Genomic DNA, 72,089 nt, shown 5'->3' with positions numbered 1-72,089 from the left:
AGCACAATGTTTAATGTCTAAATCAAGTTGTCTCATTATAGCGTGGCTTGTCCAAATCCCACAGCACTAATGAATGTAGCTCACTTAAATTGTGCTACTTTTAAAAATGCCTCCAGGATAAGGTGGCATACAACTTAAAGGAATAGTTCACCCAAATATGAACATTTATAATTTACTCGCCATCATTCCATCTCAGATGTGCAATATTTGGCTTCTATTCAGTCAAATACATTTTTATAATTTTATATTAAAATGCTGTTATGTTATCATCTTATATGGGGTCAACATGGCAAAGCTCCATTAAACACCTACATAAATATGGTGACACGTCGAAAACATTGAATATCTTTGGTTCTATCATACCTTGTGATATTTTATAAAATTAACTGAAACAGATAAAGTTTTGATGTGTTTTGGCTGTTCGTTTACACAACAACTGCATTTTTGGGTCCTATAAATGCGTTGTTGTCTCTGTGTATACTACGAAAACACGAATCTGTGATAACAGTGACGTCATGCACATGTGTTAATTCAGTCAATTGTATGTGCTATTGTAACCAAAACAACAATGGTGGCCTACATGAGTCTTTGTGCTGCTCAAGATACAGAGTTTATTAACACTTAAAAATTGACGCTTTATAGACCCCTTCACAGTTCACGTCACAGGCAGTTTCCACTGCGCATGTCGGGGTCAGAAAAGTCATTACAGCAGATTGAGTTGGGTATTATTCGGTATCGTCAAAAATGCCTACTTACGTTGTGGGCTGTGAAAATCGCACCAGGTCTTCCATTAAGTTTTCGCGATTCATGCACAATCTCAAAAACAAAAAAATACAACATCTGCGTCTGCAAGCAATTAATGTGCAGACTGGGACAATGCAAATATCAAAGAGGCTTGTGTTTGTAGTGCTCACTTCATTTGAGGTAAGTCATCATTTTTCAGCCGTGTTAGATTAAATTATAAAGCCTAAATGGTATGAACAGTTTGACCCCATGCTGCGCGCGCACCCGATCATCATTCAATGTTTACAAACCTTGAAGGGGTCTATAGTCCAGGATCACTTATAAGAAAATACCTCATCATCCGTCTAAAGCAGGGATAGGCAACACTGGTCCTGGATTCTTGCTGTCTTTGATTCTGGGAGCCTGAGACTGCAGTTTACACTTTGTGTTTTTCCTAATTTTTCACTTAAATGTGCGATATGTATAATAATCGGCTGTTTAAATAATATTGAAATGAGTTTAGGTTCGGACCTGGAAACAGTATTCCTTACGTCATCACGTAACAACCGAATATGATTTTTTTTAAAGACAAAACCTTTTCCATTTTTTACTACATAGCTGTTGTATAAACATAGCCTCACTTAGACATTTTAGTTGCAGTTTAGGCAACTCACATCTCAGCAGCAAATCAAAATCTCTTAAGCACTCCATCGGCACCCTGCCTACCCACACACAGGGCTCTTCTCTTACCACCTACTGTTTGTTTTCTAGTAAAGCAGTGTGGGTGGGTGATCTCTCACTCTTCTGTGCTGCCTCTGGCAGTACACATGCTGATGTTGACGCCTTTGTTGAAGAGCAGGACACCCCATGTGCTCAAGCGTTCCATCCTGTAACCCTTTTAAAGATCGGCCTGGCCTTGCAGGCGTACAGTACAAGCTGCTGGCTTCACCGCCGTTGCTCAACCAGCCATAGAGAACAGTGAGTGGGGTCATAATGTGTGAGAAACACGTGTGAAGTGGATCCCACGTGAGTGGGGGAGTGCATGTGGTGAGCTGACTTTGTTGGTAACAAAAGAAGTCGTTTTTACTAGTACAGTACACTTTCATTTATCTTTTATTATTTTTGACTGTCATCTTCGTGTTAAAGGAGACATATCATGGCAATCAGACTTTTTTCATGTTTAAATGTTATAGTTGGGTCCCCAGTGCTTCTATCAACCTAGAAAATGTGAAAAAGAACAATCTAGTAACTTCGTTTTGGTAAACCATTCTCTGCAAGCATGTGAAAAAATAGGTCATTGAAATTTACCTCCCCTTGTGATGTCAAAAGGGGATCTTATTATAACAATACCGCCCCTTAATCTGCAACTATCCAACCACGGGACTGCCATTTATGGCGCTTTTTCATTGCATAGTACCCCATGGTGTGGTTTGGGTCAGGTCGTGTCAGCTCACTTCACTTTGGCTTGGTTAGCTTTTCCATCACGCTTAGTAACACTTAGCAGTGGGAGGGATTATAGGCGTGTCGTTATATTTGCGCTGCCTGCTGCTGTATCATACAAGTGACAGCGTTGTTGGAATGCTAAACATCGCCATACAGTCATTTATTTGCTCACACCTACAAAGTGACAATTTTGATATGCTATGATAAATTAGCTATATAGTATTTTGAGCTAAAACCTCACATATATCCTCTGGGGACACCAAAGATTTATATTACATCTTAAGAAGGTGAAATGTCCGCTTTGAGCACATTGACATTAGCTTTGGGTTAGCAATGTGTTCAATCCCAAGAATCACACATACTAATAAAATGTATAGCTTGAAAGCACTGTAAGTCGATCTGAATACAAGTGTCTGCCAAATGTATAACTGTAAGTAAATGTATCTTGTTGACTTTTCATGGTACTCACACCCTTTACTATGGCAAACAATTGGCCTTTTTAAGAAAGCAAGAAAGCATGCCTGACAGGGATAATACTTCTCATGCTGACAGCTGGCAGGCTTTGCCGGTTCAGGTAGCTCTTAAATCACACACTGTGTGTTGGTCAGCTTTGAGCCCAGGGCTTAAAGCCAAGCAGGGTTCCTCACATGATTGTTGAGAGGAACCCATGCAAAGCACATCGGGTATTCACTTCACGGCCCTTAAATGGACATCTCAATAAGGACGCTTTTGTTAATGTCTCTCGCAACCTAGCTTTCGAGACAATTATTCTCTGGATTCAAAGCAGCCATTAGATGGAGTTCAGAAAGGTGAATGGGCATCATTATATTCCATTATGGTTTTCAAAAATGCATGCATTCGCCAAGATTCTTGCCCAAGTGAATATGCTCAGATCACATATGATCTATCATTCAAACATTTATTTTAAACAAATTACAGGGGATGTACAAAGAGCAGACTGCCAGATAATGGAAAAACCTGTCGATTCAGTTTCCATTGCCTCATGCTTTACTGTTGAAAAAGAGCAGCAGACTCTGCGTTAATCCTGCTTGCTACCATGTTTGGGGACAAATGCACATCATCTTCTTGGAATCAGAGCTTAACACAATATTTGGGCAACAACTAATCGTGGCGTCTGCCTAAACATCACTGACGTTTGTTTTGAGATCAGATTCAGCTAAAGCCAGTGAAGATGGAGACTTTAAAGTGCTTGACACATAATGAGTGACGGAAGCACTGCTTTTTTGACAGTAATATACAAAGCAACAAGACTATAAAAAGATTGCTCCTTTACTTCATTTTAGCATCACTGTTATCTTCCAGTACACATACTGTAGAAAAAAGGAATGCTGGTATTTGACTATCCTGGTTCTTGATAAGAGAGGGAGGTTTTTGAGCTATTCCAGACAATCTTACTGTAAATCATGTGAAAGGAGATGCCTGTATTGATCCATAGCACTGATAAAACACATAGGAGAACAGGGGACACAGCAAGTAAATGACATGAAACCTGCCCCAGCAGAATTCCATGGAAAAATCTGGAGATTTCCACTGAATTGGAACGCCACAAACCTCTACATATCCCTACACATGGCCAGTCCCTACATGCAAGTTCTAAAACAGTATCCAAAATTATATCTTATAGAATTTTGAAAGTTGCCATGAAACGGAAGTAGCAATTGCCTTATTTACCCCCCGTGGTGACCATAGACTGTAAAAAAGATGGATGATGCCCGTTCGCTCTCTTCCATTGGTAAAAAGCCGTCAGTGTCCCGATACGGCGCTGACGTCTTGGGTCTTGAGTATGCGCAGTATTGAGCAGGAAGTAAAGCCACAAAATCAAGGCCCCGCCCATGCTCTCGCAGGATGCGCATATCACTGCTGTCAATCATGACGCCACACCACCGTTTTTATAGCATTAAATAACTAAAACAAACTTATTTTAAAAACAAACACTTGAATTTACATCAGTGTGATAAAAACTACAGTAAATAACAGAAACCAGCTTCGGAAAAAAAGATTATTGAAGTGTAATTACATTCTTTAGTTGGTCTCAAGTCCCATTGAATAACATGGGGGAGGCGGGGTTTATGACCTATACTAGGACCAGTCACTGGGGGGCGATCGAGATGTTTTGGCTTCACTTTTCAAGGCTTGTGCGGCACGCTTGGTGGTGACATATTTCAAAGTTAAACGGCTTCTAAAAAATGGTAGGGCTGGACTTGAATTCATCCATCGAGAATTGATTGAAGTTTGAAGTTGGGTCATGTTGCTATTTGCTAAACACAGCGATTTCTTTTCCCGGATTCTGCCCACCTGCCATACCATATGACCGGAAGTAAAAAGAGAATAGGTGTGTTAGAGATCATGTGGCACTGTGCAGACCAATCGGCGAGGTTTTCCGCTTGCAGTCAAGGGAGGAGTTGAAGACGAAGTCATAAAGTCGTACACCTGCTTCTTGCCATAATGACGTGTGCGCCGTGTTCTTTTTTTATCATGAATAAAGTAAATTAGATGGTGCATTTGTTTAAAACAAACCTTTTAATATAAAGTTACAACCAGAAACACTTTATATCGAATATTTTAATTGCTGCTTATACTGTATTCCCCAAAATAACGGGTTTGGTCTTTTGTGTCTTTTCATTTTTAATTATTTTATAAAGCACAAGATATATTTAGGTATTATATTCAGAGTTTTACCTGTTATAAAATTAGAATTTATAATGTTTATTAGTGTAACTGAAGGTCGGAGTAAACATGAAATGCACGTGATCGTTGTCATCCAGACTGATCTTAAGGAGAGTCATGTTATAGTCGCAAAAAAATGTATTCATTTATTCATGTCCATGGCACGAAATTCAGCTTTTTTGTGCCTTGAGCACAAATGTCTTTTTCATGTCACTCGCATGAATTTCTATAAATTGTTTCGTGTCCGTGGCACAACTTTCGTTTTCGTGTCATTTTATGTATTGTTTTTTCATATTTTCTTACCATTGTCCATTGTTACATTTTCAGACATCCTAATCCCAACTCCAACCCCAACTTTAACCCCAACTCCAGGCGAGAAAAGTTTCAAAAGCGGAAGAAAAACATCTAGAAACCAATACATAAAAGTACATCCTAATTCAAACCCCAAATCTAACCCCAACGCCAAGCGACAATGATTTAAAAATAGGGGAAATAATTAGAAAACAATACATAAAATGACACGAAAAAGAAAGTTGTGCCATGGACACGAATAAATAAATAAAAATTTTAATGACTACAACACGACTTTCAGTGAGATCATGTTGCAGTCATCAGTAAGGCAACCAATCACAAAAAGCTGTGTCGTTACTATTGTTTCGAGAAGCGAAGAGATTTGCATATTTGATAAATTTTTTTGAAGGCACATCATTTATTTTTTAAATATTGAAGCTCACAGACAAGTAATTTGTAAAACAATACCACAATTTTCTAAAACAAATGAGACACGTCTAAAGGGTTTATGATAAAAGAGACGATCACGTTTGCGAGTTTACTGTGAAGGGAGTGTCTTGTCTCTTTTATCATATACGGTTTTGAAGCGTGTGCAGCAGGCACTTATTTTGACAAAACATGTGATGCACATGGTTCACAAAACGCAACAAACACATATTTTGAAAGAACAACGTTAGATGGGTTTATGTGACAGACAAAAATTAAGCAGAAGTATTTGATGTTGTCTTGCACTGAGATGCTCAGATTTGAGCACAATCTTCAAGACTTCACTCTCACGTCCTGCTCATAATACAACACTGCAATATGTGGGTCAGAATTAATGTATGCAGCACCTAAGCTGGTTGGTGCAGCCCAGGATTCAGAGAGAAACAACATCTGACTATCAAAGCACGATCAAGACTTCAAAACAGCACATCTGTTTGAGATGGTCCACACAGACGGACGGTCAAACACAAAGTCCCAGTGATGCTGACTGAGTGAGTTGCGACCAGCGGCTTGGAATTCAGTGGCAGCGGTAAAGGAAAATGAAGCTGTCAGCGAGGTGACTATAAAGGACAATAGGGACTTTAAGAGTTATAGATGTAAATAGCACAGATGTACAGAGAGGAGGAGAACTGTGAGCAATGTACAAAGCGGCAGCAAGCTTGCAGATCTGAACCCCAGGCAGGTTCACGCACTTTACTGCATTGCAGAGGAGAAACGGGTGGGGGGGTGTTGAACACACATACAAACACACACACACACAAGTACATACGCAAAAGTGTTTAAAACTCTCAAAAGGCACTTTGGCTCAGAATAAGCACTCTTGTTTCTTTTCAGAGTTTCTGAAATCTTAAATAACTTATGATTTCATAAGTTTAGAGCTCATCCATACATTGACATGCTCTCATTTACATGCAAATGAATGCATTTAAACCCATCCACATGCTCTCTTCTACACGCACACGCATAAATGCATATGCTCAGGTAACATAATGACATTGCTTTAAATGGCTAACCTCTACAGCCCACCTGTCTCTATAGCTAAAACCTGACCCTGATTTGTCCTCTGGAGTGAAGTGGGGGGCTTATCACTATTAAACCTTGCCAGGACATATTTTGGCACCAAAAGTTTAAATGTTCTCACTTGATCCTCCAGTGCAAGGTTAAACGATTACATGCCGGTGGGAGGAGATACGCCCTAAATAGATAATGCTAATCTCCCAAAAGATATTACCCCCTTATTCCCCCCGAGATTCAAGGAGACATGCTGCATTGGATATGCAATGGGAACACTGCACATGTTTAATGTTGTTCTTCCATCGGCTGCTGGGTTGTATCCAAGTGTAATGTGAGGGCGGCCTGCCATTAGAGAAGGAGGTGTTGTACAGTGTGAGGGAAATATTCATTAACATAAATGCCAATTATGTATATAATATTTTAAACACATTTAATAGTGTCATATTATATAATACGAAATTTCAAAACTAGAGTATAAGCTGAAGTATAAGCTCTCTCTCTCTCACACACATGCACACAAACACTTTACACTATCTAATGATCTAATTTTCTACCAAAATATAACTTTTAATGAACCCTTCAGGCAATTTTCCTTATGAGAACCGCATCCTTGTTGACTGCCCCCATAACCACATACATTTTCACACCTGTCCAACACATAAATACACGGCACACATAAGTATCTAAGAGCTTGTGTAACCCTATAAGCATGCATGTGCGCGAAAAGAGGTTTCGGAGAAGTGACTGTGCTGACACAGCCTCCAGCTGACAGCTCACTTCTACCCGGGATCGAGTGCAGCCGAGTGCACAGTCATTCACGTACAAAAATGTGGCATGTGCTTCTCATAAGTAGGTCTCAACTAATCTGCCCAGTAACAGTTGCACTATGAGGTAGATTCAGAGAGAAGAAGCGATAGTTGAAGAGGAGGATCAGGAGGCCTTCAGGAAAACAATCCAGCGATAGCTAAATATAGATCTGAGCTTTTAGGCACACTATGGCCTGCACACACTGGGCCATGCAGACACACATCTGCACATGTGGAGATGAGAGGCCTTTTGAGTAGACTGAGGTCTGCTAGAATAAGCATTGCTCACTTAATATGGAAAAGCATGTGGTCTTCATCATTTCGAGTAATGCATAATGCATGCTGATCTTTTTACTGTGGCTAATGTAAAATACTTATGTGACCTAGTCTGTGAAAACCTGGCTAAAGTCATGTACTGTTTTTTACATAAAGTTATACGTAACATTTTTGTGAAAAATAACCTTGATATCTTTTCTGACTTGAGAAATTGATTGGAAATTAAAGATTGAAATTAAAGTGAAACTTTCTCGTAATTAGATGAGATTTTAGCCTGGATTTCACAGAGTCATGTGTTGTTGTAAGTGCACTTTATATACAGTATGTTTCATCCTTTGATTAGTGACACAATATTAAGTATGTACTTTACATGTAAAAACGTACAGATGGTCATGTGACATACTCAAGGCCTTTGTGGGATGATCAGAGTACGATCATGTAGAATTATTTTGAACTATGGTTTATTTGCCATGTTACTAATGAAATAAATTCTTTGTGTGCATGACTGTGCGTTCACACCAGACGCTTTTTTTACATGTTAAGTCAATGCAAAAATACGAATAGGCATCCTGCAGCACGGTAAGCCTATTCCGCACGAATTGAGTGTTGAGTTGAAAAATCTGAACTTTGGCGGATTTTTGCACCGCGTTAACCAATCCGGAGCTTGCTCTAGCAGTGACGTGATTACAGGAAGTGAGCGGAGGCAGAAAAACAAAATAACAATGGAGGACAATCATCATCGCTATACCAGACATCTTTGTACTTTTATAGGAATTAAAAGGATCTTGTTTGGAAGAAAGTGAGTGAGCAGGTCGAACAACCTGGTAAGTTTACTCAATTTGAGCTATATAAGCCCCTCCCATGATGTTAATTTACACGTGAATGTCTCAAATGACTAGAATTTCGCGCATGAAGTGAGCAAACTCAAAATGTTTAACTACGCGCGAATAGCGCATTTTGCCGCCTTTTCCGTGTCTAGTGTGAATGCAGTCAGGAACCTCATACAAACTCATTAAAGGGCTCGTTATAGTTGTGCGTAGGTCCTACAGCATAGCCGCGACGGCGTAGGTTCCGCGTTGGTTTTCATTTATACTTTTGTCTCGACGTGCAAACAGGTGCAGACTGCTCGTGGGCAGTATCCACGCGTGTAACCACAGTAGCAGCCCGACCGTCGAAGAAGGGAGGATTCTAGTGGACCAATCACATCCCTTGCGGTCTGTGTATAACTGACGGACTGTTAAAAAATTTGCAAGGTGCACGTCAGGCTATGTAGAGCTATGCACAGGCTACCGATTACCTACAGCATAGCTACGACATATAGCTTACGCACGACTATATATCGGGCTTAACACAGCAGAAAATGGTTCCGGAAAATTTCCGTAAAATTGGCAGAGAGGCTTCTGTGTGAACGCAAAAGTGTCCTGTAAATGTTCTGGGATCGCTTAAAGAGGACCTAGTAATATTGTCGTAACGTACACGGAAAGCATTTTGTGTGAACAGGATGCAGAAACAATGCCATACGGGGCGTGCCGTAATAAGAATGCGCAACCAGAAGTTATGGTTAAGCTCTTTTACAAAGGGAAAGGAATTTAAATACAGATTAACATTCATGACGAGAAATGTCGGCAAACCGGACTGAAGCAGAGATCAAGGAGCTTGTCACTATCTGCAATAAAGCTTTTTCAACACCATGACAGAACAGCGCATCACGCTCCTTATGATCTTGTCATAAACTAAAACCTATTATTAGCAAACTTCAGATGCTATGAAAAAACACGTCACGTGTCTTTACAGGATCTTTACGGTATGTGAGTAAATGCACGCACAGATTCCAGAAAATCATTGGCTGTGTGAATTAACTAAAAATCAAACAATCCCAGACAAATTTTCTCTATATTTTCTGTAATCTTTGTGTAAGGCTAGCCTACGTGTCATGTTCTGCTCAGATGGACTTTACGTGTACAGTATGCCAAGTTTTGGTTTTGGACAGGCTCAACACACTGACCGCTGTTTCATGAAGGATGAAATTATAAGAAACACCACCTTACTCTAGATCCATTTTGGGTAACATTTTCACAAGGCTTGGTTTTTTCAAAATAACACACTGCATTTGCCATGGCTATAGATAGAAGTGAACTTGTGCTGAACTCCTGTGAATGAAAGCAAATAAATCAAGAGTAATAAGTTTATGGGACATGGATTAGGTTGCTTTTTTGTTGTAACCACCCGGTAATCTTTCCATTCAGACAGACTAAGCCATTCTGAGACGTTTGGATAAGGTAATATGGTTTGGGCCCTTTGGCTAACCTAATAAAGTCTATAACCTCTTTCTGAAGGCCCTTTATCACAACAACCTTAGGTGTGACATCCTGTGTTCTTTTGAAAGGGTGTTGCAGTCTGACTAAGGCTCTTTTGTACCTTTAATTGGAAGAAACTGAATTTAGGTTCAGATCTTGTCTCTGAAACTAGTGAGTCGTGTTATCCTGAATGTCAGACAATGTATAATTACTGTGCACAAGTATGTCGATAATAGTAGCCTTATTTAAACTACTATGGTTACAAAGATTTATGTTTATGACAAAACAGTCATCAGTCTTCAATTGCTCAAAAATGTCCATTGAGATAAAAAACAAGCTTAGCCTTTACATAACAGAGCTGTGAAAAAGAGGCATCAAGGCCTGTGTTCAGGGACGGTTACATACTGAACTCATGATTGGTAAACAGTAGTCGACTGAGCACAGATAAGGACCATTCCATGGCACGGTGGGATTACAGGAAGAGCGCAGTCATAACATCTACAGAATGTTTCTTTGTAGTTTGCTAAAGAAAAACAAAGCTATTCATGGTCAACAGGCAGTCCATTGTATTCATTCTAATTTGGTCAGGCATGTTTGTTAGTCTTAATTACTAAGGCACACAACAAAAGACCATTTTGTGGATTTTTCAACCTTATTCAATAGGATAACTTTTTCAAGACATTTAGGTAAACAATTTGTTTCTCGATGCTGCTGCTTCTATTAATTACAATGAAACAGGCTACCCGATAAAAGAACGCTATAAAGAAGCTACTTAAAAATACATTGTAATAGTGGTTTTGTTGTAAACTAGAGTTGATTTCTGACTCAAATAAACATGCAAAAACTGCATTACACATGCCCACCAAGAGTACTGAATAATATAGCAATATTTGCCGGCGCTATAGTAGTGCTATAGGAAAGAATAATTGATGACGGGCCGTTGAATTAATGTGGCACGTCGTGAAGCAGAATAATTCAAAGGACCAGAGTCAATTATTCCTCTTATACCACTGTTTCCACAAACATTACTCTGGTGTCTATTTTTAAAAGTCACATTTTTCATGATCCCATTTTTCAAACTTTAGTTGGTTTGGTAGGTTGCTGTTCGTGCATAAGTTATACCTGCAAAAGTTTAAAGCTCAAAGTTAAATGCCAAGCAATATATTTTCTTTAATAGAATTCGCTTTTCAAAGCCTACAGCGAACGTCCGGTTTGGACTACAGCCCTCTACTTCCCGGATGAATGACGTCGATATTAGAGTTTTGAAGCTCCGCCCACAGGAATACGTCAGTCGCCAGCTAAGCTCAAACGTCTCTGCTAAGCTAAGCTGCTGTCGAATCACAACACACTAAACAAACTACACAATCAGAACTCTTTATGTATTTCTGAAGGAGGAACAAGGAAGACATCAGCCCGTTTTTAGGACAACATGATCTCACAAATATCCGTGGTATGGTCACGGAATATTTTGCTCATTTATCCGTGTCATTGTCACGGATCTCCGCATTTTTCCGTGTCCACTGACTTTCTTTTCTGTGCCAGTTCCACGTATTGGTTACTCAATTGTTTTTCCTTTTTTTAAACTATTGTCGCTTGGGTTTGGGGTTAGATTTGGGGTTTGGGTTAGGATGTCACTTTAACTATTGGTTTATACTTTTTATGATTTTTAAACAATTGTCGCCTGGCGTTAGGGTTAGAGTTGGGTTTGGGTTAGGAATAGGATTTCATTTTATGTAACAGAAAGTCGTTCTTACCCCAAACCCAAGCGACCATGGTATAAGAAAAATGGAGAAGCGATTGAGAAAAGAAACGGACACGGAAAAATGTAGAGATCCCTGACAATGACACGGATAAATGAGCAAAATATTCCGTGACTATAACATGGAAATTTGTGAGATAAGGTTAGCGCTATAGAGATAAGTACATTTTGTGAAAATACTGTGGGTTTTTTACACACAAAACATAAACACATTGTATTGGGCACCGCAAACACAATCAAGGCTTCGAAAACACATGAAAAACGGGACCTTTAAGACATTTAAAAGGTTAGGTGTGCGGTACAGAAAAAGAATCAACACCTATGGAACATCTATCAGCCAATCAGAATAAAGCATTCAACGGCCCTGTGGTATAATCCGGGGCATCAGACTGGGGGTAAAACCAGTACTGATTACTAGGGCCCCAAAGGAAGAGAGGGCCCTTGAAAAGTCCGGAATATATTATGGGGGTGGGGCATGGGGGCCCATCAGGACTGCCTCTGCATAGGGCCCGAGATCTTCTGCAACGCCCCTGGCCGTATAATAATGCTAATAATGTATTGTCTGCTGTGCAAAAACTACAAAACCATACAAAACATCTTGTTTAACATTTACTTTAATGAATCTGATTTCAAACAACCACATACATCCTATATTAAACATCTATAAACTAATATTTACAAAGTCCCACTTGTAAAGGATGAATGTGATACAGTGAGGGAAGTGTTTAAAGTTCCTGTGTCTCCAATGTCCTTTAATTTTAAATTTGAATACTTCCCGCTGCTTAGTTATGCATCAGTGGAGAAGAAGAGGGTACACAAGATCAAAGTGGTTCACAGGCAGTTCACATTAGCACACATTAATTTTACAAGGACTACATCATATAAGCATCGTATAAGTATTGGCATGAACACATTTTAATGATGCAATTTTTAATTTTAAAAACGGTTATATTTATACAGTAGGCTATTATGTATTTAGTTGATAATGTGTGATAAAAGCAACTATGATAGAAATAAAATTTTAAAAAGTCATTTTAAGAAATGAATTACTGTATAATTCAGCCTCACTCAAGAGCTTTTTCTATATACACCACTGTCTCAAAACAAACATTATGATCCTCTGTCTGATGCAGAGGATTAAACAGAAAGGCTCAATAGAGAAGTTGCGGAGCGGATGACCTCATCTCAATGACAAACATGGCGTGTCACGACCTCATTTCTCAAATGTAACAGTAGATTCATACAGCTACTGTACAGCCACTCACAATAAAAAGGTGCCCATGTCTCTGAAACTCTTTTGGTCCCTTTGAAAACTTCTGCAAAGTTAAGCTTTTTTGATGCTGTCAGCATCAGGTTGACTTCAGGTGCTTGGGCAAACATATGGTTTATGCATGAGTTTAGTTGTGTTTTAGGATGTTATACAGTTTTGAAGGTCATTACACAAATAATTGTATACTTGCATACACTCTCAGAAATAAAGGTACAAAAGTTGTCACTGGGACAGTACCCTTTCAAAAAGGTACACCTTTATACCCAAAGAGTGCATATTAGTACCTCAAAGGTACATATTGGCAGTTCAAAGATACATGTTTGTACCTAAATGATACATAACTGCCCCAGTGACACCTTTGTACCTCTATTTATGACAGTGTATGAGGATGTCACAGTGGTATAAACACAAATTAAATGTTAGTACTTGTGCAGGTATTTAGCAAATCATTATTTGCTATGAAAACAACACACTAGTCATTGCTGTGGTGACATCAACTGTGGGTAAGTGCTCTTATTAAAAAATAAGTGAATTAAAAGTTCAGAGATGAGTGCCACCTGCTGGTTGAGAAATGATTGATCACTGCAGTAAGATTTTCTGCATTATTCATGTGTTTAGGTCTAAAACCAGCTGGGAAAAATCTATTTTTGTGGATGATGTTTAACTTTCTTAGTCATGGATATAGAGCACATTTTTACGTGTGCGCATGCTGTATAACTCCATTGATTCAACTAATAAGAATGCAAATTGTATAGGCAAATCACCTATTGATCTCCAGAGGAGTCTGTTCAGGAAAACTAAATATGCTGATTTGGTATTTGGGCATGTTGCTCCCTTGGGTAACATGCATTATGTCTCTCTGACAAACATGTAGGTCTACAACATAACCAAACCAAAACCAAAGCAAACTTAAATATAGTCTACTGTATTTTACTAACTGTTGAAACAAAATAAAAATGTTCCTTAGAAATTTGCAATTTTATTTAATTGTCTCCTTATTTTAATAAAGACGTGATATCACATTAGTCTATCACTCTCTACCTCTGTCCTTAATTTCATAAATATTAAAGTAACCATTAAACTTATATTATATAATATTACCTAAAAACTAAAATAGACATAACTCTATTAGATCTAGGATTTTTAGATACTAATTTTTTAAGCAGCCACTTGATTCTCCAGTTCAGTAACACGACTCGAGAATCATTACGGCGACAGTTCAGTCGATTACTGTAGACAACACAAAATATGTACACAATTTTCATAATTGGCACAATATTTGACAGGCAAGCATGAAAAACTTTACACTGAAATATACATAAAGATAAATTCATCTGAACAAGTTACACAGATTCATCCAAAACAATTGTTAAATAAAAAATGTATGCAATTTAGTTATTTAGCAGTTTTGCCAGTGCTTAATAATAATGTGAAAAAAAAGATACTATGGTATTGTGACATCAGGGTCTCAGGTGTTTTTCATGTGACTGGATTAACTGAATGGAGCTACAGAACCCCAGGTTGTCAATAAAAAGACAATTGAACTGATGCAGCCCATCCTCCTGGCCCATCTAATACCATATGGCATCTCAAATGTGTTCATTAAGAAAACAGCATTATCTTGCCATTATGTGATTTTAAACACAATTCCACACAAATGCACTTACTGTACTTGAAGATGCAAACATAAACATAACAAATTGTAACGGGTATCTTTATAAAAGGCCTGTATTGCTATGGCAACAGACGATGGTTGTGTCTGGTTTTTCTGCGTTAAACATTGTCATAATATCATTTACAAAGGCAAATGCGCGATCAGTAGACCAGATATTTAGATATCATAAGGGTGTGCTCACAGTAACCTTGATGCAACTTTAAAAAAGTCTAAGATTTAAAAATGATCACAGATTGATTATATAACTGTAGAGCAGAGGTTGACACACCAGAGGTCAGCTGTTTTTGGACATAAGGCCAGCTCTAATCGCTCTCCTTTCATTGATCAACACATCAATTAGACTTTGGGACATCCTGAGTCCTTTACTTAAGCAGCTTGAGCATTCTACTGTACATTATTTAATTAAATCTTTCAGTTGCAAGTTATTATTTCATGACAAAGCACCTTTTAGATTTTTTAAAACCAAATTTGATTACAGTTTTTAAAAACTACGTTGCTGAGAAAGGTTCATCTACCACATCATAAAAATACTATTACACTCTTAAAATAAAGGTTCTTCACAGCAATGTCAAGGTTCTTCAGGAACAATTTGTCTTATTTTTTAATAATATGAAGAACTATTTACCACCACAAAGAACCTTTAAAGAAACTCTTCAGATTCAGATAAAAATGTTCTTAACCAAAAATGGTTCTTCTATGGCAGTGGTTCTCAAACTTTTTGCCATGTAGGGTACATCCCAAAGAAAATGCATGACACAAAACAATCTCAAACTTAGAATTTGAATTAAACAAAACTTATTAAATTATACAATATTGGTTGGTAGCTATTTTTCTCTTAGGTCCATATTTTTTTATTACACAGCATGTATGACAAATTAATATATTTTACAATATAACATAAAACTGGGGCCCCCTGGCGTCCAGTTTGGGAACCACTGTTCTTATTGCATCGTGAAGCACCTTTATTTTTAAGAGTGTATGTCTCCCTCTTGTGGGAAAACAGGTAATAAAAAAATTGGGTTAAATGATATTCTGCATGTGTCAGTGCTCTCACCTTTATTACACTCTAAAAATATGCTGGGTTATTTTTTTAACCCAGCGTTTGGTTGTAATTTAACATATGCTTGGTTGTTTTAACCCATTGTTGGGTCAAATTAAACATTTTCTAGGTTAATTTACCCCAATGGCTGGGCTCTGCCCTTTTGACCCAACACTGGGTTGAGAATAACACATGAGTGTAGTTATTTTAATTCTGATGATAATACAGGAAATTGACTGTTTTTAGTCACAGGATGACTGTCACGGTTGTGGTGGGGTAAAAGAACAGAGAGCATTAGTACCTACATTTGCATCAAATTAAAGGGACATTATCTGCAGTGAGGGAATAAGCCAAAGCCGAAACCAAATGGAGTAAGCAAAAAAATATGATTTTAAATTATAAATTTGACAAGACATTAATTTATCTCAATCACACTGAAACAGAGAGTTAAAGAACCATCAACCATCAATGTCACCAAAAATAATGATATTTATATATTAGAGAAGGAACTAAATGATACAGTAGGGTAAAGTACTGGCCATACTGGTTGTATTATTTTTAATATATTTTAAGCTGTTTTTATTAAAATTACATTTATTTTATTTTAATTGTTTTTTATTGTGATTTTAAATGTTTCCTATTTTTCTTGTTTTCTCATTCTATGTAAAGCACTTTGAATTACCCCTGTCTATGAAATGTGCTCTACAAATAAACTTGCCCTAAGAGTTCATATTAGTCAAATGTATATTTAGGTACCAAATGTATGCAGCTGTACCTAAATGACACATAGGAACTTTTTATACTGCACCAATGTAGAACCATGATTTAATGTTCTAATGTAGACATGCATGTTTTGCCAACATATTGGACAATCAGCACTTATTAACATGCCATGCAAATTAGAGGTGTTGTATTACTCTTACGTTCTTACAAAATTAAAGGTGCTAAAAGGGGTTCTGGCATCGGTAAACCATTTTGGTTCCACAAAGAACGTTCAGTCTGGTTTACTTATTTCCATTTCATTACTGAATAAATAAAATTCAGCAGTTTCAATACAAAAATATGATTTACACCTGCTAAACAAAACTAAAAAGGATTACAAAACGTATTAGGTACAACTTCTTCTTTAAACAAACCACAAACCGAACATGAAACAAAGCAAAACATGAACTGTAAGGAACTGATGCTAAATCATGCTTTTGAAAAGGGAGAAATGAGATTTAGTGTGGTATATAAAACAGAAAAACTGTGATACCTCATTGTACATTTCCCTTAACTGCATGAAGAGGGATCAAATGCACGTATTACTGGGAAAAGACCGTCACGCATCTGTTAACTTACAGCCAGATTTACTATATGCTGCATGCATGCTTAAAAACACAGCACTGATCTCCATTATAACCAGTTAATTCACAGTCTACAGAAAAGGGTATTATTACGAATATCTTTTATTTTGTTGAAAGTAGCTTAAAGCACATTCATATTTTATCATTATAATAATCATCACACATTTCCACATTTATTACACATGTGCTTGTATATGAATGGATGTTTTGCCAATATTGTTTGGAAAACAGTACAGTCAATAAACTAGCCTACTTGGAAAGTGTTATGTGTTACTGTTTTTAAAAGCCACTTGTTGTGCTTGAAAGGAGAAAGAGTTTAGTTGAATGGCTTCCAGTAAGCCTGCCTGTCACAACATCAATTAACACACATATCTACCCATACAGTGAGGGAGGGGTTGATGCATAGAGTAAACTATATAGCCTGACAAGAAGTCACATGATCAATGGGCGTCATAAATCGGGTCACTTTTATAAATAAGCGTTGTGCGCGCACGTCAAGACACAAGAGCAGGTGCACGCGTCATAAATGAGAAAGGATTCAACGAGCGTGTGTCGTCTCCTTTAACGCGCTCTCGTTCACTAGTGTATCAATCTGTGCGCTGTTGCCAACTCGGGCGCTTCGTGTCGCCATCCTCCGCCAGTTCCGTTACGAGCTTATCATCACCAGAGCATCGCATCAGACCAGACTGCCGTCGGGCGACTCCGGGCGTGTCCGTCTGCCGTGAGCGAACAAGCGAGCGCGTGCGTGTCAAGAAAGCGCGCGTATAAAACCGTTAGGGAATGTAAATAAAATGTTTGGAAATCGAAAAGCGTTGCATTTTCATCCCTAGATAGTTGTTTATCGGACAAAAGCATGAAGAAGCATCACAGCCCCGCAAAGGGACCGCCGGAAGTCGCCGTACCAGACACTGAGGCGACCATACAACAACTCAACAAGCTGTTGTCCAACGGTAGCGGTTTCTACAGCCTGCCATCGCATCACTTCAACGAGGTGTTTCCCAGGATTTACATCGGCAATGCGTGAGTGAAATCAGTTGCGAGGCACTGACAGGTTTCAGCAACACAGATGCGTTGATTCGGGATGTGGCACGTGCCGTTTATTTATTCTGGAAACCCGCACCGTCTCCATCTGTAAATAAAACCGCTCTGTCTCTGTGGTAGCTACAACAGAAACGTTTGAATGGAGACCGTGTCACGATTTACAATCACCAATCCACAGAAATTATACAGATATAAGTGTAATGTTGGGTATTCGTATTAAATCGTAAGACGGTTTGCTTATGTTTTTCTGGACGACTGTCCTCTATCGGTACCATCTCGCTATCTCTGAGATCACTGGTTACAAAATCACCAGCTCGACCCACATCTCGTATGCCTTTCTGTTACAATTACAGTTATAGGGACAGCTTTCCTTTAAATAACGTCGTTAACTGCACTTTAAAGACATCGAAGTAAATTTTCTTGAGTCGGAATACTTCTAAAATATTTGCTTCTGTTGGATGGCATTGTATTTCAATGTAAAGCTCAGTTGGTGAATTCATGCATTAACAGCACAAAGGTTGTGGGTTCAAAACCCAGGGAACATAGTGCATACTGATAATTTTATGTATGTATAAAAATTGCATGTAACACTTTGCTTTGCATAAAAACATGTAAACACAAGCACATATGTAAATTAAATTTCTATAACATTTTAAAGGCATTTAGTGATAGAACAAAATATTTGCCAAGCTTATAAATGATAACCAAAAGTTTGACCATTTTGAGTTTATATTGATCAATTTTGTTCCCACTTAGGCGATTAACACAAGTGCTGTCTCTCCCTTGCAGAACTTAAAAAATTTGCCAACAGCTTATTTAGTGAATAATGCACATTATATATGTATTTTATAATAATAAGTAAATTCAAATAAGTGTTTACGCAAATAATAATTAGTCTCATGTAGACTGACCTTCAGATTGATGGCAGAAGGTCTGGTCTCAACAGAAGCTTGCACTGGCCAAGAACCACCTAATAGGCTGACTGACTGACATGTAAAGCAACCAATCACAGTTTTGCTTTGTTTCCAGGCTGGCCGTTAAAAGAACATCAAATCCCAACTATTCAGATGACTTCGAAACTAGTATTTCCAGTTTTGTGTGCCCTATTATGCATTAGACGTTCAGCTTGACGTCTGAGGCTGAGATGATCTGTCACCTGCGCTTTAAGCTGGGGCAAAATAAAAGACATAAAATCTTATCAGATGTTCAAAATCTGAGAGACCACAAACATGGTAACAAAAAATCTATTATTTAAAAGTTTTGCTCCCATAGACGGTTTTAGCAGCAAAAACATAAACAAACAGCTTTTTGGACTAAACGCAACTTCCGATAGCAAGGATAGCAAAAAACCCTGAACACCTTCATTAGTTGATCAGCTGTGTTTAATTGGGTTTGGAGATAAAATATGCAGGATGGTAGCTCACCAGGAGCAGGGTTGGAGACTGTGTGGAGTGCTGCTGTCTTGTGACATCTCTCACGGTCAAACATGACATCTCGGTAAACAAACATGGAGGATGACAGGCATGAAGAATGGCATTAATATGGTGTACTGCTTTTTACATCTCTGATGTCCATCTCACTTTGGACTGTGCCATGACTGTGATTGTTATGGTTTCCTCTTTCATCAGCTCGCTTTCTGATTGGGTATAATTTCATTTCACATGACAATCTACAGCATCGGTACATGTTTCCCCACACAACAATATTTCTAATCGTAGATATTTAACTAGTTGATTTGTGATGGGAGCACTACGGATAAAGTAATTGGTACAACCACAAAAACAGTCAGGACTTTACCCATGTTGTAAGGGGGGAATTTAAAGGGGTTATCTTTTAGTTTGTGCCAACCTTTTATTGACAGGCTATATACAGATTCTGTGTACCTTATGTGCATTTTGTTTTGTGTTGATTTGTGTGGAAAACCTGCATAAATGTGCTGAATGGATTTAAATAAGCTGATAGTACCACAGTACATTGAAATGTAGATCCAAAAAACAGACAAATGGGGCTTTCTACGAAGTTCTGTCCATGCAGATTCCATGTGGCCCAGATTATTGCTATCAGTTACTAAAATATTTATGCTGATTTTCACTGACATTAACACAGCTTTTGTTTGGACATAAACTTTTCTATTTATGAGGGACTGGTCCTAGTTGTTTTTAAAGGGGGGGGGTTCAATGGTATTTCAAGCATTCTGACTTATTAACACAGTTATAGAGTTGTTTCCTCATGCTAAACGTAGGCAAAGTGTCAAAAAAGCAGTTGGACATGTTACAGAGTATTTCTGTGCTGAATGCACTTCGCCAGGGTTCGTACAAGTTTCGGAAAGTTTTTTTTGATTACAGGTCCAACTGATGTTTCAGGGGTTTTCTATACGTATCACTTCTTTATATGGGCACTTCCCCCGGAAAACCCCGCCCACCCGTCAATCAGCGGGAGACGCTAGAGCTTGCAAACATCTTATTACGCCACTCAGCTTTGTTTAATTTCAAAAGTCAACAATGGCACGAAAGATGAAGTGTGGTTTTGGATGTAAGGAGAAGAAATCCAGCCTTATGAAAACAATGGATATAGTTTATTATTCGGGGTAGCAGCGGAGTTTTGCGTGTGTGTTTGATGCGCTGGATTTTCCCAACCGGGTCATGACGAGTTGCACGCGGTAAGGGGCCAGTCACACCAATAGCGTTTATGGCAGTTGCAGGCGCCTTTTTTGAATGATATTCTATGGGCAGGGCGCGTTTGCGCGCTGTTTATGCGCGCCGAGCGCCTTGCGGTTTTTTGCCGCCTGCCGCGCACGCGTTTTTGAAGGAGCGCTGAGAGCGGAGAAGCGCCCGACGTCATTCGTGTCTTTCCATTGTCCAATCGAATGAGGGGAGAGGCGGGCCTTACGTTGTGGGGAGGGAAGTTTACAGTTGCTTTGAAGAACCGGACTCCACTCGCTCACTCTCTCCTGCGTGTTTGTGCACCTCTCATCCTCAAACAAGGTCAGAGCAAGCGTCCTCTTTTTAAAGTTTCTGCTGATATGACAGTTAACAGCAAAAGAGCGCTCACGCTTCAATATTTGATTGACAAGACAGCTGACTCGGTGGTTGCTTAGCAATATGAAAAGCCGCGTCGCACTGCTCTTTTTTTAAAAAAGGCAGTGCGTCGCGCCTTGCGTTTGCAAACGTTTAAAGCGCTTTTGGTGTGACTGAAGCCTAAGTAAGACTTCTGTCTTATGTTGGAAATAGTCGCGTGCATATTATATAAATGACAGGAATATGTAGTGAATCATAAGTTAAAACCGTGTATAGTGTTGCATGACTCGTACTCGCTCCTCCCACGGTATAACTCCTCCTCCTTCATTTTTTCGTCCGTTATCGGAAAGATTCTGTAAAGCTAATCTTTCTTTTATAAATCTGATTAAACTAAAGACTCTTTGGAGACATAAAGGATGTCGTACTACTTTATAGGTTCTCCAGATTAACATCAGAAATGCAGAAACAGCGTGTGTTAGGTGAGCTTTAATAAATCATCTCATATAAGCAATATGTTGGATACCTTTAGAACAAGCTCATTATCTCTTTCTTACAGCAAATCAATTTGAGCATAAACCACAGTCTAATGTGTCCGGTTTAGTCTGTGATACTGCAAGCAGGATGCATTTAAATATGGTCATTTGGAGATATTGACAAAACATTTCGACTGGACTGTTAATTTAGAGACCGTTTACGCCCTGTCTTAAGTTTCCAGGTTGTTGTTCAGTGTTTCCCACAGGATTTTGAGAGACTGTGGTGGTGATGACGTCACCCGCTAATTAGCATATATGTGACGTCATCATGTCGTGTTTGATCTAGTGTTGGCACCTGAAATATGTTTCACTTCTACTCTTTGATCTGTATCTGTATTTGATCTGTATTATATATCAAATTATATTTTAAGCCGAATTAAGCTGTTTTAAATAGTGAAATAAAAATGTAAATGGGAATCGTGAAAATTCTATTTGTGGGGGCCAGTGTTGATTCTGTGGTGGGCCACCACAAATAAATAAATGTATGGGAAACACTGTTGTTTATCTTATAAAAGTATTAGTATTATTAAAAGCTAATGTTTGGGAAAGATTGTATTGCTAGCATTGCAATGTTATTTTATGTTTAAAGGCATATTCTTGTCAGTACTGCTGAGCAAGTTATTATAAATGCATAATACTATTTAATGTAGATGTAAATGGTTTCACTTGGTAAAGCGTTGCAGTAGTAGCATAAAGGTTGTGAGTTTGATTCCCAACGATCACATTTAGGGAAAAATGTACACTGTCAGTTAAACACAGTAAGTCGCTATGGATTAATGTGTCTGCCAAATACAATATATTTGAGTGTATTCCAAGCCTTCAGGATTTTTTGTTTTATAATTGATATCAATAAAAGTGATGATAATAATAAATAGTATATTTTAATTAAAATGTAATTGTTAGTTAATCATAAAGCATGTAGATTGTGCTAAAAACTCCAGTGTACAATGACAGCATCCTTACGGTACAAGAAAGCATCAGAGCTGTTTGGACCATTTAATGAACACTAAGATGCAGTATGGGGTAATGGACCACTCTCTTTATAGCACACCCCTCTTTGTAAGACTTACATTAATAATGCATGTGAAGGGACTGCAGAGAAGAAAGTGCAGGACAGGTGAACAAGATGCAAAGTAAACACTTTTCTTTCTCTCTCTCTCTCTTCCTCTGTATCACATTCGCCCTATTTTATACGCACATGCCATGCACACCCATACACAAACAGAGGGAGAAATATGACCACAATCTGCAATAGCTCCATATAGACAGAATCTCGCTGGTGGGGATGAATTATGAGTCTTGGGTGGCGCATCAAAGTCCATCACTTTATCACCAATGAAGAGCCTACACTGCTGGCTGAAACAGAGACTAATGAGCCACCACATCCTCCAGTTATACACCAAGGGTTGCAAACATGATCTTTATTTGGCTTGAATTGAGTCTTCTGATGTTGGAAAGAGTTCACTTATGTTGTTTTAGATAGGTATAGTCAATGTATTAGATGTATGAAATATTTGAAATGTGTTAGGTCTTTAACTTTATTACACACACATTTGATACAGTAAATTATACACCCATGGGCCCTTTCTGCAGTGTACTGTATAGTTGCATGTATAGAGAGTGGATAAGAGAGATGTATAGTAATAAAGCTGGATTTTTAGCAAATGAAAGAGTTCCAGGTGTTCAAGCAAAACAGAGACAGTGAAATATGACAGAGCACTGTGCTCATCTGCCTCTCTGTGGACTTAAAAAAACTATTTTGGGCACTATGCTGGATGGTTAAGGCTCTCTGTATGCCTCTGGGTTGCAGTCAGGATCTCCTTGGTGTGTTTATTCTGGTTTAGAACGTCATTCCCAGGGGCCCTCTAACATAGGCCGACATTTCTGCCAGCTAAAACCGGCTTCGCAATTTACTCCAATCAATCAAAAACTAGACACAGCAGATGGAATCAATAGTTGAGGGTTTGGGTGGGGTTTGGCAGGGTCTTGGGTTTGTTGAAACTTGGGCTGCAAGATACAAGGATGTTATCGAATTATCTCAAATGTGCATATATCAATGTTTGACAGTAACTGAATGATTTTAGTACTTCAAAAACTAGAAAAGTCAAAGTTTTAGTTTGGTGCAGATGCCAGAGAGACTGGTGTGACAGAGAAAGCGATGCTTCTTTTCCCATGAAGAATGTGAAACATGTACAGTACAGTACTGTGCAAAAGTCTTAGGTCACCATGCTACCATTAGATTTGTTGTTTTTGTAATTGTATAGTGATCATATATAATTATTTCTCAGTCTCTTTATACAACCAGAAAATACAGGAAATGTGTATGTAGTATTAACAGTATAAAAGTATAAGCTGAAGTGTTTATGTATTTAGGGTAAACTCCCCTTCCACTTGAACAATAGCAGGCAGCTGCAGGAAATCTTAAACCTAAATGTAATAAAATCCTAATTTCTAATTATATTCTAATCGAATGACTTCAGGACATCAGCCTCCTCAAAAAAGCTCAAGATGTGTTTCGTGGACATTTAAACTTCGCTAAAACATCATGGTGGCCTTTTACTTGTACTGTATATTGGTTAATTTAAATGTATTTTAAATTATTGCATCACATATCGTATCGCATTATTCAGCAAGTTCTTGCAAATTACATTTTCTTTAAAGGTGGGGTGCACGATCTCTAAAAAGCCAATATTGACATTTGAAATCACATTAAAAAAGCGGCAACCCCAATAGAATCTGGACCTTCTTTTGATAAATCAGCCCCACACATACGCAACCCAGGCAACAGTTGTAAATAAGTGAAAGCAATGTGAAATACTATGGTGATCCAGGTCAAATGTGTTTTGATAGTACTGCGTGTTTTAGGGATGCACCGAATATTCGGCCACCAAAATTTTTTGTCCGAAAGACTTTTATCACCAAAACAATACGGTCGAAATGTTGTGTGACGCAAACAGAAACCGCGACCTGCACGTGCTTGTTTGAAGCAACATGTCTGTGGTGTGGACGTATTTCAGTATCCCTGTGTCTCAGTTCGTTCCCTAGCTCCTGAGGTCATGTATCATTATATCCTTTTTATGTGGAGCGACTGTTCATGCTGTGCCGTTTGGAATTCGCCCTCCGTTTGTGCGCAGACGCGTGTTTAAGTGCACTCATAAGTGCATTCACGGAGAGACGCATTTCCAAAAGAAGCAAAAATAAAATCTTTCTATTCTTCACAGGGCACATACAAACAAAATGATCTCTCCAAAGTATTCTTTTTAAAATAAAAACATTTGTTTATGTCTAAAGTGTGTGTACAGATTACAGTCAGAAACCAGTCTGTTCTTATTTGGTCTTAAAAAGACAGTAACCTCAATTAACCTACCTAAGTTTGTGTCATTAAAGTTAAAGGGATAGTTCACCCAAAAATGAAAATTCTGTTGTCATTTACTCACTTTCATGTTGTTACAAACCCGCATAAATTTCTTTGTTCTGGTGAACACAAAGGAAGATATTTTGAGAAATGTTTGTAACTGAACCATTCGTGGACCCCATTCACTTCCATAGTAGGAAAAAATAATACTATGGAAGTAAATGGGGTCCACAAACGGTTTGGTTACAAACATTTCTCAAAATATCTTCCTTTGTGTTCACCAGAACAAAGAAATTTATGCGGGATTGTAACAACATTAGTTTGAGTAAATGATGACAGAATTTTCATTTTTGGGTGAACTATCACTTTAATCAAAGAGAAAATCACTTCTGTAGCTCTAAAAAATTATAATTAAATTTAATAAATACAATAAATACATTGCTATTAGTCATTTCATTCGATTTCTGTACCTAATGATAATTTAAGACCTTACTTAATGTGCAACTTTGTTCTTTTTTATAAATGTTTGTAATTTCTTTATTTTTCCCACCCCCTTTTTGCTGTAAAAAATAATTTGATCCGTGCCTCAAAAGCTGTAAGGTAATCCGAACCGTGAGTTTTGTGATCCATCACACCCCTAGTAAAGTTAGTACACAGTCATAGCCATAAATGCAATAGTACTAATAATTGGCATAATTTCTTTGGGTGTTTCAGTTTTTGGGCCTTGGTTTCCTCTTTTTCGGTTTCGGCATGTGAATGGTTTTGCTCCGTTTCACACGGAAGGCGATGTTAAACGTAAAAGACGGAGGTCGGAATTTTGCCATGGACAATCGGCTTCAAGAGATATAGATCGCTTACACATGCTGCAGGCTCAAAAACATACATATTTCCTAGCTTGACTCAATTTTTTCACCAGTATTTGCTTAAACCCCTTAGATGTTTGGTAGAACTGAACGCTCTATCCTCCGTGTCATTAGTAGACATGCCCCTTACTGCTGATTGGCTACAAGTGTGTTTTGGTATCCAGCCTGATTCCCTTCTCCAAAGCGTTTTTCAAAAATAGCTTTGGTAATAAGTAGAAATGCACGTTCTTCGATGTATCAGCCAATAATCGGTATCAGGTGCAGATTATATCCTGACAATCAAAAGGGGCAGAAGACCGCATCATACTGTGTGGTTATTCTGAATTGGGTGACAATTACTACACAATTATTGCACCTCAATAATTTATTCATAATATAAATTTATTCAATCAAAGACATTTTGTTTCAGTGCATCCCTAGTTATAACACATCGAAAATTCGGTTAGTCTGGTCCAGGTGAGTCTCACATCTACATTGTGTGTCTTTCCAGGTTTGTGGCCCAGAATGTGATGCGCCTGCAGCGGTTGGGTGTGACACACATACTAAACGTCGCAGAGGGAAACTCTTTTATGCACGTCAACACCAACGCAGAGTTCTATGCAGGAACTGGAATCGCATACCATGGCATACAGGCCAATGACACGGAGCAGTTCAACATCAGCGCGTTCTTCGAGGAAGCAGCAGACTTCATTGATAAGGCTCTGGCACATGGAAAAGGTCCGATATTCTTCCTCATTTTATTTGCATAAATGGTTTAGGCTATGTCTGAATTCAGTTGAGCTTAAAAGTTAATATTTAAAGTCTGTGTAAAGTCATTTAGAGAATTGTTTCTAAACACATTATAAATGTTAGAAATGTGTTGCGGAAACACGTTACACAGACTGTAAACTTATCGCTAGATGCTAAAAGTCCCACAATGCACCTATATTCAGCAAAAGTTTATTATAAAGTAAAGTTCCATTTTACTATATTAAACCGGAAACACTTTTTCTCCCAAGCTATCCAAAAAGCTTGTTCATTCCATTTAAAACAACACAGGTCCTTGATAATTCATGTATTCAAGAATTAGACCAGCTCAGTGACTCCATGCAGAGAATAAAAACTATGCCAGTGCATTGTAATCTACATGTTTATAACTTGACCTTTCTCTAACAAGCAAAGCTACTTAGTGCAGAAAACCATTTCTCTTATGCCAACATTTTTGCATTTATCACAGCGTTGTTAATGCTGAGATGGCATAAAAAGTCAGTGCTTAAAAAATGAAAGATTTATTGCAGTTTTTGCAGATCAACCCTTGCACTATATACCACAGCCAGTTATTTGTATCCAGGGATGTTTATTTTTCTTAAAGTGGAGCCTCACATATTTATACCTAGACATCTCACACCAGTCCTGCTTTTAATTGGTACATTTAAAGCCATCTTTTATAGCATGGATTTTATGCCATCTCTTAACACACAGGAGCAATTATAAAACATCTTAATTGCAAGTCATCTTGGCAGCAGGAGCCCAGTAAGCAGTAAATCAGGGTCGACGGAGGACACTAATCTTTTCACTGAGAGCTTTAACTGAAACAAAACCTCTAGAATATATGCTGCCACTTTGCATCCCACCAGAGCTCAGCTGTGACATTTGCGACAGCCGCGTTTGCTTGATGTCATCCGGCGAACTTGCGGGCAGAATCGCAATGAGCGGTGAGAGAGCTAAAGGTCTAAGCCTCCTGCTGCTTATGAGTCACACTGAATCTGTTTTAAAGATAGACTCACAGAAGAATTTTGGAAATCATTGACACATAAACAGAACACAGAGCCAAGAGAGGGTTTAGAGGGTGCGGTAATGCAGAAATAGTTTTTTGGGGTGCACCGATATATTGGCCGATGGTGTTTGCTATGCTTCTCAGTGAAATGCCGCTACATCCAAAAGCCAGAGGGCGCTCTCGTGCAGAAACTCAATCTGCGCTGCAGACGAAGAACCATACACACGCAGCTCCAGGAAATGGCTTAAGGAAATATTTATATTGCTGTTATTCAAACCTTTTCAGGTATTTTCATGATAATAAAGAATATGTATAATGATTATGTTTTACGAGTGTCGCTTTTTATAAACTACTCAAACTAACAGTGATTTCAGATCGATAAGGACTTACTGATCAAAAGCCGTAGTACATGAAATAGCTTTAAATAATATCGGCAGTGAGATTCAGTATAGTTCAGTATCGGTCATGTCTTATTAGTGTATATCGGCATTTATCGGTGCACCCCTAATTGTCATCATTATTGAAGAATAAAATTTAAAAAAGTAAAATTAGCAAATTGAAGCTGATCTTAGATAATTTTTTGTGGTGTATGTGAACTACTGCATCAGTGGTGGCCAATGACTTATTTTTTCGAGGGCGCTCGATGCGAAGTTCGTCACAACATGTATGCAGCCCATCATGTGTGTGGTTCCTATGTCATGTGTCATTTAAGCCCGTCATGTGAGTGATCCTATGTGCATCACGCGTCTTTTCAAAATAAGTGCCTGCTGCAGATGCGTCTAAAGGGTTTATGATAAAAGAGACGTTCGCATTTGCCAGATACTCACATAATCTCATGCATAACCAGAGTTTACTGTTAAGGGAGCATCTCTTTTATCATAAACAGTTTTGACGCGTTTGCAGCAGGCACTTATTTTGACAAAACACATGACGCAACAAACACATATGTTGAAAACGCAAAAAAACGCATTTGTATTGCATTAAGCCACCAAAACAAGTGCATAAATGTGTTTATACACAGAGATTGGTTAATACAAGATGCGGTGAGTGTAATTCAATAATCTAAAAATTTCATGCATTCTCAATTCACCTGGTATGGACAATTTTTTTAAGGGGGCACAGTGTGCACAGTTCACAGAAATTTGTGCATACACAGACATCAAACGAAATATTATAGAGCTTTCAGTCTTTTCCATGCCACTATTTTGAGCGCCCCTGCCCTCTTGCAAAAACCTCCAAATAAAAGTGTTGACATTCATGTCAAAAACTATTCAATCGGAATAATTACATATTGGCATCATATTTACATCTGAAACGACATCTTTTGTTTATTTACGTTTTGTTTAATGACTTGTTTAATTGTGTCATTAATGCATTTGCACAACAACTGCATTATCCAATAAAATTAATGTAATTTTAAATTCATAAACTATACAAACAACGAAAATTACATAAGCTATAGCCACGTGATTGAGTTTAATGTTTAATAATGATTAAAAAAAAATGTTTAGAAAAAATTATTAGAGGAACGGATTTTTGATAGATTTGATATTTGTGTGATTCCGCGCCCCCGTGAACTCTGGCGAACTTTGGCGTTGTACCAAGATGAATCTAGAAATCACTACTAATATAATGTCGAGACTGTCACATTTTAAACCATACATTTTCTACACAGAGGAGGTTAACTGCACATTACCGTACTGGCGTTTGGTAGTGATGGCGAAGTGAAGCTTTCTTGAAGCAGTGAAGCTTTCAACCCAATTGTATCGGAAAAAGGTTCATTACTCGAAGCTTTTCAAATCAGAGCTCAATGAGGACCTCTGCTGGTGAAAGTGCTGTTTCACAACATGTTCCACAACCAAACAACGTATTAATTATAAATGCAAAAGTTAATGGATTGACAAATTAGGGATAGATTCATAAATAAATGTAACAATATATTAAATACATGACCAAAGCATGTTCCATTTCATGCAAATGGTACTCCAAACAAAAAACAAATTAAGGATAGACCTTGACTCAAAAGTATAAAGTGTGAACCAATAAAAAATATATCATGATATTAAGTAAAGCAGAAAAGGCTTTTTACTACTAATATATATATATATATATATATATATATATATATCTCATAAACTCACTATACAGTAATCGATTCCGTGTAATGCAATACTCCAATACAACCCATGAGGGCGCGCCGCGCATCGCACAATTCTAAACCTTTGAATCAGATAACGAAGCAGTCACGTGGGTGTGTGTGAAACGAAGCTTCGGACGTCATTGGTCACGTGATTTTGCCAGAACGAATCAAGCTTCGATACAAAGCTTCAATGAAAATCGGTTCGTTTTTTTGACACACGCTTCGGAGCTTCAGTGTCACTGGTAACATCACTAGCGTTTGGAAATGTTGTAAGTGTTTCTTACACGCTTTAATTCCTCAGATAGCAAAATGCAGCAGCAACAGCCAAGAGCTTGTGAGCGCGCACAGACGCTGATGATGTCTGTGACTGCACTGACTGCAGCGCCTGCCGCCAGAATAAAGTAATGTAGACCAAAACACTATCAAAACGGCGAAAATCTCCGAAAAGTGACAAGGATGCTGCACAGAATTAATAATATTTTGCATATTAAACCGATTAAAAGACAAGTAACAGATTAATGTAACAGATAAATGGATTCTTACGAACTTTACTTCCGGTTTCTGTTCGTTTAATGTTCTGACTAGTTGCTGAACTGAACTCTTTAACAAATACTTCGTCGAACATAACAAATGTTTTGGTTTCCTAAGTAATCTACGTGTTGTTTATTTAGCTTGTTATATGAATAAACTACTTTAAACGGAATTTATTGTTATTTATTCTTAGCGGAGTTTACCGTGTTTTCCACGAAAGCCGCTTGTTTATGTTGTTAATGCTGAAACTATAAAACGATAATTTTTTGTCACAGCCCCTATAAAAACTCCACCTATGTACAGGAAAAGCAAGTGGATCGTCTTTGAGATGCTCTGCAGCATCTGCCAAGTAATCATAGCGGAGGTTGCATAGGTGAATTCCTCTAGGACAGTTGGCAGGTCAATAATAAATGTGCACGTGTGTGTTCCCATGTTCTACCACAGAGGTCAAACTCACATTTGCATCTTCAAAGATGAGCTTATATCAGAAAAGTCCCCACCGTCTTAGGTTGTGTTGTAAACCCTAACACTTTCTTTTACCTCTCTTTTAGGAAAGGTGTACGTTCACTGCCGCGAAGGATACAGCCGGTCCCCCACTATCGTACTCGCTTACCTCATGCTCCGTCACAAGATGGATGTACGAGTCGCCACGGCTACAGTAAGGCACAAGAGAGAGATTGGCCCTAATGATGGATTCCTACGCCAGCTATGCCAACTCAATGAAAAGCTGGCACAGGAGGGCAAGTTGAAGACTAAATGATGGGATTTTTTGTTTTCTAGATGTACACATGCAGTCGCACATGGTCTAAAAAGTGTGCAGCCGTCTAAGTATATTAACGGAATGTATGCATACATTTGATATGATCAAACAGAGCATATGCATGGAGGTATACAGTGATTTCAAACATACACTCCTACAGACACGTATAGTTCACACCCACAAAGTGTTGTTAGTTACCAAAATAATCAATCCTGCCTACAGCTGGCTGCTAAATGGGAAATCTACTGGCATATCTAGATTATTAAGACTGTAGAAGGAACAAGGGCAGAGTTTTTTATGTCATCACAATTCTCATTTTCCATATTAGTGGCGATCTCTCATCAGGACCACATTGAAGCCTAAAGCATTCCAGTAAAGCCAACTGTTTGTATATCTCACAAATTCAACTTTTGGAGCAAAACATGCCCAGCAGTCACTGGTAAAGATTGTAGAGTAGAGCACAATCACTCTGCAGGCCATTCCTATTTGTATGTAGAAGAAAATGATATTTAGGTAAAAACAATGAAAATTGACCTTTTACAACCCATTTACAGAAACTTACAGCCAGATTTGTGATGGCTTACAAGCATTTTAAATCAGGAGTTAAAACAACCATTGACTCGCCAAATGACATTCCACGTTGTACCAAGAAGTAGCATACAATCAACAAGATATAATTACCATTAACATGATTCAACGAACACGGTTCAATGCACTGACAATGCATCATCAGCCCATTAGATCTGTTTTCTCTGGAATCACTTGCCACTGATTCACTGCCAGTCTCATGCCGCACATTACATCCACCGTGAGATCATATTAGCCAGCCTTGACCAGAGAGACATGTACAGTACAGCAGAAAAAAGCCACTGCTACAGTATGTCACCTGTCTAATGATGTGCCCTTATGCGAGGTTTGTGACCTACAGTCTTAGTGCCCCAGCTCAGAGGTCACATGGTTCAGTGCAAATTTTGATGTCTGTCTATTTGAAGTTGGTGTAAATTGGCATGTTGAAGAATTAGAAAAGGTTTAGCGCATTACCATGTTATTTAAAACCACATTGAATTTACTGATGTTGATGCTGTGCTTAAAGTCTATATTTAGTGGACACTTAAGCCCGGACTATAGTCCGTTTTTTTACGGGTACGCGAACGTATGCATGCGCACGATCAAATTCACAGCCTTGCAAAGTATAGTTTATTTGACTTGTACTTGTGCAGTCGTCGCACCCCTGTGAACATTGCAACAAAATGCAATGCATCCTCCTTGGCTTACCTACTACATTCTCCTGTAGGCGCATGCACGATTTTACCCTCAAAATGTTTGTGGTTGAAGTATAGTAAATTTTTTACGTATATACGCGATAGTTTGTGTACAGTGCACATGATGCATTTTTTCGTAATCGTATTTTTGACACATACATTGTACATGTAGATTGCACATGCGCCTATAGGAGAATGTAGTGTGTAGCTCAGAATAAGCATTGCATATTGTCACAATGCGCATGCATATCTGTGTACATGTACAAGTCAACTCAGTTGAATTCAATTTTATTTATATAGCGCTTTGCACAATTGTTGTTTCAAACAGCTTTACATGAATAGATGCAGGAGAAAACAGAAAAATCGATGGACAACATAAGCAGCAGAATACAGCGGCTAATATTAAACCATACTAGCGAGCATAGTAACAATGTAACGTATAGACCGTTTCAGCAGTAACAACATAAACAAGCTGCTGTCGCGGTCCGCACGTAACTTCCGGTAAACTCCGTTAAGAATAAATAACAACAAAGTTCTTTAAACGTAGTTTATTTATATAACAAGCAAAAAAACAACACATAGATTACCTAGGAAACCAAAACATTTGTTATATTCGACGAGGCATTCTTTCAAGAGATTAGTTTAGTAACTAGTCAGAACATTAAAAAACGAAACCGGAAGTAAGGTTCGGATCCAGACGTGTATCACGTGCGTCCGATGAAACCGTCTATAGAAGATGGTGTTATGTTAAGCCAATGTCAGCTGAACCCCCAGGGGTTGAAAAATAACCCTAGGCAGTCCCTCCAGAAAAACGCGATTATGCAATCGCATGATTCAATGCATAATCAGCCAAAGTTCGCATATTTATGCAGGGGCCGCATTTTTTAAATACGCCGCACTTTTGCCGCATAAATTGCAGATTTCTGCTCGGAAAATAAGCGGGCTTGCATGATTTTATAATCCCTACATTTTCATAGTAAAAAGTCATATATCAAAGCAGAAAGTTACAATTTTTTGAATTTTCTTCACACATGCGCAGCTATGTCCCCTGTTGTCATGGGAATGTTAGGAAGTGACGTAATTACACAAAGTGAACATCATTGAAAAGCTGCAAACAGTTTTTGCAAGTTTACGCAATTTTGGCAAGTTCCCGCTATTTCATTGCATAAAATTGCATAAATATCCCGGATATTCCATAGCATTTTTTTTTTTTTTTTAAGAAAACGTGCCGCAAGATCAAGGATTTTTGCCTGCAACAATCACAAAAAACTCTGCAGTTTTCTGGAAGGGCTACCTAGGAGAAAACCCCTCCTGAAAAAATCCTAGGAGGGAAAAAATATATATACACAAATAATAGATTAAACGGGGGCAGCTGATGGCCGTTGGTCAGACATCGGCTGGGCATCACGTTGAAGGAAGGCCAGTAGATCAGTGGTTTGATGACCTTCACGTCAGCAGGAACTGGTCCTGTTTGTCTCATTGTCCTTGGGATCGAGGACGAGACAGGGGGTCAAATAAACTATACTTTGCAATAGGGCAGGGCAAAAAAAAATCGATATTTCGATTAATCGGGTTTTTTTTACGTGGTCGATTCAAAATCGTTTCTCAAAGAGCAGAATCGTTTTTTTTATATATATATATTTATTTTCATTTTCGCAAACATTGAATGTAAGATTAACGTTAATCTAATTACTAGTCTTCTTCACTAGATGTCACCCTCTTTTTTGAGAGCCTGTCATTCATTCATTCAGTGCTGAAAATGGCGGTTTCACATAAAAAGTCCGAGGTATGGAAGAATTTCAGATTTCGCAAGCAAGACGACGACGATAGTGTTGTGGCTTTTAATTTCTTTTTATTAATAACCCACTTGTAAACTGCTGTTCACTGTTCACGAGTTGAATCGAGTATAAAAATTGACCCGAGAACCAGAATCTAATCGATTTGATAGCTTGTGAATCGAAATCGAATCGATCTGGAACATCTGAATCGATACCCAGCCCTTCTTTGCAAGACTGTGCATTCGACCGTGCATGTGAAAACAGACTATACTATGGGCTTTACAGTACATGAGATTGAAATTGTAATGGATTTTGCTGCACTGTTTGTTTCAGTTTTTAATGGGGTTATATCATATTTGTTACACTTATAATGTTATTCTAGAATTTAGGCAAAAAACTACCTTGCACCACCTTTTTGCTCCTTAAAATTATCCGAGTAATTTTTGCTGCTGTGCCTTTAAGACTTATAGGTGCAGCGGACAAATAGATGTGGGCGGTCACATTTCCAAGGATATCAGAAGGAAGATTTCCAACATTTATTTTAAAATAAAAACTTGATTTTTTTATGATATGACCCCTTTAAAGTAAGAACAGCATCACTTGGAGTAAGTGTATGTCATCATATTAGTTTGATCTTTAAAAGGGGACCCTTGGGGATCTAAGCATTTATTATTGATTAAGCATTTTCCAACATCATAAAATAATACAGTACAACTCTTAGACTAGATTATAACACAGAATATTACTTATGCCTCTTTTTATATTTATATATTCCAGATATATACTTGTATATATGTATTTAGATGTTGACATATATGAATGTATATGAACCGTCCATAATTTGTGTATACAGCATCTGTTCAGTATCTGTCTATAGAAATGTCAGCTATATTGTAGTCAACATTTTATTTATTTTGAAGCTTCATGAAAGCATTTAGATGCTTATTTTGTTTCATACACTTAATTGTTTGCTAAAAGCTTTCTTATTTTTATAAACATATTTTAATGTTTTTCTTTCTACTATGATGGAAAGTGGCATATTTTGCTATTTTGTATTATTGCGTTGTATTAGAGGATCACAGTTTGTTTTAATAGCTAACATTGGTTTAAGCTACTTGTCCAGTTAAATCCACAATAACTTTTATCTGTATATATATAGTATAAATAGTATCCAAGCATACCGACTATAAACATTCCTTTATTATAATCTGGAGACTTAGGCTTTACACAACCTAACTAACTGTAGCTATGAAAACCTGTGTGCCGTCACAAAACAACTGAACCAATGAAGATGGTCTGTGCCAAGCAAACTATGGGAATTTATCAGTCATTATGAGATGTCTGAACCGAAATCTGCCTGTGCTTTGAGTCTGTAGCTGCAACTTTTAACCTCAAAAAGCGACAATTTCACACGAGCAGATTTGGAAGAATATTATATCAAGATGCTTTTGCTAGCCCTATACTGGCTTCAAATGAACACACCCTGAAAATGGATTTGTGGAAGGAGAAACACTGCCATCTGCTGTCGAAAACCATGTGTGGTTTGCACAAACTGTCCTGCTATGTATTGCCTTTTATTTGTATGTATCAGATTGTACGTTACACATAGATGTTATAAACAAAAATGTAATCTTACAGGGACAATTTAATGAAAATGGTTATACTACTATATGGCTTAATGATGTCAATAGTATACTGTATACATTACAATGAATCACAATGCTGCTTGGTCATTTTGTATTAATGTCTCATTATCAAGATGTGATCATTTTAAACTTTTTAATAGTTTTAATTGGATAATACTAATACAGATGTTGAGAAAACGCTACCTAAGGCTGTAAATGTAAATGCAAACTGTCCAAGGTATAATGCTAAATTGTGCTTGAAGTAGGCTTTGCTTAAACGCTCATATAAGAAATGTATTTTTTACACACATATACAAGCACATAGTTGCAATCATATATACATACACACACATACTGCTGACTACATGTAACTCTATATCGTCTGTGTGCCGTCTCTTCCTCCTGTATGATTTGTGTTGTTATACTGTAATGTGATATTGTAAACGATTGACGTTTGTTTGCTGTAAAGGACACAGAAACTTCAGCGTTAACAAATTTGGCAGGAGGGTTTGGCACAAATGTTCACACTCTGAAATGATCTGTTAACATTTAGTTGATTGACTGATTTACGACGTTATGGAATTGATTTATTTGGGATTTGATCAGGAAGGGAATAGGGAATGGAGGTAAAATGAACGAATTCACAGAACACAGGCTGTCTAAACATCCCACCTTAAAGCCTTATCCTGCAGATGGATTGTATATTTTTGATTAATGACGCAAAGCAAGGTGAACAGCATCTGAAGAGACTTTGTTGAAGTGCACTTGATTAAATTAGTTATTTTTCTTACATTGGAAAAACTGCTTTTCCTTTTATGATGTAAAAATAAATGTCTAAAATTTAAATTCTGTGTATTTCTCTTTATACATTTATTCGGTTACATCAGTGATTCCCAGCAAGCAATTTTGCATTTAAAGGGATAGTTAATTATGTCATCATTAGTCATCCTTGTGTTGTCCTAAACCTGTATTATTTTTAGTTAAACACAAAATAAATTTTGATAAATGATGTTCATTGACTTCTATAGTAGGAAAAATAAATACTATGGAAGTCTATTGGTTCCATTGACTATGTACTTACCTTTTGTGTTCAACAGAATAAATAAACTCATGTGGGTTTAAAACAACATGAGGGTGAGTAAATGATGACAAAATTTTAATTCTGGGGTAAACTATTTCTGTAAAAAACAATAACAGGGTCCCCCCACCTTAGTTAACTTCAAATTCAAGGACCTTTCAAGGACTTTCCAGGTCCAATACCCCAAATTCAAGGAGACTAAGGTCTCTATCTTACACCCAGCGCAATGCGCGACGCAAGTGTCTTTTGTTAGTTTCCACCCTGCGCAATGATCATTTTTACGTTTAGCGCCACGTTGTTTAAATAGCAAATGCATTTGGGCCCCCTTTTGCGCCCATGGACGTTCTGGTCTGAAAATGAGGTGTGTTCAGGCGCATTGTTGGCGCGTTGCTATTTTGAGGCAACTAAAATAGACTACGCCATTGCAACAAAAACCTGGTCTAAAGTCTAAAGTCAATATTTTTTTTTGTTATTTAAAGAGCGCATTAGTAATATGCGCCTATACATTCACATACATGAATGCGTAGCAGCACAAAAACGCCTGCTATTTTTACTTGCATAAATAAAAGAAAACGGGTTTTAAAGGTTTTAATAAAAAAATTATTTAAATTCAAGTGAAAAACAACACAATTATTTAACATTATTCTTAAACTGGGGGTCTTCTTCCTCCTCTTAGTTTTTCAGTTTACAAAGTCCGTCATCTAAATAGGGATTAGACATAGTGCCAGCGCAACTTGCTTTTAAAGGGGACGAGAGCTGGGACTCTCATGGGTTTATTGCACGTTACGCCCAAAATACTCCCATTACTCATTAAAAAATAGCAACAACCCTTTTCGACCATGTGCTCGGCGCACAAACCATTTTTCCCGTTGTTAAATTAGCAAAGTGGCATCGGACACGCCCATTTAGACATTGCGCTGTGCGCTTTAGACAATGCGCTTAGATCGTTAAAATAGGGGAACACATTTTAAGTGAGAGCAAGGTTACCTTCAAAGATACTTTGTTACCGTTCCCATTGTTACAGTGCTGTGACACTTTGGGGACGACTCCAAGGGTAAGTGCGTCTGAATGTGTATATCAAATTCAACCAATGGTGAGGCTTAACGAAAAACACAGGGTGAAGCGGGAGCCAGGAAGTATATCGCTATCTGAAATATTGCCAAAGACGGTGTTACATAGAAACAGGATGTATGCCAAGGGAGACACAGCGTCTGGTTCCCTTCTGAGGGAACAACAGTTACATACGTTTTCATGTGTCAAACAAAACTAATAAAGGACTATTGGCATTTTGGTATGAATCAACATTCGCATACAGAAGATATAAGCATTTAAAGCGAACAGTTTAGCACGTGTGCTTAAAAAGTCTAGAATGTTTATTTTTCTACACTACACAGAAAATAATATGGATTTTTTTCCAGAAAACTTCTTGCATAAAATAGATTCAAGCACTTTCAATAACCTCTTTTTTTTGTATATTTTCAAAAACTTCCCAGGGCCTTGATTTTTTCCCCCCAGATTCAAAAACTTTCAAGGATTTCAAGGACCCGTGGGAACCCTGCAATAAGAGCCATCCAAACACATCCCATACATGGCAACATTTGAGCTGTCAGTGAAAGTTTAATAGATTCACCTCCCATAGACAAAAAAGCCAAACACCATGCATCAGCACTTGCATACATGATGTACTGCATACATACCATACAAGTTATTTTGGCAAAACAACATGTAACCAAATTCAAGTTTATTTTGGTTAGAAGTGAGTTATTCATAGTTGGACCATATCTGGTCTATAGTTAACCTAGACAGTAAAATGACGGCTTGCTTGTTGGGTTCTTAAGCAGGATTTTGTGTGGGTAAAAATGTGATTAAGTTGTTAGGCCCCTAAAAATTCAAGCAATCTCATTACTTTCTTGTAGTTAACAAATTTTTAAGAAAGCAAAACAAATGTGTTAAGCGTAGTTTAATTAGTTTACAATATGTGGATTACACTTGTACCGGAATACATATACACATGCAATTCATTTCACATGTTTCCCTTTGCTCGTTGAAGTAATATATTATTTTCCTGGACTGGTTGAGGTATGAGAGGGACTCATTTCTCATGTACAAGGGTAGTTTGCACAACAATTCATCATTAATTGACAATAACTCTTGTGCTGCAAGCAGTCCATTTCTGTAGGTCTCTGCGGTCTTTGATTACAGCTGAATGGGGCACATGAAAACACTCCCATACTCGCCGTAATTACATCTGTTAGGTAACAGAGATAAATGGGGTGTAATGTTCAGCTATGTTCAGATTTAAGTGCTCTGGGTGACTTTTTGCCACAGATTTAAACTGAGCCAACAAATGACTTCACTACATCCGAAACTTGATTGAAAGTGCATGATACAGTAGCAATTTAATGTTATCTATCTATTTTAGATACGAGTCAATCTATATATACACATATGCACACATACCAAGTCAGCAACACACAAACTCACACAAACCTTCTTCTCCAATAAAGACTTTAGTTAGATTATTTACGGTAAGGGTTTATAGTCCGTCTCCAACAGATGGAGACAAAAGCCTCCATAAATCTTTTATCCTCTTGGGTCCTATGCTCCTTGTAGCATGACCCACACACTAACAAAATACGTTCGTCTGACACATACACACACTCATTTCCAACACCCTGTCACAGATTCACAAAGGACAATTTCTCAGAGATTTGATGCGAATGGCCTTTGAGGTCTTTCTGCATTTGTTCTCGCACACCTGGCGCTGGGGATGACCAGTTTGGGCTTCATGTATCCACAAGGATCACTGAAAATGCTCAAACCAATTGACTTGACTCAAGGGCCGATCTATTTCCATGACCGTGTGCACACTGCAATTACCCGAGTCCAGCTGTGGGTTCCTGAGAGAATGCTGTCACACTCACAAACCATGCAGGACCACAGAACCAGACCAGCAGGAGAAATAAAGCACGTCACATGAGTGCTAAAACTCTAGCATGCTGAGAAGTTCATTGCTTATTCAATGTTTGAGATGATTAAATATATACTGTAAACACATGAATTTTGGGTCACGTAGGCCTACTCATTCTTTATTTTGCCTATATGGGTGATTCTCCTGAAATTAGACTTATGAGGTGTCATGAAACATTTTGATAAAATGTAAATGCAAAGTAAGAGTATCAAAATAAGAAGCATACAGTTACAAACATCTCTTCATGTACTATTTTGCACGATTTCAAACCATTTTTCTTGTTTTTTCCACATTTAAGGGGACAATTTTCATTACCGCAATGTGTCCATGACTGGATTTGGGTTCTTTGACATGGAAATATTTATAATTAAAAAATCTAAAAAATAAAAAGCTTCAGTGCATCTTAAACTATAAATATTTACAGTAAAGAAACATGTGGTATTTGGTGATCATTTGTAAATGTAGAGACAATAATAAGGAATATAAATGTGTCCAATAAAAATTTTCTCATCCTCCGCAACAATTTTCAATCATTGTTTAAGCCCTCAAGGAACTAACATTTTCAAAAAAAAAAAAAAACACTTGTTGGAAGGGACATAATTGATTGTGACACTGATGGCTACCAGGTAAGCAGTTCTTATTTTTTCTCTCCAGATAAATGTTGAAATTTTGTAATGGTACCTAGACAACTTTTTAGTTCTCATTACCGAAACATGAGTTTGTTAATGCATATATTTAATGTAAAATCATGTTGCGGTAATGATCATTTTTTTATAATGATAATCTAAAAAATGTAAGTAGTTTTATATGAAATAATTTTTTAATCCTCTAAAAATAATGGTTATAGTAAGTTCAGACCTTAATCTTATATGTGCAAAAAAATTGGCTTCAAGTTTTTTTTTATTCTGATGCTGGATTTTGTGAGAATCATCCATATATTATCCACATTTTAAAATATAAGTAAACTTATAGTAAAATATAAGTAACATTAAAACACAAATGTGACTTTAAATTATGGATTAAATTATCCAAAATAAATCATTATTAATTATAATTAATTATTATCTTATTTACTTATTTTTTTAAGATTTATTTATCTATACAACATGCCGTCATTCCATAGACTTCTATCGATTTAAAAGAGCACTAGTTATAAATACTACATTCTAAAATTTTACCAATATTTACCCATTATGGGTCAAAAATAACCCAGCCATTTTTAGAGTGTATAATCTAACCCCCACTCTAATAGTAACCGAAAACTTTAAAACAAAAACAATTAAATAACTTTATTTACTACAACCCCAAATCAGAAAAAGTTGGGACACTGTAGAAATTGTGAGTAAAAAAAGGAATGGAATAATTTACAAATCTCATAAACTTATATTTTACTCACAATAGAATATAGATAACAAATCAAATGTTGAAAGTGATACTTTTTGAAAATTTTCTGGCCTCTTATTGCTACCTGTCCCAACTTTTTTTGGAATGTGTAGCTCTCATGAAATCCAAAATGAGCCAATATTTGGCATGACATTTCAAAATATCTTACTTTCAACATTTGATTTGTTATCTATATTCTACTGTGAATATAAGTTTATGAGATTTGTAAATTATTCCATTACTTTTTTACCCACAATTTCTAAAGTGTCTCAACTTTTTCTGATTTGGGGTTGTATATTTTTTATAGCATTTCTACAAATAAGGACATGCCCAAAGGGAGGTTTTGCACACACTGTAAAAAGTGATTTTTTGACCTTGTAAATAATGGAAACATTATTTAAGTATGTTTTACAAGCAAATAGTAGTTTGTCTTTTTACTTAAAAATGGCATGTTTAATTCAGTACATTACTTGCAGTTTCTTTGTCATTTATTGTTCTAAAATACGTATGTAAATTTAAATACAATCTCCTAAGTAATATTTATTTATTGTTCGCCATCTAATCAAATCACACCAACAAATGAACAACTCAAGTAAAATATACTCAGTACAGAAAGATAATTGATGCGCATGCGTATTTGACTTCGAGTCTGAAGTGGCGCGGACAGAGGAAAGGAAGGGAGACTTCAGGACGGCTAATTTGAATTTTACCACGGTAAGTTAAGTTATTAATATGCTTATTAATTAATTGAGGTATGTTTGGTAAAAGTGTAGAGTTATTAAGCTATCTGCAGTCCCAGTGGTTTGTGCCTATTGTTTCCTTTTATCGAGTTACAGATGCTAACAGTGTTCATGTTTATGTTTTTGGATAACAGATTTTTGGATAACGTTAAAACGTAATCTTAGTTTTGTTTTGTTAAACACATGGAGTTTGGGATTTGCATCCGTTATTAGCAAACGCGATCTCTGTAGAAAACAATTGTCTTAAGTTTTATATATAACATTAATCCTGTCAGACGAATATTTTAAAAACATCCGCGAAAACCTTGCTCGAGGCTTTGCGTGTCGTGGTCGAGCATTCTGTCCCAGAAAAGTTCGAATTGCCGAAATGTAATAATCACTAGTGTTGTTTTTGGCAGCCTGTTTTCATTTTAGTTTTAGTCTAGTCTTTGTGTCAAGCTGTCATTTTAGTTTTTATTAGTTTTAGTCACGTCATACTCTTTTTAGTCTAGTCAAGTTTTAGTCGACTAAAATTCTTGCCATTTTAGTCTTATTTTAGTCAGACTTATCCATTACTATTTTAGTCTAGTTTTAGTCGACGAAAACTGATGACATTTTAGTCTAGTTTTAGTCAGTGAAATTGTATTTAGTCTCTTTTTAGTAATCCAATTCTATTTAACCCATATAGTATAATGACCTAATAGTATTATAGACAAAACAATATTTTCTTTTAGCCAAACCCATTTCAAACAAAAGTTATATTATTGTTACCTTATAGACCCAAGAATACATCCATTCCAGACATGGAAGATGCTCTGATTTGAATAGATATTTATTTTACTATCCTCTGAGTGAGTGACTTGACTGTTCGTAAGAGTCTACATAAAAGTCTACATAATCAAAACAAAAGTAGTCTAAGCAAACACACACACACACACACACACACACACACACACACACACACACACACACACACACACACACACACACACACACACACACACACACAACGTCAAATGGGTCACACACAACTATAGTATGTGTGAGAATAGAAATATGCTATTGTTAACATTTATAATTGTATTTTGACAGCAGCACAAACTACAATCATACATATGTAATTATATATTATTATAGTTTATATTTCTGCATCTGTACGTTACCACCAGTGTACCTAATGGACTTTGGCTTAATCTAATGTGACAACGCTGATCTTAAATGTCAGTATAAATCCAAGCAATTTTGGAGAATTACTAAATGTTTTTCTTGTAAGTAAATTAAAAGTCAGCTTTAAGAAAACAGCAGATGTCTATTAAGAAAAGCACAGGTGTTTGATTGATTTAATACTCAAGTATTCAGCGAAGTATGTTTTGTTTATTTAAATAATAAATAAGTGTAGTTATTAAGCATATACAAAACAACGAATGTCTTTAGCATAGATATATTTACAATGTTTCAAAACGCAATGCAGCACAATGTCATTTAAACAACTGTTACATGATATAAATTTGTACATTGTTATACTGGTGGTGTCAGCAATCAAAGCTATAGATTTTAACAGGCTTGTTGAACTGACCTGAAAGTGATGCACGGGATTTATTTTGGACTTTTCTTTTACATTTGGAGCCAGAATGCTGCATCTTCCCGGTCGGAATCGCCGTGCGGCTACAGCTTTTCTCATGTAGTGGAAGCGTTTTGTGCAGCATTTAGTGGAAATGTGTTTATCTTCAACAGCGACTGCCATGAAGAGTCGTGTCCATAAAAGGGAGAGGATCTTAGGTGCACGAGCAAGGCTTGTGGACCAACTCCGCTTCACCTCTGTAACCGCCCCCGTTTCTCCGCTTTCCGCATGTTTCGCGGTTGCCGCGTACACTGTTTGAAATGCCCATTAACGTGCAAATGGAGGCGTATGATATCAAAGCATCGCGAGAGCAGACTGCTCCGCATGCTTTCTACTCACTCTCGCGGTACTTTCATGTTTTGATTTATCTACGCAGCGCCAACAACACACGTGCTCACCTGCAGTCAGGTGGTGGGGGCGCGGAGATGCTGAGATGGGTAAAAGACGAAATAACGTTATAACATTTCGTCTCGTCTCGTTTTGGTCAACGAAAATGAAGAGACATTTTAGCTTAGTTTTTATTTTGTAAACCACTTTTAGTCTCGTTTTTATTCGTCAACAATATTGCATTATACATTTTATTATAGTCATCGTCACATGACCAGCATTTTCGTTACGTCTCGTCTTGTTTTCGTCACGTGAAAAAGGTTCGTTGACGACTATATTTCGGCATACTTTTCGTTGACGAAAGCAACACTAATAATCACCCTGTTTTTCGCGTATTAATCACACATGATTAACCATAGGGTACTTTTTAAAATGCACGTGTACAAGGCAAATATTACTTTGAACTTCATTTATATTGTTTACCTATACTATTGGCTATGAGTTATATAGAAATCGATAAGGTGTTGCACACTTTTGCAATTACACAATGCTAAATGCTTGTTTAGATAAATGTTAATTACTTAACAATCAACCTTAAGTTGTAAAGCCTGTATTTTATTTCATGATGTTCTTTTACTGACCAACATCCACTTAACACGTGCTTGATATCTACAAGCAGTTGGAGATTCTAATTTGTTAAAAGATATATGGGTGTTACTCTTGAGTAAAAACGTTAGTGTAGTTTAAAATATTATCATAAATGATTCAAAATGAATGTCATGAATGACACCGGCAAATTATTAATGTTTAATTTACATAACTGCATAACCACAGTCAATGAATTGTTAAGGTAAGATTAGTTGTAAGCATACCTCATGTCAGTAAGATCAGTAAATATATTTACAATTGTTAAAAAAAATATTTGCTGACGTGAACATTTCTTACATTCTTTTACAGATTTTTCACCCACTATTCAAGCTAATGCAAGGTAAGTTGGCAATACTTTATTACAGCACACCTCACAGATATATAGCAATAAGTATGCATTCACATGTGCATCGTTTGTTTACTGTAGGTGCCAAAGCATGAGGTGGTTATGTAAAAAATGCAGCTTTCAGTCAAACCGAAGACTACTGTACAGCTATTAATACACTTAAGTGCATCCAACTCTAATCATCACTTGATTGTGTTACATTTTATTTTCTTTGTTTTAGATAAAAAATGATTTCAGAAGAATCACCACAATTTCCTTGGAGCGTACATTCTTGTAAAAGCTGGACTTCTATACCCCAAAACTCCTGGCTTTGTTTGAGATGAGGGTTGGGGTTGCTGGCATAAGAATTAAACATTTGCTGGATTCACTGAGCTAGGTAAAATGTAAATGTTTTTTTACAATTGGGAATTACTTGTGTGATGATATGCTGCTTCCTGACCATGGCCGGACTTACCATTGGGCTTGATTGGGCTTGAGCCCAGGGGCCCCGGCCAATAGGGGCCTCCGTGCCGGCTTGCGTTCGTTTGATTTGTTCAGTCGTTTTCATTTATTATTTTTACAGCCTATTGGTTGGTGCGGAATTGTTTGGTGCTGCATTTAATTCGTTAATATATATATGTCAGTCATCTTGGTGCTGAATATGACGCCCTGCGTTTACTGCTTTTGAAACCCATAGATGCTAGTACAATAGCGAATACGCGAAATGAGAGTCATAAATAAGCTTTACAGATAACGAGAAAGAGCAACGCGAAAATGAAGCGCTCCGTATGAAAGATTACTAGAGTAGGTCTTGTAACTCTGTTTTTTCTTGTTTGTTTGTAATCTAACGTGATACGCAGCAGGTATACGCAGTATATCCACTAGTAATGGTCAAGGATTTCCGTATACCCATTTAAAAAAGCGTGAAAATACTTAACAGTGTGTGACAAACCCTTGACACTTTCATTCATAAATTGACATCTGAATCACTCACCATTCGCATGCTCAACTTGCTACTTTGGCGGGTTGAACCTCATATACAGTCCGCTATTTGATATTTGGTACATTTAACTTCATGCGGCACTGCGCGATCCGATCATTATATGAAATCAAATTATCACGGCGCAAAAGTGATTGTAAAGCAGACGGGTGTATTCACGTGGTTCAACAACAGCCAAAAAATTACATCAGAGTACCGCGAGAGCTCACACGGAGAAGTCTGCTTTCTAATCGCTCTCGCGGTACTTCGACATCATCACCAAGCGGTCTGCGTAGCGCCAAATGAAATACAATCTGCTCGAAGTCTGCAGCTCACACGACCCTGTAACCAAACAGTTTCTGTGGAAAAGTGAACGAGTGGAGCAGGGCTACGAAACATAACAAAATCCGGAGAGTTAACAACGCACATATGATTATGTCGACATTTAAATCATCAGTCCAGTTTATTACTTCATCTGGAGGTGAGGATCCACTTAATCATGGCCATGTTGATGTCCTGATGCTTTTTGATATAATCCACTAGCTAGCTAGACTAACTTTCCTGTAGTTTCTCTTTCAGCATGTTTGCTAACAGAATCACAGTTTAAACTTCTTAAAAGTGTTCATTTTTATATCTACGTTCAAAGTATTAATGTATTACGTTCATATCAGACGCAAAATGAATTAATGATCATCTTCTCCACTTTGGTTTTTGGTGTCTAATATTACATGATGGTCTTGTCATAATTATTAAATTACATCCTAAAATATTTTCTTTTCACTGCACCACTTAGGCTATATGCACAAAATACTCTTGTTGATTATGTTTATAACATTATATGGTGTGTAATAAGGTGAATGTTAATCAAAACATATCATTCTCTTCTTAAGCTAAGTCTAACATAATGATTTTAAATGTTGTTATGGGGTATTTTTTAATGTGCATGATTAATTTGGATTTGTGACATCCCTAAAATACATGATTTAATTTTAGAATGGGCTTATGTTCTGCTTTAGAGATATAGGGGCAGTTTCCTAGTCAGGTCTTATCCTAGTCCAAGACTAAAATGCATGTTTGATCTGTCTTAATTTAAACACATTTTGCACTGATATATCTTAACATATATCATTGCCATTGTTTTGTCTCAAGACGCACACCAGTGATGTTTTTGTAAGGTTTGTTTGTAAAAACTACTTGAATGCCCTAATATAACCTAGCAATAGGCCTAGTGCTAGATTAATCTAAACCCTGTCGGGAAACTTCCCTAAAATGTAGTTCTATGATATATTTTTTATTTTAGGTTGTTTACTGTATGTGCACTCTCAGAAGATAATTTACACAAACTGTCACTGGGGTGGTACCCTTTCAAATAGTACACCTTTGTACCTAAAGAGTGCATATAATGGGTAAAAATTTACCTATATCTGTACCTAAATGGTAAATATTAGGACCCATTTAAAGGGTACCGTCCCAGTGACAGCTTTTGTACCTTTTGTTCTGATAATGTAGGGCCCAAAATTTATTCAAGCCCAGGGGCCTCCACCCTGTTAAGTCCTGCCCTGTTCCTGACTCTGTAAATATGTTATATGTAGATGTATACACATTTAATGTTCACTGTATTTTCCTTCTGTTTTTAACAGCAAGAAGATAGCCTTGAAGATAGGTGAGAAGTTGTGATTCGCTGCCTCCTATCTTTCCTGGGAGAATCAGCTAAGGAGCTCATTGAAGACCACCAGGTAGTACAGTTAAATTAAATTCAAATTTATTTGTATAGTACTTTTTACAGTGTACAATGTTACAAGGCAGCTTTACAAAAACACTGTTGAATGTTAAATGATCAATAAATTGAAACAAATCAAAGAAAAAGAAATAATCAATTAATAGTCTAGTGCTGACTTTGTTTGAAGTCCTTGCATGGCCTGGTGTCATCATTGCACAAGTCTTGGATCATCTAATGTCTTACTGGGAGGTGGGGTCCAGATATGGATATACAATAAGTGAAGCAGCTAGCAGTTAGCTGGCTACATACACAGCTACATCCATTTATATTTCTATTTTATTTTGGATGTAGACAGTAGTGGTTCGACTGATATACTCTATTTGTGTTACGTGTTCTTTTTATTCCTGAGCCAATTAAACCGTCTACAAGGAAATCTTCCATAATTTTTCCTTTTGCTTAATTTTTCTGCATATTTGAACCCTATCAAGCACTGACAATGATGCTAAGATCCATTTTTTCATACTGAGGAAAATTTTAAAGCTTATACACCATTGTTACTTAAAGAACACTCAGTGATGGTCAAGAACGGAGCACCATACATTTAAATGTCAGGTGTATGTTAACTTTTGGACAGGATTACCAGTGTAAATTGTTATGTTGTTTATATTTCTTTAATGTACACTAGTCAACATTTGAAGTGGATCAAAACCTTTTCTAAAAGTTTTCTTAAAAACCAATATCCAATACCCGTTCTAGTTTTAGGACAAATTTGGTGAATGTTTTTGATCCACTTCAAATGTTGACTACTATATATATATTGTCTTTAGAAACCATTGTGTAATGTTTCCCAAAAGACATAACAATTTACACCAATTATAATTTCCAGAGGTTTACACCCTCCTGACTATAAATGTATGTATTTATCTTTATTAGCATCATGTTTCTTTCTACTGTAATAATTGCGTATGAGTCTCATTGTTGTGTTCAATGTAAAAGTATAACTTAACATCATACAGTTACTGCTGAATACTGTACAGTATTTTAACCACTTTGCAATGATTTGTGTATTTCACAGGATATCAGCAGAGACATGATTAAGGATACCTTATTCAGTCATGTCTTTAAAATCATCGTACTGTACTGAGCAGATCTGTGGAAGAAGATGCCGGTATGTCTGATGTCATCATTGTCATTGAGGGAACTGAGGTGCTGCTGGGATGTAAGAATCTCACAAATGCATGTCTTTCACTCACAGGCTGCATTTACTCCCTAAACTTAAGCTGTCCCCCAAAGCTGAGAAACACATTTGAAGTGTTTCAGAAAATTTTTCTTGGGTTAGATGCTTTTTAAATTTTCTCCAAAGGTTAACTCTGCATAGAAAGCTTCTAATGTAATCTGCTAGTTGGGCACTACTTGCACTTATTGTACTGTTTTTTTTTTTTTGTTTTTTTTTTTTTGTTTTTGATTGTTTTGTTTTATGCAAGAAATGTTGTTCACAAAACAACTTCAACTACATTACTATTTAACATAGCCATTCTTATGCATTTTAAGTAATACTATTCTGCTGAAGAATAATTATTTTATTTGATGTCTTTTTTCACTTAATTTAATCTAATTGAAATTAAAATAAGCTAATGAAAGGCAGCTACTAGTTTGACTATTTGCACATTTGTTTTTGATATCTGCAACTGACATTGTTGTAATGTTTATGTTTAAATGTTTATGCATTTTAATGGACTGTGTGGTTTACTGGAGTAAATTCACTATAGTGAACCATAAAACTGATGGAGTTTTACTATTTGTTTTATTTCATGTTCCCATCTTTAAGGAATCTTATAGAAATAAAAGTATTCAAGTAAAATGTATGTCAGTGTTATTTTATTGAACACCATTTAAATAAACAACATCAAGTAATGTTAAAATATATTTAAAGTAAAGGTTACTCAAAATTTTAAATAAAATAACTAGGATCATTGTGTAAAAAAAAATAATTAATAAGCATTACTTAAGTAAAATATATAAACAAACAGTCAATACAATTTACTGGAAAATTCCAAGTAAACTTTACTTGAGATTTTCTAATGAAAGCTACAGTTCCTTGTGTTTAGTTTTTACTTGGGAATGCTATTAAAATTACTCACATTTTCTAAGTGAAAAAACTTTCCTAACTTTTTTCAAGTAAATTCCACTCCAAATTTTTTTCAGTGCACTTTTTGGTACAAATTTGTCCTCAAAATCTAGGTACAGTACACATGCAGACACATACACACACATAACTCAGAAAGTCAACAGCTGGGACTCAGCAGGCTATCATAATGCCATCCGGGCCGAACTCTACTACTGTCTGGGGTAGAGCATTGCCTTATAGCAGCACAAAGGTCATAAGTTCGATCAGCAAACACACAAACAGATAAAAATATAGACATTAAATGCAATTTAAGTTGCTTTGGATAGATCATTGGCCAAATGCATGAATGTATACAGGTAAACAACGTTGTGATATAGGCCTACCTGTAAATATGAATTGATATACAGTCTTATTCAAAATAATAGCAGTACAATGTGACTAACCAGAATAATCAAGGTTTTTAGTATATTTTTTTATTGCTACGTGGCAAACAAGTTACCAGTAGGTTCAGTAGATTCTCAGAAAACAAATGAGACCCAGCATTCATGATATGCACGCTCTTAAGGCTGTGCAATTGGGCAATTAGTTGAAAGGGGTGTGTTCAAAAAAATAGCAGTGTCTACCTTTGACTGTACAAACTCAAAACTATTTTGTACAAACTTTTTTTTTTCTGGGATTTAGCAATCCTGATTCCTGTGAATCACTAAACTAATATTTAGTTGTATGTCCACAGTTTTTTAAAACTGCTTGACATCTGTGTGGCATGGAGTTTATTGCTACGTGGCAAACAAGTTACCAGTAGGTTCAGTAGATTCTCAGAAAACAAATGAGACCCAGCATTCATGATATGCACGCTCTTAAGGCTGTGCAATTGGGCAATTAGTTGAATTAGTTGAAAGGGGTGTGTTCAAAAAATAGCAGTGTGGCATTCAATCACTGAGGTCATCAATTTTGTGAAGAAACAGGTGTGAATCAGGTGGCCCCTATTTAAGGATGAAGCCAACACTTGTTGAACATGCATTTGAAAGCTGAGGAAAATGGGTCGTTCAAGACATTGTTCAGAAGAACAGCGTACTTTGATTAAAAAGTTGATTGGAGAGGGGAAAACCTATAAAGAGGTGCAAAAAATGATAGGCTGTTCAGCTAAAATGATCTCCAATGCCTTAAAATGGAGAGCAAAACCAGAGAGACGTGGAAGAAAACGGAAGACAACCATCAAAATGGATAGAAGAATAACCAGAATGGCAAAGGCTCAGCCAATGATCACCTCCAGGATGATCAAAGACAGTCTGGAGTTACCTGTAAGTACTGTGACAGTTAGAAGACGTCTGTGTGAAGCTAATCTATTTTCAAGAATCCCCCGCAAAGTCCCTCTGTTAAAAAAAAAGGCATGTGCAGAAGAGGTTACAATTTGCCAAAGAACACATCAACTGGCCTAAAGAGAAATGGAGGAACATTTTGTGGACTGATGAGAGTAAAATTGTTCTTTTTGGGTCCAAGGGCCACAGGCAGTTTGTGAGACAACCCCCAAACTCTGAATTCAAGCCACAGTACACAGTGAAGCATGGAGGTGCAAGCATCATGATATGGGCATGTTTCTCCTACTATGGTGTTGGGCCTATTTATCGCATACCAGGGATCATGGATCAGTTTGCATATGTTAAAATACTTGAAGAGGTCATGTTGCCCTATGCTGAAGAGGACATGCCCTTGAAATGGTTGTTTCAACAAGACAATGACCCAAAACACACTAGTAAACGGGCAAAGTCTTGGTTCCAAACCAACAAAATTAATGTTATGGAGTGGCCAGCCCAATCTCCAGACCTTAATCCAATTGAGAACTTGTGGGGTGATATCAAAAATGCTGTTTCTGAAGCAAAACCAAGAAATGTGAATGAATTGTTAAAGAATCATGGAGTGGAATAACAGCTGAGAGGTGCCACAAGTTGGTTGACTCCATGCCACACAGATGTCAAGCAGTTTTAAAAAATTGTGGTCATACAACTAAATATTAGTTTAGTGATTCACAGGATTGCTAAATCCCAGAAAAAAAAAGTTTGTACAAAATAGTTTTGAGTTTGTACAGTCAAAGGTAGACACTGCTATTTTTTTGAACACACCCCTTTCAACTAATACCCCAATTGCACAGCCTTAAGAGCGTGCATATCATGAATGCTGGGTCTTGTTTGTTTTCTGAGAATCTACTGAACCTACTGGTAACTTGTTTGCCACGTAGCAATAAAAAATATACTAAACACCTTGATTATTCTGGTTAGTCACATTGTACTGCTATTATTTTGAACAAGACTGTATAAATAAATACAAATTATGGGGCTTGCTGACAGATGGATTTTAATTACATAAACATTTAAGAATTTAACCAAATCAATCAATTTCAGGTATATAATTCACCAGGGAAACTCAAGTTTATTAAAAGCAAATGGAGGAAACATATCAAGTGTTACAGTAATCTATTAAAAATCGCACAATTAACTGCAAGTCTCATGAATGATATCTCGCTTTTTCTTTCTCCTCTTCCTAATGACTTTGTTAAATGAAAAGCACATGATGTTTCCCCCTTTTAAACTTTTTTGGTCCCATTCCCCTGCATGCTCCCATAATGAAAACTTAAGGAAAAAAGGAACATCTGTGCAGCAGCGCTAATTATTGGGAAATATGGGAGAGAACAGGCTTGGAATGGATGGGCTTCAGATCCTCTTCCAAGCACTTGTGCCCGCAGTGGTGTTTCTCGTTTCATCTTCCTGCACTCTGTTGTTGTGTCGATCCTGCGGGGCTTTGCCAAGTGCGTCTGATATTTATTAAAGAACTGTCATGTAAGGAACACCAGAATATAGCTGCCTGGCTCCTACGGCTCAGAGATTACTGATGAGATACTGGTGGGTGTGTTTGATTTCTAAGCGGAGGGAGAAAGGAAGCGGCAGTGTCTGTTAATATTCCCACTAGCTGGATGTATTGTTATTTTTTCTAGAAGCCATTGTTTGGTTTTAGCTGTAAAATATATGCAGTGCACTTGCAGCATTACGCACATCGAAAGTACAGTGGGGAATCGATTCTAATGATCTCTAACTATCCACAGGCACAAAAACCACATGAATAAAGCTCTGATGCACAAATAAAGGCAGGAGTAAGATACGGCAGTGAAATATGAGTTAATGAGAGACAGACTCTGCAGTTGACCCTTAATTGCAAGGTCAAGTATTAATTCACTTGGGTTTGAAGGACATGAAATAGAGCTTACAATATGGGCGGTATAGAAAGGATAAAAGAAGAAAATAGTTATGCTTTTTGATCTTAAATGTTTATGGAAAAATTCACTGACATACCAGACAAAATTTCACTTACCACAGTCATCGTGGTTCAAAGTTGAAAGCTGAAAACTGTACAGATTTTGAGTTTTGCGGTAGGCATTGTACTCACACAATATGTGGATGAATAACTAACTTGGTAAAGTGACAACATAAATCATCTTTTACAGTGACCTCTCAACTTAAACCAAAGCAAAATGGAAAAAGCTGTAATAATATATACCGTCATAAAGTAAGCGTTACATAAAGCAGGTCTGCTGTCATTGGCAGCCCATGACAAATCGAAAACATGGAAAAAACAGATGGAAATGAAGTTCATACTACGAGGTGGCTAAAGTCTGCCTGCACAAGGTCGGTCTGTTTTCTCAAGCAGTGGGTCTCAGTGTGGGTGGGCAGGGGGAATCTCTCTCCTGCTTCCCTATCATCAGCTACCTTTAAATGAGAGTCGGTGGCATGACCCTATTTATTAGTCCTGCTTATAATTAGTCTTTATTGGATTCAATACCAGAGACCGAGATTATTTTCACATGCTTGTTATCTTGTTTTATTGATCAAATAAAAAGCAAACTTGTGGAGCTGTTTGAAACGTGCTCTTGAACTTCCTATTTCCCTCCCTCTCTTAGAAGCCAAATAAATTCCTGCGTGCTCAGCAGCTCAGACTTTTTATGCTGTTCATGGCTAATTAACACACCTTTGGTGAGCATTCTGGGAAATTAAGATAAAAGTGCACTGATGTGTTTGTAATGGATCACATTAATATGTATTAAGTTTAGCTAAGGGGTTTAAAATCTGCTTTACATTTGGTGATTTTAACGTCACTTGTGGTTTCCAGATTCATTGAGACAGATATTTCCACCCTGAGAATTAACACTCAACCAAAGAGTGATTCATATATAAAAAAATCTTACAAGCTGATGCAAAAAGAAATGCAGATCCACACACTTTGGGTTTTCATCAAAGCTTACAAAATTCCAAAATGGTACAACATCATTTTGTAAAATCAAGATGTTTTCAATGACTCAGTTTTCATTATGTACTGATGGATATTAATTAGGGATTAATTTGGTCTATAAACAATATCTGCAGATAAAAGCAATTTTTCACACTTTTGGATATTGATACAATGATCAGGGCAGATAACATCCTGTCAGTCAAAAGTGGTGAGAAAATGCATCAGAACAAATATTATGCACTGAAAAAAAAATGATTCATTCAATTTACTCCATTTTTTTAAGGTAAGTGGTTGCAATCAATTTATTTAAGCTGCATTTAAACAAACGTTTTTTATTGTATTTTAATGTACTAATTTCTTTGTTTAAATGTAGCTTAAATAAATTGATTGCAACCACTTACCTTAAAAAATTGAGTAAATTGAATTAATGATTTTTTTAAGTGTGTGATTATTTTGAATTGGGTGACAATGACAACAGAATTGCTGTTTGCATTTCATGATTTAAAGCAAAAGTCATTCTAAGTAATTGAATATCGGTATCGGCACATTTTGTAATGTGCATCACTGTTAATTATACTCTCCAAAATTATAAATTAATATAATAATATTTTAAATCAGGGGTTCTCAAACTTTTTTGTCAGTCAAACTCTTTCAAATACTAGAACAACATACTAAACAGCCCCCCTCTTTTCTTATCTTAATTAAAAATGCATATAACATTTTTATTTTGGATTTATATTTACTCTCATTATTCAGTCTCAAATCCCTGGCCAGTTTTAGCAAAATTGCTTTAATACAACACAAATTATTCATGTCCCCACTTAAATGAGTCAAATTCACATAGGTTTATTTAAAACACATGATACGCCTAGAACACCTTAATATTTTTCATTAAAACCAAAAAACGATATTGTAATAAACAAATTTTAATTATGTTATTTTTAACTCATTCCCCGCCAGCCGTTTTTTAAAAAGTTTCCTGCCAGCATTTTTTGTGATTTTCACAAGTTTCACAAAATGACTTCCAGTAAAAATTTCTTCTAAAAATATATAAACATACAAATATATCAAATGAAAAAAACAGACCCGCTGCTATTAACAAAACAGGAAAAATCCTATCTATATCTTTTTTTCTCTGCTTATAAACTCTTAAATATAGGTATTTTTCTTCAAAAATACATTTTTTTGGCAAAAAGCTGAAATAATTGCATTTATGTGAAGGAATTTTGTTAGAGATCAGATTCAGAACGATTATCAAAACATACACAGAAGTTAAAATTAGTAAATAACGTTTTTTCATAAATTGGGTAAGTGCCATCTAGTGGATAATAGTGGGATTACATATTAACATAAAAACTCATCAGGAACACGTTTTTTTTTTCTTTTCATGCAAATGTTTTCTCTCAATTGATGAGATAACTTGTCAATGGCGGGGAAAGAGTTAAAAGTTGTCAGAATATTTTTTTTCTCAGTGTTACATACAGTTATACTTTCACTGACAAGTTCTTTATTACCAACCTATAGTCACTTAAAGATAGTTCAAACAAAAATTGAAATTCTGCTATCATTTACTTACCCTCAAGTTGTTACAGACCTGCATACATTTCTTTGTTCTTCTGAACTTTCTTACTATGGAAGTCAATTGTGCTTCGGTTTTCTGCTTGCTTACAAATATCTTCCTTTGTGTTCAGCAGAAAAAATAAATGTATACAGGTTTGAAACAACTTGAAGGTGCGTAATGACAACAGAATTTTCCTTTTTGGGTTAACTACAGTATCCCTTTAATTGCTAATGCCATAATCTTTTACACAACACTAGACAATGAGGTATCCATAGATTGTGACATCAGCATGTCATATAAACCAACATTTCTTTTAAATGTGTGTAATTGAAAATGCAAAAAAAAATACAAATAATCAAAACCTTTTAAGCCATGTTAGGACATGTTTTGCTAAATATTACTTGTGGTAATCCTGAACCCGAAAAACTTTTAAAAATAAAAAAAGTGTAAAATTTTGTAAAATGGCACAATGCTTCAATAGACTCTCTTAAAACTGCTATAACTACATGCAGTGTTCATCTTATTCTCCCACAAAACCTATTACTGTAGTTCATAGCCACGTCAGAGAAAGCTTAATGATCTGACTTCAGGCTATTTTTTCACTAAGACTGTACACTGTGAGCACATCTTGTAAGAGCCATAAAGCAGTTTGAAAGGTTGTCCATTTGGAATGAATAATTTGCTTGGCGATTAGTGTAAGTGCTAGAAAAGCACCTGTGGCTGCAGTGTGCTTGTAATGCAATGAGGAACATAGTGGTTAACACATGGACTCAGCGGTCAGCATGGTTTGCCGAGGCGCATAGTGAAACCGCAGCTGAGGTTTCCAAAACTCTTAAACTCAAATGAACTCTTTAAAACATTGGAAGTGCTCATGGTTTGATGCGGCTAGTGATGACCATTTGTGGCTTTTTAAACATTTAATATGGTACAATTTGTGTTGATCTTTCAGACTAACGTTGACAGTATGAAAAATATGCTCGAAATGACGAAGGACTTGGCAGATTGGCTTGTGAGGTATTACTGTGGGCTTAAAAGGTTCATTTTGGGCCAAACATGGATAATGACCTGGAGAGGAGTTGCACTTTGTTAGACACGGATACAAATATGTAAGTTTTGCAGGTGTTTTATTTAAAATCATTTCGGTAAGTAGGGTATTTCTAAATCAGACATAAGTCCTCAGGACACTAATATATACCTTCCTGACAGGTTATGTTATCTGTCTGCTGAGATGCCTTAGGGGTCTCCAAATCTACTCCTGGAAGGCCGCTGTCTCACAGAGTTTAGCTTCAACCATAATCAAACACACATGCCTGTGATTTTCAAATAATCCCGAAGACCTCATTAGACGCTTTAGGTGTGTTTGGTTTGGGCTGGAGATAAACTTGTCAGGACCCCCACAAACCAGTTTAGAGCCTCCTGCTCTTGTTGGAGACCCTTTGCTTTGAGTATCCCTAAATACTAAAGATGTATAATCTTGGATTACTTTGATTGCACTTTATAATACACAAATAAACATTTTGTTTTGACAAAATAAATATTGAGGCTACAATGCAGGCCACTGTAAAACAATATACGTCTAAGTATGTGACTGTGGTTGTACAAAAAGTGCTGAGATATTTTTTTCAAGTTCTATTTCTGCTTAACCTAACCAGTCGAATCTGTAAACATTTATTGCTTAGATGCAAGTGACTATATTTGTATAGTCCAAGTGCATTAGTGTCCAGCACAGTGTTAATTTTGTCGTTTTCTTTTTTTAATATATCATGCTGGCAGCCATTGTAAATCTGGAACACATCTGAGTTTTATTTATGCTCAAGCTGCTATCTTGATAAAACACCCCTGGAGTCGGTGTTTTCTGTTCATAAAGCCAAGGAGATACAAAACAGCCAGTGAATGACAGGGAATGAACGCAGGCTACAATCAGACTTGGCCTGTGGTGTGCACTGTGCTTTGTCTTTTCTTCAAGATGATGAGACAAAAAGAGAACTTTCATTTCTCATTCTTACTGTTTCAAAGCCTCAATAATCTGCGAAATATGTATCAGCTAAATATGTGGTTGTTCCCTAAAAAGTGTCACATATACAGCCCTAATTTGCTATCTTATGTATGGTTTTAAATTTAGAATTAAATATGAATGGCGAATCAAATGATTCAAATGACTGAAGAATCATTTGGGCCAAGTGACAGAAATTTATTTGTTTGGGTTCCCTCAAGAGGGCAGTGTTTGTACAAAGTGTTGTTCTCTATTATCCAGTCACCCACACCACTGGACATTTTGGATGCCTATGTAATTTAGCACCTGATTCAAAGTATCAGCTTATAAGAAGAATCAATGATCTGAGACTGCACTTAATGGACAGTGAAGGTGCTTCAAGAAACCAGTTAAAGGGAATAAAAAAATAAATAAAAAAATACAAAACTGGATTTTAAAATCAGTCATAAGAATGATTAAAAGGAAAGGAAAAATTAAAGGAAGATTCACACATCCAGCTTTTCATCTTTTTAATGCACTGGTATAGGGTATAGCTGTGTAGTAGTCATTTACTAAAATACACTCAGTTATTTAAGTCAGTTATAAAGCAAGCTTATAAATAAAACCTTAAGTAGCCTACTCCATTCTAAATGACTGGTTTTAATTATAGAAAGTCGACCTATTATTTAATCAACCATTTTTATTAAATGTAAATAAATGAGTTTAAATATTTATATTTACTCGACTTTTGAAGTGAAAACAGTAAAAAACAAATAGCTAATACCTCTTGAGTTGACCTTACATTTCTGCGCGTGCCCCCTCCTCCTCACAAGTTTCTGAATGAGCCTAAACCCCTCCCACTTTGTGTAAGCGCTAAATTGTCTGTTTTTTTGCGAAACCTGTGGTACTTTAAAAGGGCAAGGCTCTCACGAGAGGAGGAAACCGGTAAAAGTTTGTCCACTGATCGTCTCGCGCTCTGTTTCACCATGCAGGTGTCTTTGGCGCTCGTGCAGTGTGGCGCGCGGCTGCTGCTGTTGCTGCTGCTGCAGGGATGTTTCACAGCTGCGCACGGATGGAGGGCTTTTAAAAATGATGCTACAGAAATTATACCAGAATATACAGAGGACACACAGCGACCCGAGGAGCGGATACTGTCCGACAATAGCACACTGAACCGGGCAAAAAACGGAGGAAGGAGGTCATCGGCCAACTCACATACTTATGGTATGTTACAAGAATCACATCTTTAATTATGTTAGTATAACTTGATCACATAAGTCGTAATGAAATACATATCAGATATTTGATTTTAAAGTCAAAATCTTTCTTAAAAATATAAATACAAATTTAAAATGTATATTTTGTACATTTCTTTTTTTATATATTATTTTAATTAAACTAACATTTTATTAATTAACACATAAATAATTAAAATAAAACCTTGTAAAAGTATTAGGAATTTATTAAACTTTGTTTTCTGAGATGATCTACAAATAAACACCGAACCAGACGTACACTGGTAATTATATGCGTATTTGATGCTGCATGGCGCAATAGGATACGTCTTCAAAAACTACAAATATTTAAACCATTTATAAGATACACTGCACTGTATATTAATAACGTTTTGCACATTTAAGTAATCACAATTAGGGTAACACAATAACAGTTTAAGGTGTTTCAAATTATTTGTTATGAAATACATGCGGTAGTGTCAAATAAACCATTTCAACGCGCACTGCTTATAATATTTAACTGCGTAATGTTTTCAATTTGACTATACACCATCAAATGGTCACAGGACTAAGAAATCCACACTGCATTAATAGTTTAATTTATGCAAGGCACGCACAGCCATCATTAATTTCTATAATAACTACATTACAGTGATGTTGGCTTAAAATAGATGTGGCAGTTTTTAAATAAAGGCTCTAAAGTAGTTGTACACATGTTTCACCTTTTCACCAGCTCAAGTGATGCACTAACTGATAAATCCTTTTTATTCCACAATTTTAAATAATTAGCCAAGGTCTACCTTGCCATAACCATCTAATTGCAACAGCATGGTAGCTTAAAATGTGAGAAGTTATTCTTAGGGGTAGTTTCTTCAGGGTATTGCCATAAGTGAATGACTCCCACCTGTGAAAAGCAAAACTTAAATTCAAACCAAACAATGTACAATGGGTGTGAGATTTTCGAAAAATATATAAGAACTTGTTTCCAGAGCACAAATCAAGACTTTGGTCTAAAACAAAAAGTAAACTTTTGTCTTGGACTTGCCTTGGGAGCATGCTTTGGAAAACTTTTCAAGTCTTAATTTATTGCTTAATCAATATTAAAATACAAAGATTACTTTGGAGAAAACATTAAGAGATCCTTCATGGAAATGGTATTAAGCTATGACATTAATAACCAAAAGTAAACATTAAGCAAATCCAAAAGTGAACTAGAGATGCAAGATAATCTTAAATATCTAATTATGTTAGTGAACGTAAATGATGTTGTGTAGCAGCATAAGGAAACAGTTATCAAGGCACTCGCTCAATGGGGGGTGGGATGAGGTGGGTAAATCACACTCTTATGTGCAGCTCTAAAATGGGTGACGTGTATAGTTTCTCTGGTGGTCAGTGTGGGGTCATGTAGAGATATGTTGATCTTCGCCTGGCCCTCATCCAGCTCCTTCCCACACTCGCAACGAGCCCTCATAAAACATCAGATCAGACTTTCGGAGAATCATGGGAGGCAGAACCTGAACTCATCAGGCACATAAATCCTTTGTTCTCCATGAGAAAAGCCAAAGAAGGAAACGGATCTCTCCACTCACTGCTTTATCTCTTTATTTGACACATCTGATGAATTGGGTTGTAATTAAGCAAAGAGCTATTGAAATACAAACAACATCTTACAGATAAACTCCATGATCATGCTATTAACTTTAAGAAATCAAAGCTTTTTGCAAAAACGTTAGATCCGATTATTTCTATTTTGTCTTTTAGGGACTTGAAGTATTCCAACCTTAATCATTCACATATACTGTATACCTCTTTGTCCAAATTAAAACCAGATTTGTGGACATTTAAGCCCATATATCTCCACAAAGTGCATATATAAAACTTTAAAATGTTTAAAATATACATAAAATTAAATTGCATTTGCCTCTCTAGATGTACACACAACAAAAAAAATCTTTCATGGCAAATCCACTTTAGGGTACTTTATGCTTGTTTATATAACAATGAGGAAAACATTAAAGTATGTTTCGTGTATTGTAGAACAAACATTTCCCTTTTAAATCCTTAGTGTAGCATGCATGACCATATTGAATCGATAAAAACATGTCTTGGTAGCTGTGTTTTATTTAAGATACATCCCTAAACAATTTTGTAAACATTTAACTTATCGGTTTGAAGTTTTGGTTGGACTGTGTTCTGCATTACGCTAACCATTTTCTCCTTCCTCTTCTGTGCGGTAGGAGCCTCTGAACTAAGCTGCAGGGAGTTGCGTTCTACGCGCTACATTACCGACGGATCTTGTCGGAGCGTCAAGCCGGTGAAGGAACTGGTATGCTCCGGTCAATGCCTTCCATCCCATCTGATGCCAAATTCAATTCTAAGGGGAAAATGGTGGAGAAGCAATTCATCCGACTACCGTTGCATACCCGCTCACTCCCGCACCCAGCGGATACAGCTCCAGTGTCCGAACGGACCGAACAGGACGTACAAAATCCGAGTAGTCACCTCTTGCAAGTGCAAACGCTACACTCGCCATCACAACCAATCGGACCCCAAAGAGTCGACTTCCCAGAAGCCTCGGCGCAACAAGAAGCACACGCGCCTTCAGCAGGGACGTGGCCGGAGCAAAACACCTGATATTAACAGCAATTCGTACTAAGGAGAACGTCCTTACTGTGTGTGAACTGAAAAACTCTCTCTTGCTCACATACACACTCACACACACATACGAACACACCTATATACATGCGTACTTCCGAGACGGCAATCCTCAACAGCAAGGGGAGGAGAAGAAAAAGGACTAAATGAATTCCCATTCCCAATGTATTTCAGATGTCTCACTGTTTGTATGTGCTTTTGAGGCTAAATAGTCCCAGTAAGAGAGATGTTTGATTACAGAACACTAGAGGACTAATGGACTTTTGAGTGCTGTTGTGACAGATTAGTTCAGGGAATGTGATAGCCGATCACTTCATGAAATTTTTGAGGAAGGATTATTTCCTTAGGAACAACTCCCCAAACTCATGCCTAAGCAGTTCATTCCTAGTTTGAAGGTCATTGAAAGTTTAAGCTAACCAAGGTCAAACTCTTGACTGATCCAAACATGTCTCTGATTTGAATGTTTAAATACAATATCTTGCATCCTCTTTTGGGATACGGTGCAGCGTATGATTTGACCGTCCGATGTGGTTGAGCCCTAGAGACAAGCTGCTGTTGACAGATTGCGGAGGCCCAGAATTCTTAACCTTGCTCATTTAACCAACCCATGAGTCCTCTTGACAGGTTGGGAGGCTGAGCCAGTCATTATGTAAGTTTCATTTCCACAAGAAACTTATCTGAACCTGCAGTACAGCCGTGTTACGGAGAGTTTGAAAAGTTGTCCCCAGAGGTCAAGAACCGCAATCGGTATTTCTGTGACTTGTCCTAATTGCCAAATAGTTCCATTCCTGTGTTTAGGATTTGAGTCATAAAAAGCCATTTCCTCTAGACATGGTCAGTTCCTGTTTGTTAGAAGACCCGAAAAAGAGGCCCACATGTGCGAGAATCAGTTGCCTTGCGGGCATAGAACTTTGCATCGCCATTCTTCATGGAAACCATTTGGAGATATTCAGCCATCTGCAATCACTAGCAGATATCTAAATTGTTACCTACATCCATTACTAAACTTCTCAGTGAACATCATCAATCCTGTGTCCTCATCTGCTTTTTGACAGGAACGATGAGACAAATGAGAACATTGAGGTTACTTGGCTGGATGTTGATATTGCGCCGGATAAAGAAATAAGAGAATGCCAAATTGGACAGTTTTGTCTACAAACACGGCCATTCCACAATCCTGGCCCCGGTCCATTTTGTTGATTTGTGCAAATCGTTCAACTAAAGAAATTTCTGCTCATGACTTCCTCGCCTCTGTTTTCTAAACAGTGCTGACAGGGTTTGCTTATTTTTCAATAGTGTATTTGGAATAGCAACTGGAAGGGATTTTTCTAATGTAAACACAGTTGGCCATAAATAGCAATGTACATACTGTACCTGTGTGGTCTTTTTTAGCGGTATCCTCGAAATGAAGGAGTGCTCGACAAATAGATCCACACCCAAAAGACTGTTACAAAGAATGAACTGCATATATTTATTTTTTGAATTTCACTTTTTAAGTTATTTATGCAAACTTTTTGTAGAAAATAATAGGCATTATTGTACTATATGTAATTATAGTGAATTTCATAAACAAAAAAAGGATAACATGAATAAAGTTAAGCAATGTATATGTGAAAAGAAGTGTTTGTTATCATTCTTCTCAGACTGCTTTGACAGATCCTTTCTGCTCTCGTTCAGCGCCCGCACGCTAAGTCTGTCCTTCAATAAGCCCTCTGTAAACAATACTGTGCAATTAGGAAGTAGAGGCTTTGTAGCACTTTGGAATGTCTAAGACACCTTTACAAAAGGCGAGAGGAGGAAATCGGCATAAAAAAATCCCCACGTCAGATGGCAACAGCACAGTCACAACAGAAACGACTCTTTTTTTGTCAGGTATGGTGAACTCAACCCATAGGCCGGAATTCATTTGTTTGTTTAAGCTTTTGATAATACTCACAGTCTGAGCCAAACATTGTAAAGGAAACATAGATTGGCAGGCTTGTTTTAGTCTTTCTAATCTTGATGCCCTGTGTGTGTGTGTCCTGTCTGTTACACGCTTCACTGCTTTGTGTACTTCAACTCCTTATATGTGTGTAACCGGGTCCAGACTGTTCAGTACACAAAACTAAACGCAGTGATTGCACAATGTCATCAAGCAAATCAAACTTTTATTTACTACGTGGTGGAGTTATGACTACAAGATACATAATCAAACACAGAAGATGAACAAACTATAATTCTTTATCTATTAGACGACAATCTAGTACGGCAGTCCTGGTATCAATATCGGGTCACATTCATTGCCAATCCACGTGGCATGCTCTTGCTCAAAAAGCTGGAAGGCATAGGCATTCCCAAGTAATTCAAGAACAAGTGTTTAAATGTGCCACACGAGTAGTTCCCAAAAAATGAATGCTGACAAAGCATCTGACCTGAGTTACGAGTCCTGAATGCAGCACTCGGGAGGAACCTGGCACAGATCTTCATAGCCACAGGGGAAGCATGTGTATGCAAGAGAGGTCAACTGAGACTTACTCTCAATGTGTGTTTAACACTTTTGTGCCTGATTCGCAGTCACTCGGACCTTAAAGTCTCCAGAGACAATGTGCTTTTGTTATGTTGAAGTCCAAAAGTGGCATTCAATTCAATCCACTTGACCTTATTTTGACTGACGATGAACCAGAAGAATAATGTATTGCAAAGGGCCGTTCTGTCACTGTTTATGAGTTCTTAAAGGTCTCATTTATAGATGTTTTTTCTAAAATTGAGGAACATAAAATTAATGTGCATAGCATAGATTAGAAAATATTTGTTCTTGCAAGATGACTATAAAAACTCTTAGGAAACTCCAAAGGAAACATTATTGCAACAAAAGAAAACGAATTAAAGCAAAACCACTGTCTATGAGAAATTATTAATTTCTTCTTTGTGAGGTTAACAGTGTGTATAATAAGTCATTGTATAACCTCTAGACTCTTAACCTTCCCATGTCTCTTAATCCATTCGCTAACCTCATCATCCCAGTATACAGTGGACTTTAAACACATGAGGATGATCATGTAAATCTGACTGAACCATTGCAGAATGTCAATTCCATTCAGACTGGATACATGCAAACCTATTTTATTTCCAAATCTAGGCTTAAAAAAACATCAGATGAGGTTGAGATTTACACTGATTCAAATAAGTACTGCCTAAAACAAAATAAATCATCTTCTAGTGATTACTGATCTGTTGGCCGAGACCGTGCTGTATGTTTTGGCTCAAAAAAGTAAAAGTTGAATTCTCACAGTTGAAAAATGCACAGTGGCCAAACTTGAGAGGATCCGAGTGCAGCATCTTTTGAATACAAAATCCCAGAGCCCATATGTAAGAAATACAGAACCAGAGACAGAATAAACAGGGACCAAGATTCCCCAACATACCGTATTTTTCGGACTGTAAATCGCTGCGGAGTATAAGTAAGTCGCATCAATCAAAAATGCGGCATGAAGATGAAAAAATATATATATAAAAGTCGCAGTGGACTACACGTCGCATTTATTTAGAAAATTATTTCACAAAATCCAAGAACAGACATTTATTTGGAATGGCAAGTTATTCAACTAAACAATAGCACACAGAACAGCAGGCAGAAAACTGTAGGTGTCCGTATGTTAACGTAATACAAACAGTTATTTAAACGATACACAATAGCATACAGAACATACCTGGAAGGCTTAATAGGCTAAATGAACAGAACAAGCCAACACACATCAAGTTCACAGGCTCTTCATTCCACATCACTAAATTCATTGAAATACATAAATATAGGAGCAGCATATAGCGGACTCTCACGGCTGTAGACGTAATGATGTCTCTTGGTTCTTATATGTCAAAATGAATTCATACTGACTTACAAGTCGCACCTGACTATAAGTCGCAGAACCAGCCAAACTATGAAAAAAGTGTGACTTAAGGGCTGTTCACATTATAACGATAACGATAAAAGAAAGTTTTGAAAATCGTTTTATATTAAAGAGAATAGCGGAGTTCACACCACAACTACAACGATAAAGATATATTGAACAATATCGTTGGGATCACTTTCTGTGTGGTTACCCGCTGTGCAAATGCAATGCATTTACATATTCAGTGACACTTTTGCAACAATTGCAAAAGTTTTTATAACAAGAAACATCCAATATTAGTTAAAGCCATTAAAGGCAAGTGATTTGCACGAATGCCGCGCGCGTGAGTGAATTAGCATAAAGTTATCGTTATGATGTAGACGCTAATATATTTATTGTTATCGTTATCATTATAATGTGAACTAGAGGTTGACCGATGTGTTTTTTTGCCGATTCCGATATTTAGAAATAAGGGCAGCCTAGGGGTGGGCGGAATGACCAAAAATCTATTTGACGGAATAAGTCATTTTATTTCACGGAACGGTACATTTCACAGTACATGTTTTTCAGTTTATATTGTTTTTTGATGATAAAAATGTACAGAAATACACCACTTACTATAGCTTTTAACTAAATGCTCACCACAGTTTTAAAATATGAGCAATTTAAAGTTAATAATGTTAAAGTGAAAATGTTATCGCTGTGTGTCGCCCGTCTCTTTCAATGAGGCGTTTCTAAATCTGCTTGTCATAAACAAATGAGTTCCATCCACGCCAGTAACTGACGAGAGAAGGATGACGTGAACTCCACTGCTTTGTTCTCCTTGGTAGTCGCTCCCGAAAGTCGCTTGACATTTGCATAAAGTTAAACTTTTCTTAACTTTCTCCCATCGCTGGACACGCCCATACGGTCGCCAACGGTCACTTTCGCTCGTGTCGCCGGAAGTCGCCAGGTTTCCATTGAAATGAATGAGATCGCGTCGCTCTTCTACTGCTTGTCGTTGGCTGTCTGAGGCTATGTTTACATTAATGCGTTTATCCTTTAAAACGCTTTACTTTTGCTACGTTTACGCCTTTCATCTACACTACATCACCGTTTTCGACCCTCATAAACGGATTCGTTCGCAAACGCTGAAGACCCTGTTTTAGTTTGAGAACTCAGACGTTGCTCTGAGTGTAAATGAACGTAGACGGAGTCTTATGTAAACGAACAGCTGATGTTAACGTGACAGCGCATTTTCAAAGTAAAAATTATTTTATTCATGTAAATGTTGGTTTGTTACGGAGGTTTTGCCAAAAATAGTAAACATCTACCAACCAGCTATTATAAACGCTATATCGGATTGGTTTAACATGTATCCTTATAGATAATGTCTGTTTTATATGAATGTTTGAGTATTGTTGGGTTTAATGTGTTTATGTTTTGTTTAAATTTAGTTAGCTTACGAAAGATAGACTGTAATTTTAAACGCCATATAGGCGTTGCAAATGCCAATATGAAGGGAGAATTGTAATGGGTCAGACATTATTTTCCAGTTTAATGTAAGTTTTGTTTGCTACTTTAAAATGAATTTCGTTTCAGATAATTTGTCTCTTAATTTTAATCGATGTTTTGTTGATAAGTTTTGTGAATATAAATTAATAAAAACAATAAACTCAACGTCATTAATATAATGCTCGTTTAGGTGCTTGCGCTTTTAGATATTTCTGTGTTGCTAGCGGACTACGTGCACGGACCTCGCACACTTTTAAAAATTAATGCAATAAGCATTTCTGGTAGGCTAAAGCAATACTTCACCTCTTACTATGTTTGATTGAAGTTTGAATTTGCTGAAATTTATTTTTGCTTCAAGTTCGCTACTGTTCAGTACTGTTCACTTGAATGCTTTCTTTTTAAATCATAAAGACCTTTCTGTTTAGTTATAAAATCAAAATTAACCTATTAATCATATTAATATGTTGTAGGGGGGAGCTAGAAGAGTATAAGTGTTTATGTTTTGTTTAAATTTAGTTAGCTTATGAAAGATAGACTGTAATTTTAAATGCCATATAGGCGTTGTAAAGGCCAATATGAAGGGAGAATTGTAATGGGTCAGACATTATTTTCCAGTTTAATGTAAGTTTTGTTTGCTACTTTAAAATGAATTTCGTTTCAGATAATTTGTCTCTTAATTTGAATCGATGTTTTGTTGATAAGTTTTGTGAATATATATTAATAAAAACAATAAACTCAAAGTCATTAATATATAATGCTCTTAGGCGCTTGCTTTTAGCTATTTCTGTGTTGCTGGAGGACGTGCACGGACCTCGCACAATTATAAAAATTAATGCAATAAGCATTTCTGTAGGCTAAAGCTATACTTCACCTCTTACTATGTTTGATTGAAGTTTGCATTTGCTGAAATTTATTTTTGCTTCAAGTTCGCTACTGTTTAGTACTGTTCACTTGAATGCTTTCTTTTTAAATCATAAAGACCTTTCTGTTTAGTTATAAAATCAAAATTAACCTATTAATCATATTAATATGTTGTAGGGGGGAGATAGAACAGTATAAGACTTTCACAAACACATTTTTATAGGTAAAAAAAATAGTGTCTGTTATAGTTGCCAGCAAAGGACCCATGTATGACTTTTTGTCAATATCGCACACCCCTGGGCTGCAAACGCGCAAAGGTAAGCTATTATTAGAGTAATAAGTTATTTTACACTTTTATGCGCACACCCAGTTATGTGATTGGTCATGTTTCATGCGTTTATGGTGGTGTATAGTGTGGATGAAGATTCTTTTTAAAATGCCAGTATAAACGAGGATCGTTTTCATTTTAAAATGCCGTTTTAAAACGCAAATGCTCTAATGTAAACATGGCCTGAATGGGGCGTAAAGAGACCTCTGCACGCAAGAGACCGGCCGGCTGCTGCATGAGGAGAGAGAGAGCGCGAGAGAGAGAGCGAGCAAGACAAGAGTCTCGCTGCGTGACCCGCGGTGGATTCACTGGCACTTATTATAAAAATTACACAAATAACTCATTCATTTTTATAAGTGAACTATTTTACATGTTTCTCCGTCACACTCAGTCTAACATGCTGGAGGGCAGAGTTAGCCACGCCCACTTATTTGCATTCCGCGGAATAGAAAAATCTGTAACGGAATATACGTCATACCACCCAGCCCTAGGGCAGCCGATGGCCGATATGTTTGGACGATTTTCTATATGCGATCCCGCCATCGTTTACTAAAGCTGGTTGTGAACAAGGCACGGCTAGAGAGTCTCACACACAAGGGAGCGATCTGCTTGCAGCAAGAGGCAGCATTACGAGTTACACAAAAACGCTTAGGTGCCCGCAGATGTGCCTGCCTATTAATCAGCCTAATTTTGCAGCAAAATCGTCCAAAGACGATTTTTTTTAAATATGCCAAAAATCGGCCAAATTATCGGCCCGGCTGATAAATTGGTCGACCTCTTATGTGAACGGTTCTTTATAGTCTAGAAAATACGGTACTCTAGATCTACACACAGCAAGCATAGCCAAAGAAGGAGGCAAACAGGCCTACTGAAACACACAAGAACAAAGGGTTTAATGAGACTAATTAAAAAGCCACACCTGGAAACAATAAGCAAATCAACAGAAACCTAAAGACAAAAATAGAGAAGTAAGCACCAATAACAGATACTTTACCGATCATGGTTCAAGTTTCGACTCATTACGACAAAGCTTTGATGAGATACAGCTTGACTTCTGTTTCTTGTTGACTGTCATATTTATTACAGCATGATTCAGTTGTTACCAAAATCCATTTTATAACTTCTGCAAGCCTTTTTCGTAACATTATCTAGGATGAACGTGCTGAAAATCAGACTAGGTTTGTGAGTTAAGTAACATAAAAACAATGAACAAATGTTTTTTTTTAGTGATGACAAAGTAGAAATCAAAAACCCAAGTTCAGCTCAGGATTAGAAGTAAAAGTAGAAAAAGAATATTAGTCTAAGGTTAGTCATAATTTTTTTCTGTTTTATGTCAGTTACATAAAAATGTGGACTGATCTCATTTCAGTTCCAAAATTAAGACTGATTATCCCTAACTAATTGCTATTTGGGCAGACCAGTTCTTAAGACAAAGTCTTAACTTACCGGCTATGTTTATGCAACCGGCCCCAGATGGTGTTAAATGAAATACGCAATAGAAAGTCTCATTTTGAGCTGAAGGTAGTAGCACTAAGTGGTTTGACTGTGGGACCCGCAAAGGAGTCAGGGGGCAAGTTAGACTCTTCCAAGTGGGTGTGCCAAATTTCACAACTTTCTTTTGAATGCTTCTCATTGCCTGCCATGGAATCCAGTGGTGTAATTTTGCTAAGAAAAACAATAGCATGCACTTTCTGTGCATAATAAAACACATTAAAGAGAAAAGAAGTCATAGCATAAAGACAGACAAAACCGCTAAGGAATTTATGCAATACAGAACACGGTACTGAAAAGATTACTGAAGATTACTCAAATTTGAAATGTTTATGCCACAGTCAGCCTGCCTAAATACGCAATTCAAGTTAAGAAACCAAGAATCCAATTTCCAAAGTCAAACACATGTGGGCTATGACGGATGCATTTGGATACGCACGTTTGTTTTCCATGGGCCACTCCCTTATCAGGTCATACGAACTATTAGCTTGCAACAAATCTAAAGCAGAGCAGCCCATGGCATGAATCTGGGAATATGGGAAGTGCGATAAAGCACAGTGTGATCCGGTCGTGCTGGCTGAAGGAAAGTCCAGGGTCAGGGCAAAAAGGAGAAACTGGAGCCACTCAGCATGTTCTCCATCTTCCCCCCGTCCCAAAGCTTTCAAGTGTCCAGTGCGCACGGCATTCAAAGATGGAATCCTGGGCCTACAAGTGGTAAAGGGCCACACCTTGGCAGGGTGCATATCAATGATCCATGAAGGATGGCTCAGTGGGACGTCTGCTGGGGGATGAACGGATGTGTCCAGGAATGGATGGAAGCATCATGGGTCAGCAGCATTCGATGAGGCTTGACCGTCCCAACCAAGTGGCAGCATCCGATGTAGCCCAAAGATATGCGGGGAGGTAACCCGAGTGGGAGATGAAACCGGATACACAGTAAACATTTTCAATGCTAACCCAAAACAAATATGCATTGGCGGTGCTTCGGGCATTTTTTTTTGCCTTGATTGTCGCCATTTGGAACCAATATGGCAAAAAGCCCTGGAACTCTTGTAGAAATAGACAAAGCTGAAGAAAACATGGTCTACGCAATGTGTTTGTGTGGGAAGCGAAGAAACATTTGTATCAGCGCTAACCGCAGGCTCTGCCAGCTGGGTGTCGAGTCTTGGCTGTAGTTTGCAGTTTATTTGTTTAAAAGATTACAGTCTATCCAAGTTAAACATACACCTTGAACATAACCCTTCTCTGCCAATAAACACATACCAAGTGGTAAGGGCTCCTGCATAACATTAACATGGGAGGGAGAAAGGCCTGTTAAAGCATGTGTGACATCATCATGTGATGTCATGGGCAGGCTGGTCAGATACTTATATTAAACTGATTAACAGAAAATTTAACTGATTATAAACTTATTGTCAGTTGACGTAATTTTCTGATGTTAACTGAACACAATTTCTAAAGCTGTTTAAAAGGTAAAACCCTGGTAAATATGACAAAAGAGGAGTGAGTGTTGAAAGTCTGGAAGTTTTTGTTATGTTTCACTGCATTTTTGGATCCTTGCATGGCAAGTGTTCTAGAACATCAAGAAACAAATGAAATCAGCTCAGTTTTTATTTTTTCCAAGACAAAAAAGATACAAGAGTGACTGGCTAAAGCGCCAGTCCATTCTCCTTAACACTAGCGTTATTTATGTTCAATTAAATTTTATAAAAAGTTTGTATGCAGTGTTTCCCACAGGATTTTGAGAAACTGTGGTGGTGATGACGCCACCCACTAATTAGCATATATGTGACGTCATCATGTCGTGTTTCATTTGATCTCGTGTTGGCACCTGAAATATGTTTCACTTCTACTCTTTGATCTGTATCTGTTTTTGATCTGTATTATATGTCAAATTATATTTTAAGCCGAATTAAGCTGTTTTAAATAGTGAAATAAAAATGTAAATGGGAATCATGAAAATTCTATTTGTGGGGGCCAGTGTTGATTCTGTGGTGGGCCACCACAAATAAATCAATGTATGGGAAACACTGGTATGTATTTTACATTTCTGTACGATTTCCTTTACCACTGTGGCGTCCTTGTAAGAATTCATACGAATTAGCCAACTCGTAAAATGCGTACGAATTCCCATGAGTTCAGGTTACGATCAGAGCAAGTAAGCGAGTCTAAATCAATAAATATTAACCAAAAAATAAACACGGCAACCAAACTCTTGCTTGCATCCAAATTTGAAAACCAGAAAAATGATTGGCTGCGTAATGTCTATGCCCAAAAGACAATTATACTGTATAGAAAATATGCTGCCATTAAAAACCCATAAGGGTGACACCCACCTCTCATCACCCAGATATGTATCACAGCGGTTTCTGATCATGGCAGAACGCTTTCAATTTGCACATCATGCTGCAATTCCTTTGCCCAGAGCTTTAATACGTCTCTGCAGCATTACCTCACCACTCAACACAGTGTCTGACAGCTCTAATGTGGGTTTCAGTATGTCTCTGTTAAAATGCCACTACTTCAAAATCCAAAAAAGCTACAGAAGAAATTCAGAAACCTGGGAACCACATATAATACACTGCAAAAAAATTACTTTCTTACTTAATATATTTTTCTTGTTTCCATGTCTAAAAATTCTTAAAGGAATATTCCATTTTCTTAAAAGAAAA

The 72,089-nt window shown here is 37.1% G+C and overlaps 2 protein-coding genes and 1 long non-coding RNA gene across 3 annotated transcripts; all 3 read left to right on the top strand.

Moving 5' to 3' along the window:
- Window positions 1-17,568: 17,568 nt before the first annotated feature.
- On the top strand, window positions 17,569-36,620 carry dusp3a (dual specificity phosphatase 3a). Its single transcript, XM_065273273.2, has 3 exons — window positions 17,569-18,133; window positions 26,413-26,639; window positions 30,901-36,620. The coding sequence occupies exons 1-3, from the start codon at window positions 17,967-17,969 to the stop codon at window positions 31,107-31,109; spliced, it is 603 nt and encodes a 200-aa protein (XP_065129345.1). The 5' UTR covers window positions 17,569-17,966; the 3' UTR covers window positions 31,110-36,620.
- A 5,231-nt stretch (window positions 36,621-41,851) lies between these two features.
- LOC135758684 (uncharacterized) lies at window positions 41,852-48,683 on the top strand. The gene is made up of 5 exons (XR_010536566.1): window positions 41,852-41,920; window positions 44,831-44,861; window positions 45,088-45,243; window positions 47,466-47,561; window positions 48,621-48,683. It is a non-coding gene; the product is annotated as an uncharacterized lncRNA (long non-coding RNA).
- Window positions 48,684-58,396: 9,713 nt separating this feature from the next.
- On the top strand, window positions 58,397-62,994 carry sost (sclerostin). Its single transcript, XM_065273277.1, has 2 exons — window positions 58,397-58,708; window positions 60,957-62,994. The coding sequence occupies exons 1-2, from the start codon at window positions 58,471-58,473 to the stop codon at window positions 61,373-61,375; spliced, it is 657 nt and encodes a 218-aa protein (XP_065129349.1). The 5' UTR covers window positions 58,397-58,470; the 3' UTR covers window positions 61,376-62,994.
- Window positions 62,995-72,089: the final 9,095 nt, after the last annotated feature.

The sequence above is a fragment of the Paramisgurnus dabryanus genome, chromosome 1, assembly GCF_030506205.2.
Source record: "Paramisgurnus dabryanus chromosome 1, PD_genome_1.1, whole genome shotgun sequence".
NCBI lineage: Eukaryota > Metazoa > Chordata > Actinopteri > Cypriniformes > Cobitidae > Paramisgurnus > Paramisgurnus dabryanus.
This window is presented reverse-complemented; position numbering and strand designations above follow the sequence as displayed.

Excerpts from the sequence above, each read along its gene's own strand:
- dusp3a (XM_065273273.2), top strand. The coding sequence starts at position 17,967 with ATGAAGAAGCATCACAGCCCCGCAAAGGGACCGCCGGAAGTCGCCGTA. Across the intron at positions 18,134-26,412 it reads AGGATTTACATCGGCAATGC|GTTTGTGGCCCAGAATGTGA; the intron begins GTGAGTGAAATC and ends GTGTCTTTCCAG. Across the intron at positions 26,640-30,900 it reads GGCTCTGGCACATGGAAAAG|GAAAGGTGTACGTTCACTGC; the intron begins GTCCGATATTCT and ends CCTCTCTTTTAG.
- sost (XM_065273277.1), top strand. The coding sequence starts at position 58,471 with ATGCAGGTGTCTTTGGCGCTCGTGCAGTGTGGCGCGCGGCTGCTGCTG. Across the intron at positions 58,709-60,956 it reads GGCCAACTCACATACTTATG|GAGCCTCTGAACTAAGCTGC; the intron begins GTATGTTACAAG and ends TCTGTGCGGTAG.